We start from the raw sequence: 54,813 nt of genomic DNA, 5'->3' as shown, positions 1-54,813 counted from the left end.
AAATGAGAGTGAGAAAATTACACTGTAACTTGATTCAAGTTTCGCCTCATTCATTCTAGGTTAGACCATTAATATCACTCTCATGATAGAATAGTTTACTTATGATATATATAATTAATACACCGCTACAAAAACATGAATTAATAAATAAAATTTATTATTCTATTTATAATAATGTACTGGTTTATAATCTAGACTATATATAAATTAATAAAAGTTATTAATCATATTAATTTGTAATTTTGACTATGATATAAGTTAGTAAATGAAAAATAGTGTCTTAACGTCATTATCATTTATATTAAAATGAATTTGCATGTAATTATTTGTGGATTTAGAAAAGAATTGATTTAGTTAAAAAGATACCTTAATTCTTTATTATTAAAGGGAAAAATGTACATATAAAAAAAATAGTTATTGAGATGATTTTAATATAATCATCATTTATCTAAAAAAAATCTCTTATTTTTTTTCTCTAAAATTCTGATTATCTCCTTTGGAAGTCATCACCACTCGACTCCTCATAGTAAGTAGAGTAATAGTATCTAATCAGATTTTTTTGTTATAGTAGTTTCATTTTTACTCATTTTTTTTAGTCAATTTTGAATTTTATGGTTTACCTCAATAAACGTGTTTGTATGTAGTATGTTTGGATAATTGATCAAAACTCTTTGGTACATGTTAAACTATCCTGGTTTGTTTTAAGAGTTTGAAATCTTTGTGAGCGTGCCTACATAAGGGAATATAATTTTACTTTTCAATAAAATCCTATGTTAGAAGATCTATATGTGAATGTGACATGGTCACGAATTTCAAATTTTTTGCAAAGTTTGTTGTTTAATGAATTATTATGGTTTGATTGCGATTGACTTTAAAAGTATAAATATAGTAGATTTTGATAATTTAGAAATGTACATGTTGACTGGGATATTGAAGAAGTTCTTGAATGTGTTTGAATTGTATTATGGATCATTTGAAGTGTAAACATTGATGAGTGTTGGTATTTGAATTGAAATTTGAATAAACCTTATTTAGAAATCATGAATGTATAAATATATATATGTTGACATAGGAGTTCAATGAGAGTATATGTGCAACTCTGAGGAAGGTGATATCATTTTGATCTTATATGTTTTATATAATACAATTGTAGTATTGATTTTGGGTGAAAGCTTGAAAAATAGCTAGTATTGTAAAGTTTTCTTCTAATTTTTTTTTTAAGCAAAAGATTTTCGCTCAAACTAAAGATTCTCACTCAAGCTAGAATATGATAGAAAAAATTACCTTGTTCTCATATCCATTTTCGCTCAAGTGAGGGGAATATATTAATTTGTGAGACTTCCTGAAAGGGACGATCCTGACTCTATAGATAGCTTAGAATCATATAAATGAAGAGTATCAGGTGGTCTGAGTCAAAGGAGATTCACATGATCGATTATGAGATTTGAAAAATAACTTATCAAAGCAAATCATATTGATTTACTCGTGTTATATGAGGATGAATTTCCTAAAGGGGAGACTATGTTATAATGAGAATATAATAATATGACATGTTCAAGTCTTTTAGTCTAATTTCAATACATTGATCTTTTGGAAGTAGAATTGAATTTCTATGTTTTGGTATCAATAGATTCTTCATATGAGAGATGTGGAACCATGAGATAATTATAAATATTTTATTGTTTAGTACATGTATAATGCTTGTCTGTGAATGTATTATCTTAAATTCAAAATTTTATTAATTTTTTTAAAAATTACTAGCTTATCGTATTTTTTTGTTTTGTGTTTGTTTTAAAATCTATGATGATTGTGTCGAAAATACATGATATTATAGATGATTTTCATTTTTTCTTTCTTGTGGTATTTGGTTAAATATATATATATATATATATATATATATATATTTGTTAATTTTTTTATAAAAGGTATGTATTTTGAAATATTTTATAAATAATATATATTTAATTGCGTAATATAAGTTTTTTTAGCTCACGTAACTATGAATCTTATACTATTATTTGGTACTCATTTATGAGAAAAAAAAACTTCACGTAGTAGAAAATTGTTTAACTATATTAAAGTTAAAATATTTTAAAATAATATCAGAAATTCATTAAAGTTAAAACATTTTAAAAAATATAATCAAATAAACTAAAAGTGGGGATATATATATATATATAAATATTATTATTTTTCTTGTAAATAACAGCGAAAATATTAAACGTTTAGATACATGTAAAAAAGAAAACAAGATACTTGATGCAAAACATGATGGTTACCTTATATACAAAATCCGCCTGATATAAACCATACGTCTTCTGTATAGATATAAAAAATAAGTGAAAAAAAAATTCTTTATGTATATTTGAATAAGCGGAAAAGAATGTAGACATTAATAAATAAATTATGTGGAATATTTTTATATCAATCAAAAAATTATTTTAAAAAATAAAATATTTAATAATTTTATTTTTCCATATTTAACTGTTAAGTACTTTCTCTTATGCATTTTGCATCCCCTTTTAATTTCATATATACACTTTCCATCTAAAGCCATATTTAAAGTGGCAGAACATATAATAATTAAAAATTAGTCCAATGCAACTTTTAAAATAGTTATTACAAAAATAATAATTTAACATACAAGATAACATATAATTAAATAACAATATAAAAATCTTATAATAATAATAATGTATATTAATTAAATTTTAGGGTTACCAGAATAAAGTGTGTTTTTCATCGTCAAAAAAGTAATAACATTTTTTTATTGTTTATTCAATGAAAATTTGAATTGTCGGTAATATAATGTATTTCCATAAACGATAAAAAGGATATTGTTTTTCCGAATTGGAAGTAGATATTATCCGATTGATAAGTTAATATTATCATATTTAACCGCATAATTGATTTTTTAAGGGTTTTTAGTTTTGTCTGTTGCTTAGTTATTTTACCTCTGACCGTGTGGGATGTCGGAACTCAACTCAAGTGGCGGAAACAACCAGCCATGATGTTCGAAAATAAAAGAAAAATATTATTATTATTATTAGTATTATTAGTTATTTATAAGTGTTAAAGATGAATGTATCTAAGAATAAGGAAAAACACGTCTTTCTCACTTTCTGTGTTCCTTCAATCTACCTTTACTTTCATCTCCTTAAAAACAAACCAATGATTTTGTTTGTAAACCTGGATCCGAGGAGACAAACACCCTCCGCTCTCTAGCCTCCACCCTTTATTTATGCAGCATTTCTCAAACAACACCTTTCACTGATTCCTTTCAGGTGAATCCCCCAAATCTCGTGCCAACATGGGGCAAGACAATCACCACAAGCGCAGCACCAGCGCCGGTTTACCCACCTCCAACGCCCGAGGCCGGGCCACCGCGCTTCCCCGCGGCCGCCAGATCCAGAAGACCTTCAACAACATCAAGATCACTATCCTCTGCGGCTTCGTCACCATCCTCGTCCTCCGCGGCACCATCGGCGTCAACCTTGGTTCCTCCGATGCCGAAGCCGTCAACCAGAACCTTGTCGAGGAGACCAACCGCATCCTCGCTGAGATCCGATCCGACGCCGACCCCAACGATCCCGACGACCAGCAACCCTTCAACCCCAACGCTACCTTCACCCTTGGCCCCAAAATCGATAATTGGGACCAAGAACGCCAAAATTGGCTCAGTCAAAACCCTGAATACCCTAATTCCATCAGAGGTAAACCTCGCATCTTGCTCCTCACTGGTTCCCCTCCCAAACCCTGTGATAACCCTATTGGAGATCACTACCTCTTGAAGTCCATTAAGAACAAGATTGATTACTGTAGATTACACGGGATTGAAATTGTGTACAATTTGGCTCATTTGGATGTGGAACTTGCTGGCTACTGGGCTAAGTTGCCTATGATTCGGAGGTTGATGTTGTCACATCCCGAGGTTGAGTGGATTTGGTGGATGGATAGTGATGCTTTTTTCACTGATATGGTGTTTGAGCTTCCTATGCCTAAGTACGATGCGTATAATTTGGTTCTTCATGGATACCCTGATTTGTTGTTTGACCAGAAGTCTTGGATTGCGGTGAATACTGGGAGTTTTCTGTTTAGGAACTGTCAGTGGTCTTTGGATTTGCTTGATGATTGGGCTCCCATGGGCCCCAAGGGGCCCGTTCGCGAGGAGGCCGGCAAGATCTTGACGGCCAATCTCAAGGGGAGGCCGGCATTTGAGGCCGACGATCAGTCTGCATTGATATACTTGCTGCTGTCCAAGAAGGAGAAGTGGATGGATAAGGTGTTTCTTGAAAATTCCTTCTATTTGCACGGTTACTGGGCAGGGTTGGTTGATCGGTATGAGGAGATGATTGAGAAGTATCACCCCGGGTTGGGGGATGAGAGATGGCCGTTTGTGACACATTTTGTCGGGTGTAAACCCTGTGGGAGCTATGGAGATTATCCTGTGGAGAGGTGCCTCAGTAGCATGGAGAGGGCTTACAATTTTGCTGATAATCAGGTGCTTAAGCTCTATGGGTTCAGGCATCGTGGTCTGTTGAGCCCCAAGATCAAGAGGATCAGAAATGAGACTGTTACTCCTTTGGAGTTTGTAGACCAATTTGATATTCGGAGGCATTCTACGGAAAGCAAGGGATTGAAGAGCTAGTAAGAAATGCTGTTCAACGGTGGTATCATAGACAGTAATTATTTAGAACTGGAATTTCATTTGGGGACAGTTCAAATGTAACTTCTGCTTTTTCTGTTGTCTTGGTACTTCTTTTGAGAATAGTAGGATAGAATTCTTTCGTAATTTATCTTCTTTTTTATGAGTTTGAACAATCAGCAAACAAATTTTATTTACTCATCTGCTGTATACTGAGCTTCCTTTGTATTTGGGCTTTTGTGACATTAAATGAATTCACGAACTTAATATACGTCCATGTCCTCTTGATATCGTTGTGATTTGTAACACGAGGTAACCACCACTTTCTGTTTCTGTTTCTGATATATTTAATCTGCTGATCCCAAATGTGCGTTTCCAAATTCCAAGAGAAAGCACAAAGGTATGATCTTCAACAATGTAAGTGTGTGATAGTTTGTCTGAATTATGATTCGAAGTAAATTTTTATGATATATTTATTTGGACAATGTTTTGGATTCATAACCCTCGTGGTAACAGAGAATTCAGAATGTTAGGAGTGCTCTTTGACATGTAACAACAGGATAAATATCTTATACCAGACAGACACACCAACATCTTTTAACTGCAACACAGTTTTGTCTTGGAGCCGAAAAGGTATCATTCACAGTGACCGATAGAGCCGCTTGATATGTGATTATCGTGTCTCACGAGGCGCTGCTTTCTTACACGTTAATGTTAGCATATTTCTTTGTCAGATGAAGCTTTCGTTCCTATTATACATTTCTGCGCACTCTACAATTGTAGGTACAGAAATAAAACCTTGTATTTTCTTGACAAGTTGTTTTCACCTTCCAATAATTTTTTCTCTTCCCATTTACGAGTACCACAGAGCTAAAGAAAACAAATACTAGGACAGGTTATAATTTATGGCTGGATGGCAAAGACTAAGAACATACTATTAGTAATAATATGCTACAAAAGTTTTAATATTAGGCTATTAGCACATTCATTGGTACTATTTTTTTATAACCTCGTTCTCATTTGTGGGAATTATATGCTTACCACAATAATAAAGAGGGTTAATGAGATTTACATAAATTTCCACTTATCATAAAGTATCAAATCATGCTGGTCTGACGGTAATGGTAACTCAAAACACTCTTAATTTAGTTGGATGCTTTTAAGAGATTCCTAACACCACATGACTTCTCTCTAGGTATCCCCATCGTTATCTCTTATAAGTTATAATTGCAAAATAAGTTAATTCAATGACATGCAAGGTGTCGCCTTCATTGTACTAACAAATAATTGCACAGTTTATGGCTTTGTTGAAATTCACCTCCTTGTTTGGTAGAGTAGAGAAGAGTAGAGATTGCGATGAAACAAGCCTAGTTTGATGATATTTGTCTTATTTTCTAAGTAGAAACTTATACTCCATTATCGATAATTAACGGTTATAAAATTTGTATTTTATCATTGTTTCTGCTGGATAATATGCATATTCACTTGTGACTGTCCTAATATTTATTAAATAATTTGGAAATAAATAAAAATTGAAGTAAAAAAAAATCAATATTATTTTGAATTCAATTTAAAAAAATGCAGGTTTTCTTCTTTTTAATGCTAAATAACTATCACAAAATAGAATTATAATTTTTTTTAAATAGAATACCAAATAAATTAAAGATATTTTGATAATTGAAACAACGACGAGTATAAAAATAACATTGGGTATTTTCATTAACATTGAGTTTATTTATCTCATTCATTTCTACTCTAAAACTGCACATTTAGTTTTATTTATTACTTCTTTTAAAATCATTTCTTCATTATTTCCATTTTCTCTATTTTTTTCTCTCTAAATGAAACACACGTAAGTGACCTCCGACTTTTCCTTATGTCATATTGTATGCACAAGGTAGTCATGGTTGCATCATGCATGTATATTCTATTTCGTCATCATCTCTGCCCTTTTGGGTCCAGCGTCATCATTGTTAACTAAGAGAATGCCCTGCAAAATTTTCCACATATGATGAACAGTGGAATTTTTTATTGCATGGCTATTTTTGAATAAAAGTATAGAAAATGAAACAAAAAACCGCAATTCCGCGAGAAAATATTTTTTCGCAATTTAACAATGGGCATGTTATGTTCATTCAATTAATTATAGCTGTAGAATGACACGTCCTTGGTTGTTCTATGGGTTGTGTCTCAAATATAGTAAATAAAAAAATGGGATTTTCCAAAAGCTCACCAAACATCAAGGGCCTGAATAAATGAAACATTCGCTAAACATCTAAAGAACAAAGATCTTAGCTGAATAAGCATTAGCACTGTTAGAGTGTTCAGCCATTTCCCTGCTGATCTAGTCATTGACGAATCATGAGGAATGGAGAACTTCCTTCCTCAAAGTTGGCACTTCAATCCGATAGCCATTTGCTTTGGAGATGCCAGTTCTGAGTACATGTTCAATCACTCAGCACAGCTGTAGCAGGAACATGTGCGAAGAATCACAATTAGTTCTTCTGTCAATTACAACCTAACTCTGTCATGCAGAATACAAGCAAATTGAAAAGTGCACAGGTAAGCAGTGATATTTCAAAATAGAAAGATAAAAGCGGCATCACTGGAGGGTGAAGCTCTTGATCACTGTTCCTTGTGAATGTGAGCTACCAACCATATTCACAACCTGTAGGCAATCATTACTCCACTTTAGCGGCTAGAGCTTTATGACGATTTATAAGTATTTCGTTCATTTGTGCAATCTGGTTCAATAGTTGGGCAATTTTCTGTAAATAGAAGTAGCCAGCAGTTACAAACGACCAAAGCACAGGAGGACTAGCTAGGGAAGTGTTAAAAAGTGTACATCTTCAAGAGAACGAATCAAAAGAAATGAGAGAGAGAAAACATAAATGCATTTGCATAGAAAATCAATCATTCATGCCTACACACACATCCAATTTTGAATGCAGTCAAGCAGAAGGAAAGACCTTGATCACAAAGCCAATATTAGTTTAGGTCAGGTCATTCTAAATTGTAATTTCCTCCACTCCACTTGCAATATGACTCCCGAACCTTTCTCACCTTGTTACCGTAGAAAACTGTTCTGACCTTAAATTTATTAACATTGTTAGGCTCACTACAATCCAAGTATTGTTTGTTTTAACTCATGGGTTCTCACAGTTTTATTCTTAGGAGGAACATTAAGGTGTCTATAAATTTCTCTTAACCTTGATTCTTGAGCAATTTAAGGCTTTTTAGTGAAATGAAGCAAAGCAATCACATGACTAATACAATATAAATTCCATGTCACATAAGAAACAGTTATTGTTGTCTCCTTCAGTTTTTGTTAGGCATAACTATCCTCTGATTAACTAATATACCCAAAAACTAACATGGGCTAAAATCCAAAAAAATGGGGAATTTTTATGAAAGAAAAAAAAAAAATGAACGAACCCGTTCTTTTTTATTGACGATGGTGATGAGACGAGCTTCGTTGGGTGTGAGGGTTCTCTTCTTCCTGATGGCGACAATGATCCAGCAGAACATTAACAGCGCCGCAGCGGGCACCCCAATTGACCAAATTGGCCCTCTGTTCCTGAAAGAGGAAAGCTTGGAACGCAACATCTGGAGGGCGATACTGGTCCAGCCGCGAATCCGAGAATGGAAGGGTGAGGAAGAAGGAGGTGATTTGGGGGTGTGGTGGTCTGAATGTGGTGAGAGAATTTGGAGGTTTTCGTGGTGGATTGGGGGAAATACCAAATCGTGGTTGTTATGGTGGATTGACCAATCATTTGGATTTGGAAGTGATGGAAGTTGAGGATCCACATTCCCCATGCTTCTTCATTCAACTCAGGACTCAGAATTGGGTTTATTTTCTTACTCTCATTTTCTTCAATTCATTTCACAAGCTCTCCACTGCATTCTGCTGCAAAGCCCTTAGCTGAATTTTGAATGTCAACAACATGCACAAATAATATTTCAATCAATTATATTATTCTATATATAATTCAGATTGAGATAATTATAAGTACTTTTGATAAAACATGGATTCGTAATCATTTCAATATCATACTTTATTTTTTTAATTGTATTTTTCTTTTTAAACATTACAGACAATCATTTTTTTTTAATTTTAACATCATTTTTTTAATGATTGATTTTATCTCCGGTGATGAATATTGTGCATTTTTTTTCCAAAACTTAATCTTTATCTTTGTAATAATTAAAGTAATCATCATAGTTAATTTGGAAATTTTATGTTTCCTATTTTTGGACTGAATATATGAATAATTAAATAATAGTAATTTACCTATATTCATGATTATTGTTCGTGACATTTATTAATTGAAAAATTAGTTAAAGATAGAAAACAATGACACGACTTATTTGTTTTGTATATTTTCAAATAGTAATTTGCGTATGTCTGATGCCGCAAAATTTGTTCATAATAAATTAATGATATTTACTAATTCAATCATAATAACATTTTAATAATTTAAAAATTCCTTATTTAAATCGATGCATTCAAATTTTAAATAATATTTGATTGCGTTAAATTTATATCAAATTAATATATCTATATATATTATTGAAATTTGATTATAGTTAAATATTATTCCGAATTTGAATGTATCAACTTAAATAAATCAAATAAATCAATATAAGAAAGTTTTGAAATAGAAATCAATTTTTAGAGACCACAATAATAATTAAATTAAACATTATTTTAAAAACTAAATTTTTATTTATTTAATTTAATTTATATTATTGTTAAATAGTTTCTAAATTTGTATCTAATTATCAACTAAAGTTTTTCTACCAAATTTTAGAAACTAAATAATTAGATACAAATTTAGAAGCTATTTAACAATAATAAAAACTAATTTAAAAATATATTTTTTTTAATTTTTAAAATAGTTTCTAATTTAGTTATTATTGTAACTAATTATTTTTTCTCTAATTTTTTTTTATTTCATGATTTTTTTTGTGAATATTAAAAATTCAATTTTTATTTATTCATCACGGTTTAATCAATTAATTTTGTAATATTAGAAAAAAAATAGAATGCTCACCATTGTTGGAGTATAATATTATTCAATGTAATATAACAATGTAAAGAGAGTTTTTTTTTTTTTTTTTACTTTAACCATAACGAGTTTATTATTTGTTTGGTTTTGGGAAATGGAAATATATATTCGCCAATTGATTAATGTAATCAACAAATTTATTATTTGTCTGGATTTTTTTTAAACATTAATTTTTAGAATGTATTTTTTGTATTTTAAAATTGTTCTTTTAAAATAAAATTTTGATTTTCAATTTTATTTCGAAATTTCATTTTAAAAATACAAAAAATCAATTCCAATTATTTAATATAATAATAAGAGATAATTTTAGAATTTTAAAATTTAATTAAATGCATTTTAACTACATCTTCCTCCCAAGTTATTAGTCAAATGTGGAACTAGCATGCCTTTGGAAGACTATTGCAAATCCACCAATTGGCAGTCTCACATTACACTGATATTTTAATATAATTTTAAATTCTGTACAAATTGTAAAATGCATATTATATTATATTATTAAATATAATAACATAATTAATTTTTTTATTTATCAACTTTGTATAATTTTTTATTTTCAGGACTACTCCCTCTCATACTCAAATATATAAAATTATGTGGATTTAAAGATAAACAAATTTTTATTTTCTAAACTTTATTTAACGTTAATATTTGTAAAAATACATTTATTTCAAAATTTAAACATATCTATCGATAAATTTAATTAGGATTTAATTTTTTTATTAAATTAACTTAACTACAAATATAAAAATAGATAATTTTGTTTATGGTTGAGTGCCAAGGTATTTCCCAATACAACAATGACTACATAAAAATTGGTATTATGACTCATGCATCGAGTGAATAAAAATTAATAGAAATCCATAGCCATTAAATATTAGAAATAAAAACAAATATAAATTTTTATTTTAAACATGTCCATCCTCTACTAAAAGGTCACCCACTCCTCTACTTAAGTTGATGGACATATATAAAAAAACAAGGCCGTTTCTTCCTTTTCTTCCTGAATCCCATCATTTATGAAAAAAAAAAGACTTTTTTTTATTCCTTTTAAAAATGACTTGCTTTTTTTTTTAATATTTCTGGAATATATTTTTCAAAACACATTTAATTAATTTCGGATTTATTAATTTAGAAATAAAAAGAAATGTGTTCCAGAAAATATTTCAGAAGATTTTTTTGTCTTCCAGTTGCTTACAGAACCTCTATTTCATAATTTTTTTTTATGGAACCCCAATTCCAAAATTACCAAAAACTGTGAAAGAGTACTTTCGATATTTTAAATAATGTAGGGATGAAGGAAGAAAAATGTAGAAGTGTAGGAAGAAACTCCAAAAAAAAACAAACCATTTTTCTTTCTTTTTTTTCTAATCAAAGAGTAGCCTGTAGAAGAATTTGATATGCTGCACGAAGAATTTGCCATCTAAAAATTCTCTAAATGGACCAGAAAACAAAGGTCTCAAGAGGTTTGAGCCCAATTGAGAAAATTTTGAACCTTTCATTATGACTCTTTCTTCCTACACCTCCATACCTTTTTGTGCCACCCGATACTAAATATGAAAATACCATTTTATCCTTTTTATTTCACTCCCTTGAATTTGAAATAATAAGCCTATGGATTATGTATTCCGGATTACATAATCCGGAAGTCAATTTCATATTTAAAAAAGACTTATGGATTATGTAATCCGGAAACTAATAACACATCTGAAAAAAAGACTTCCGGATTACATAATCCGGAAGCTAATTCTGAATCTAGAAAAAGACTTATGGATTATGTAATTCGGAATATTGAAAAGGATATTTTTGGAATAAGAAAAATTTATGGGGGTGGCACAAGAAGGTATGGAGGTGCAGGAAGAAGCAGCCTTCATTATACAAACACCCATCACATGCTTTCAGGTAAATCATACCTTTTATTATAATTAGGAATGACAAAAGTAGGTTAAGTTTGCTGGATGTTATTGCTTCGTGCACCATCATTACTAATTGCACCCTAATACTAATAGAAAAAGATTAAAATATTTTTCCTCACTGCATCACACTATTGCTGTGGCTATTGTTGCACCATTGCCAATGCAAAAGAGATGGATAACATTACAAAGAAAGAAGAAAAGAGAGAACACTTTGTGGAAAAAAAATTGTTCTAAAACCCTATTTTTACAACACATTTCATGTGTTGGGGAAACTTGTTTTAGAAATCCTTTTCTATAAAATTTGTTTTGGAATATATTTCACGCGGTCCAAAAAATTTGTTAGGAAAATTTCTTTCCCAAAATCATATTTCAGAAATTTCATTCCAAAAATTTAATTCGGGAAAGTGTGTTATGAAAATTTTCCAGAATGAAAAATCTATAAGTCATTTTAAAAAAGGATAAAATAATTATTTTAAAAATTATAAGGGTTCGCCAAGAAATTGTGAGGGTGTAAGAAAAAAAAAGGCCTTAATGAATCATGTTTATATTTTTAACTCACTAACCCGTTTTACTCTACCTCATGTAGCTAATCAATTGAGAGAGAGTTGGTGCATTGATTTTTTTAAATAAAAGATTTAATTAAAAAATTAATATTTTATTATATTATTTAAATCATCACTACTTATAAGTAATACTTTTTAATTTATTCAATTAGAGATATTAAATAATTAATTATTAAAAAAATATGTATATAATTAAGTATACTTTTAATATATATACCAAATAAATAAAAATTAAAAACTAACGGATCAATCTATTAGTCCATCCTCTAATAGGATGTACCAATTCATTCTTTAATAAAATGAATCAAGTTTTCTACCTCGTCATGGTGTGTTAACACCCCTAATTAAGACCATTTATAATTTTATAAGTATTATGATCTCTGAAAAGAGATATAGCTAGAAAGATTATAAATGTTGATTAAATATTTGCAAAATTAAGTTTATCCACATATCATTATTTTTGTAACTATAGGTCACTGTTTTCTTTTAGGACCCTTTGACGGATAATGTTCTCTTGCATAAACAATTTCATCATGTAATTCTCTATAGTTTTTAATATCATTAATGATATGGAGAAAATAAATAAATATAAAATTATTGTATTTTAAAATTAAAATAAGTGCTTAAAAAATTGATGGCGATTGTCATATGAATCTACAACCATGCATCTAAAAAATTGTCTTTAACTTGCGTTTAAATCAATGAAAGTTAGAAAAATGCAATGCACATATATCAAAAGTAAACCTATTATAGATTTTTATATATATCAAAATTGAGAGTTTCAATTATCTATTTACAACACTTTAATTTTTCTCTTTTTAAAATATGCACTTCGTCATACTTGTCTTTTTTTCAAGAGTCTTGAGTTTTATATCACAATTTAAATAATTTATTATTGAACATAAAATATAATTTATATATTAAAAATACTCATTTATCATAACAGTATATATATATATATATATATATATATATATATGATTTTACTATAAATTTGAATTATATAAAATAAATATTCATATTGTGGAATGTATAATCTAAATACTAGTATTTGTTCTTGAGATATGTGTGTGGGAATGAAAACATTATTTTTTGTTTGTAAACAGATTCAGTTTGGATGTTACTCTGTTAGTACTTGGTGATGGAATCTGAATGTATTTTAGGAGGAACGTCCATTGTTAGGTCCAACGTATGCCTCTGTCTCATTCATCATCGCTTCTACACATTCTAACAACCTTTCCAACATGCAACCAAATCTTCTTCTTTCTCCTTCTCACTACAAACAAAACACCTCTCTTCTGTTCCTTCAACTGCTGCATGCACCCTCTGCATACCATCAAACCATCTTCATTTTCTTCCTCCTTTTCATGTTTTTTATCTCCACCCCCTCTCCATCCTCATTCTCCAACCTCACCAATGGGCCTAGACAACAAAGGAATCAGACTCATATTCATTTTCGTTCTTCACCCTTTCCTTTTCACCCTCCCCAAATGCAACTCTTCTTTCACACCTCTGGTTAACTATCTCCTTGATTGTGGCTCCTCCCACCCCACTCAGCTCACAGATGGAAGAACTTTCAAATCTGATCGTGAAACCACTTCTCTCCTAGCCACAGCTGAAGATGTGCAAATATCACTTGACTCAAATCTCTCATCTTCTGTTCCTTCTTCATTACTTCCTTTGTATCAAACTGCAAGGCTTTTTCAAGAGGAATCCACCTACTCCTTTTACATATCTAAAACTGGTAGACTTTGGGTTCGCCTTTACTTCTTCCCTCTCTCTAACCCTTCATATAACCTAACAGCTGCTGTTTTCTCTGTCCAAACTAATCACCATGTGCTCCTGCATGAGTTCTCCGTGAGGAACAGTGACTCACCTGTTTTCAAGGAATACCTTGTTAACGTTTCTGATAGTAGATTCTCCCTCAAATTCAAGCCCATGAAAAACTCCTTTGCGTTCATCAATGCAATTGAGGTTGTCTCAGCCCCTGACAATCTTATTTCGGATTCAGCAATTGCACTTTCCCCACTTCGTGAATTCAAAGGCTTGTTGTTATCTGCTTTTGAAGTATCCTACAGAATAAACGTTGGTGGTCCCACCATAACTCCTGGCGACGACGCTTTGGCAAGAACATGGGAAACCGATGGTTCATACAACATCTTCCCACAGGGTTCTGAGACTCTTTCTGTCTCCAAAAAAAGCATAAAGTATCCTCATACTGGGGTTACACCTTTGATTGCTCCCAACTTGGTTTATGCAAGTGTTGTACACATGAAGGATGCTAAAGTCATGCGACCGAATTTCAATCTCAGTTGGATGGTGAACGTGGAAAGGAGCTACTCTTATTTGATAAGAATGCATTTCTGTGACATATTGAGCAAGAGTCTTAATCAGTTATACTTTAATGTGTACATCAACGGGATTGAGGGCGTGTCAGCTCTGAATCTATCATCGCAAACCAAAGCTCTAGCCACTGCTTTTTACCAGGACTTTGTGTTAAATGCACTGAATATAACAAACGGTTCCATTTTGGTTCAGGTGGGACCAACCAATCTCCAACAAGGCACGGTCGATGCAATTCTGAATGGAATTGAGGTGATGAAGATTAGCAACATCGCCGACAGCTTGGATGGTTTCTTCTCTGTTGATGGGAAATACAAAGGGCCAAGTTCAATAACCACGGAAATGAAAATTTTGGTTTATGTTGGACTTGTATTGGCTGTGACAGCAATGCTGTTGCTAGTAATGATTTGCATGAGGTGGAAAAAGAGGCCTCAAGGTTGGGAAAAGCATAGCAGATTCTCATCATGGCTCCTCCCTGTCCATTCACCTAGATTGTGTTCAAGCAAAAGCAGTTGGCGAGGCTCAACAGCATCCAGTTCCCACAAGAGCACTAAACATGGCAAAAGGTTCTTCCCCTTCAGTGAAATGCGAGAAGCCACCAATAATTTCGACGAGACTAGAGTGATTGGTGTTGGAGGCTTCGGGAAAGTGTATCTTGGAACGTTGAAAGATGGGACAAAGGTTGCCATAAAACGAGGAAGTGGTAATTCAGAACAAGGCATCAATGAGTTCAGAACAGAACTAGAAATGCTCTCAAAGCTACGCCATCGCCACCTTGTCTCATTGATGGGCTTCTGTGATGAAAACTCAGAGATGGTTCTTGTGTATGAGTACATGGCCAATGGCCCTTTTCGTTCCCACCTCTATGGCTTCGACCTCCCTTGTTTGTCATGGAAAAAGAGGCTTGAAATATGCATTGGTGCAGCTCGCGGCTTGCACTATCTCCACACCGGGGCAGCTCAAAGCATCACACACCGTGATGTGAAGACAACAAACATCCTCTTAGATGAGAACTACATTGCCAAGGTTTCTGACTTTGGTTTGTCAAAAGCTGTCCCAGAGAAAGCCCAAGTTAGCACAGCCGTAAAGGGTAGTTTCGGGTACCTTGACCCTGAGTACTATAGGAGTCAGCAACTAACTCAGAAATCTGATATATACTCTTTTGGGGTAGTCCTATTTGAGGTACTATGTGCTAGGCCAGTTATTTGCCCAACACGTCCAACAGAAGAGATTAACTTGGCTGAATGGGCAAAGAAACAGCACAGAAGAGGAGTGCTCAATGAAGAAATTGATCCACATATTGCTGCTACTATGAATCTTCAATCGCAAAGTGTTTTTGTTCAAATTTCTGAGAGATGTTTAGCAGATTGTGGTGTTGATAGGCCTAGCATGGGGGATGTGTTGTGGCATTTGGAATACGCTTTGCGCCTAGAAGAAGCTGCCTCACGGATTGATGAACCTGAAGATAAAAGTACAAGTATAGTCACAAATGAGGATAATTCTGTTTTGTTTTCTGAGATAGATAACTTAGAGGAAAGGTAAAGTTAGGCAGATAGGAAATACAAACAAGTTCAAAGCCAAATTCACTGCTATCAACATCCAGGTATGGTCATGCAACATGCAGGACCCAATTGGATTGGAGTCAGGAATTTTAGTTTCAGTATAAAAACAACATACTCTTATTTTCTTAATTGATTTAGGTGTAAAAAAAAAATCAAGAGTACGAAATTTTTTGTATCTCAATTGTGATTTCTGCTACTTAACAGAAATATATTAAGTTCCTTTTAACATTGATATTTTACTTCTTGTTTTTAACATGTGTGTTCCATCTTTCCACTTGAGTTAATGAACTCCAAAAATATTTTAGTTTGAGGTAATATTGCATTAGAAGAATAAGCACGGAAAGTTTAAAATGAACGGATTTTTTTTTTTATATAAAATACTATGGTAAAATTTCTAAGTTTAGTGTAGAATAGGAGAAATTATTATATATTTTCCAAAATAGTTGTAGTTTTATTTAACTTCTTCGCATAATAAAAAAAATTGATAGTATTATACTTTTTCATAAATTAAAAAAAAAAATTATGTCTAACATACAATTTAATGGGACTATAAACATGTAACAGACTAAATTTACCAGATAATTTGATGTCTACGCTTTTTAAATGGTACGGTTAAATATATAAAACATGCAAGATGGAAGAAAAATGAAGATAATTTTATAATTTCACAATCATAAAGAATAAAGAGCTTTCTTATCTATCTCAATTTTTTTTTTTCATTTCCTAAACTTCTCTACTAATATTATAATCATTATTAACATTCAAACAAATATTTAACAAATAATTTTTTTTATACATATGATATAGAAAAATTATCTTTTAAAATGACAATCGAATGATTGATTTCGTAAAAAAAATTAACAAAATACTTTAGAAAATATATATTGTCTTATTTAAATTTATATTTTTGGTTTGCATATTTTGTTTAAATTGTAATAAAATATTTTATGAGATATATACTGTATTATTTAATTTAAATATATTTCTGGTTTAAATATTTTGTTTCTTTTAAAAATAACAAGTAATTATATTTAATGATGTTTTAATAATAATCTTATTGTTTTACAACTAGTTTAAATGGAAAAATTAATAATTATAACTATTTTATATGATTATATAACATAATCATTATTTATCTTAAATATAATAATTCATTATGATGTGGGGTTATAGTGGTTATCATCTTTAACCAGGAATGATAATCCTCTTAATAAAATTATTATTATATATATGTGTGTGTTTTTAATATTTTAAATATCATATTATTAAAATTTAGGATAAAATGCTACTAATTATTATTTTTTAAAGTTTAAAAATAATATTAAGAAAATGAAAAAATATTTATGTAAGAGATAATTGTAAAAATATAAATAATAATTTTATTATTAATTAAATTAATTGTTTTTTATTAATTACATCTGATATTTTATTTTATTAAGAGATCCACCTCAATTAACTACATTAGTAACATAAAAATTATAATTATAATTTTTAAATTATACAATTTTATTATAAGAAGAAAGAAAGTCCTCAATGAAGATAAGAAAACTGAGTTTGTATTATAAATGTTTCAAATGAACAATGTTTTAACGGTAAAGTTTTCTAAAAATAAAGCACATTTATTTTCTATATTAAAGAGTTTTTTGGAAAAATATATTATGAAGAAATGTTCAGGTTAAAATTCAAGTTTGAACTTTGAAATCTAGTGTTAACTTGGAAAGAATTTGAAAATATATTTTAGAGTGAAAAATTTGAGAATAGAATGTCTTGATAATTTGAAAATATTAAAAGATATTGTGTAGTAATATTTATGTTTTATTATGATGATGATTATGTTTATTGATACTCATCATAATGTTTATGAAAATATTTTAGGATCAGAGGTGTGTGAAGTTGAAAGACAAAGTTTCATTTACGAGCTTCTAATGGAGAAATAATGAAGGCAAAGAGAGAAATCTAGGTTAAGGATGTCTAAATATAAATTACTTTTCAAAATAATCAAAATAATGATGATATAAATTATCTTTTTAATTGAAATTAAACTAATTACACTATAATTTATCATTTTTAGTAGTGGTCAAATTAAGTATGATACAAATTATCGTTTTTCATACCATATAAATTTTTTTCTCGAGTGATAACATCCTTTAATATAATTGAAACACATTTCTGATCAAATTAAAAAAAATGGAGGTAATCTTAGAAAAAAGCAAGGAGTGAAAATAGCAAAGCCCAAAAGACCCATGAGGCCGAAGGAGAGAACAGTGTGGTGATGGTCCAATCAAAGAAGGCAAATGCTTCCTATACCCAATCATTTTTTACCTGCACCCAACATATTTTTTTAAATACCAAAAATGCCCTTAATTCCGGAAATAAAAATCCAGAATTGAAAATAAAATATTCCGGAAAAATAAATTCGAAGTGATTATTGAGTTTCAGAAATAAAAATCCAGAAAAAAAATTAAAATTCTATTTCAGACAAAAAAATCCAGAATTGAAAAATAATACATTCCAAAAAAATAATCCAGAAAAGAAATTATTGTATTTCGGAAATGAAAATCTGGAAACAAAAATGAAAAACCTATTCCAGTAAAAAAATCCATAATATAAAATTTCGTTCTGGAAAAAAAAAATCAAAACATATTTTGGAAATTTTTTTTAGGACAGTTTCGTCTTTTTACTATAATCGGGTGCAGTGATATGGTGCAGGAAGCAATTGCCTCAAGAGGGTGCCCTTAAATGAATCCCTTACATTGCTTTTAGTTCAATGTTTCCTTACTATTAGTCATAAACTCTTCGTTGCTAAAAAAAATAACGTGGAAATATTTAAACTAAAAACAGGTTTATTGCTTTATAAGTTTTTTTTTATTACAATTCATATATGTGGGTCTTTAAAAATTTCGACTTTTTTTTATATAAGTCTTTTTGTATCATGTATTAAGAAAGTTGTTATTTATATATCAAATATCAAATATGTATAAAGATAATTTTTTTAATGATCCATTTATATGAAAATTTTAATAAAAAATCTATCTAGCAGCGCTTTCATCTTTCACCAATTTAAATATCTATTCAAACAAAAAATCATAGATAACAAAATTTCGTAAATAGAATAACAATTTTATCATTAATGTTTTGTTTAAGAGGAAGGAGAAAAAATATCTACAATAAAAATAAAGTAGTAGAGAAAAAAAATAAAAGAATACAGTATAAATTAAAGATGTTTGTCGGTTAAGAAATAAATATAAGATGAGAAGAAAGATAGAAATAAATAAAAATATGTGAGAAATAATATATCACTCTTTAAAAAGTACATTATTCTATCTCGGTTTTTTTCGTGCCTTTACCCCGTATTATTTAAAAAAAATTGTTTTTTCCACTTAAATACAATTTTAGTCCGTCTATTTTGTTCATATTTTTATTTATTTTGAAATTGGAATATTTAGTCCGCATTAAATAAACTTACAATTGGGTTAAGTAATCAATTTTGTTTATGTTTATTTCCTTTTTATATTTTAACTAGTTAAATTATTTTTTTTGTAACCTTTAATGAATTTGTTAGAATGAATTTTAAAGTTAGAAGGATGATATATCTTTTAGGAAAATAAAATAAAATAAGGAAACAAAAAATGTACATACGATTGAGAACAATCCTCATAAAATACAATATCTCAATGAGAACAATCCTCCTTTATTTTTATCAACGAATCAATGTAATATGTTTCTTATTTATAAAAAATAGCATTAAAAATACATTTCTATATTAATTATTTTCTATAAATAGTGTAGAAGGTGTTTATAATACATTGGTTAATATCACAACCAATGTATAGAATGTGTTAAATTTAAAAAAAATAGTTTAGTTTAGGTCACCCCACTACTTGTAATTGCAAAAAAAAAAAAAAAATCATAGCTGAATTTTATAATACCATATGAACATACTTTTTCAATTAAATCAAATTCTAAAAGTATCACTAAAATAATACATATACTAATGTGGGACGATAAAATAAATGTTAGCACCTCATCTAATTTTACTAAAGTTCAATACACAATCTAAATAGTAAAATTTGTAATTGAAATAATATGTAAAAGCTATAATAAAATACTTATTAGTGAGAAATGAGAAATGGAGGAGGAAGAAGAAAGGTGTTTGTAGGAGGGGAATGAAGAAGGAGGTGTTTTTGGCGATACATTAGAAGGAGGTATTAAACAACACAATTTGCAACCACTTCACATTGGTAGAAGAGAAGAACCTAGGAATGAAGCCAAAGGCACAAAGTTAATATAAAGGTTTGCTACTAAAAAACACCTACTACGTCCATATTACATTGATTTTAATACTAAAAGATTGTTTCTTGCAACTTAACTATAAGGTTTTGCACTATATTTCTTGTTTATATTAACTTTTTTCTTAATGTCATTTTCACATTAGTTCATCAATTTAACATAAAATAAAATTAACACATTTAAGCTGAAGTTATTCCCAATCTCAAAGTAAACACGAGTTTAAAATATTTTTAATTATGACGAAGATCTCGCATCGACTAAAGATAATGATATATCATAGTATATAAATGAGTGTAAATCTCACATCATTTATAACACATCGTAACGAGACTTTCTTAGGTTTATCAAACCACCTGTTATAAGGTCTCTATCGAACTATCCAGTCTCACGTACGAGTTGATAGGTCTCGGCATGAAAGAATGTGTTAGAGATCTCTCATCGATTAAATATAAAAGCATTTGATAATATATAAGTGAGTGCAAATCTAACCTTATAAGTCAAAATTTTATAAGATTAGGTTACACTTAAAATTCTTAGTGTAATGATATATATTGAAGATTCTTCAACTTCACCATAAAAGTCAACTTTATAAAATTATCTTAAACTTCAAATTCATTTTCTAAGAGTATTTCATGATATTATTTTAGTTATTATAGTAAAACACTATATTTAAATATATTACAACATAAAATAAAATATATGAATTGATATATATATATATATATATAATATATATATATATAATATTCATTGTTGTAGTTTTCATTTAAATATTTGTTATGAATAAAATTGAAATTACAGTAATATTATATCCATAAAACAAAACTATAATGAATAAATAATAATTAAATTAATTTTAAATATTTTATCAAGTACTATATTCATTAGATATAACATATTGTGAAATAAAATAAGATGGCGAATTGACATTTGATACATTTATGAAATGTAACTATTATTTATTAAAAATGAATGTATGAATTTGTGAATGAGGTTCAATTAAAAATTTGGCAAGAGTTGAATGTAACACTCTTTGTGCAACTAGTTGAGTATCTGCCATAAATGGCACATTCCAGTGCCGTTAAGCATTGCTATTATACATTTCAAGCATTATTTAGTGTCATTAGTAACTCTAAAATTGAAAAGATCCAAAAAAATTCCTTAAAAAATTTCATCAGGAAAAGGTTTTCTAAATATTGTTTAGATTGGCTTTTAGAGAAACATGATATTTAAAAATAGAGTGATTAAATTAATTTTCAACTATAAATAAAAGGAACCGACACTTTGTTTAGTGCAAATATATAGTGGTGTTTATATTTTGTTTGTTTTCTTAACGTTTATTATTTTCTTTTTCCTTTACATAATAAGAGAGAGGTCCCAAGCCAAATGTCTATTATTTTATATTCAACCACCTAATTGCACTTAAATTTCAGTTGAAATGTCAACAAATATGTTGACATCTTAACAAGGAAAGGAAGTATAACTTAAATACTTAATTTGGTTTATGGACATAATATTCCTTTGGTACAATAACATATATTACCCCATTCTACAAGTTGTACAAAAAATCAAAAGCTAAAACTAGTTTATAGCTCACCAACTAAATTGTTCTTACTCACTCCATATTCACTATTCATCATGTTTTGCCCCTTTTTCATTGGCCATCAATGGCCTCAAACTATGATAAAAAAGTTTAACCCACCCCTACCCCACATCAATCATACCCTAATTCCATAGCCTTCTCCTCTCATCCAATTTCTGTGGCTTTTTAATTTGATATGAATCATTGGTTATATGTGATATGCATGTGATTTGACGTTAAATTGTTGGTTTAGATTTATAGATATATCATATATATTGTTAAGGGTCCCCTTTCCTCTAATAATTGTTGATGAAAAGTGGAACTATTTCTATATATTTGTTTGTTATTATTAATATTATGGTATGGCTTACAAGCTACGTATTGCTCACAATGTAAAAAAGTGGCAAAAGTCGAAAATTGGAGTGAAGGTAGTACTTTTAGTGGTATGTTTGAATATGAATATTACGGCAACTTGGATTAAATTTTATGCTCCTTCTTCATCAAGTAATGGATTTTACTTGATATTTTCCACTCATGTCATAAATTGCTCTTGAAAATTTTAATTACGCTTTAATTACAAGGATAATGGTAGGGCCAACATCGAGTGTTTCATAATTCACTTATTTTTCATCATTTGTATTATATTTGTAGGACTAGGAAAGGGGTTGTGGCCAAAATGATAATACACCAAATAATGTGCGATTTAAGCAATCTAGAAAGAGAGGAAGCTGCTCTCATCATCAAGACAAAAACAAAACACCTGTCATACCAAATTCCACTTTGGCTGATTGATAAATGCTAATAAATTAAATCTTGACACCAAGGAAAAGGTGCTATGTTAATGCCCTCTTAAATCAGTTAATCTGGTGGGATTCGAAGAACACAAAGCAAAAACCACAATGTGTCCAAAGCCTCTGGTAAAAACAAAGTCCAAACACTTCCACCTTATTGCAGTTGTTAGTTTCTTCTTGTTGGCCTATCTATTTATTCAAAACACCAACCCTTAAACTCTCTAACCTACCATTTCCAAAAGAAAAGGCAAAACTCATTTAAGAAAAGCTAGAACAGAAAAAGAAACACTAACACCTGACTCTTACACTTTTGATGAGTAATATAGAGTCCATATTGGTGAGAAGAACTGAGAAACCACCCAACTCATCCCCCATTCCCTCTCCCTCTAGTGGCAAGCTTCCAAAAGAACAACTCCAAATGGAAGTTTCATGCAAGATTCTCAGAAGATCAACTCACAGTTTTCTCCTAAATTATCATTACTTCACCTCAACAGCAGCTTTTCTAGTTTTTCCTTTCTCAGCTTCCATACTCCTCTCCCAAGCCTTAGTCCCCACCCCTTCATCTCTCTTGCCACAAATCTACAGTCGCCTAAGGATTCTCTTTGATGCTGCTGGCTTCCCTTCCTCTTCACAATTGTTTAGCATTCTCAACCTAAAGGTTTCTCAAACAATCACTTCTTCGATCTTCACCCTTCCTTTCACCCTCACGTTTCTCCTCATTGCAAAAGCATTCATAATCCAGGCTCTCAATCACAACAAACCAACTTTGCAGCCTTCCTTCAATTCAATACTATCCCTTTACAAGCCCCTCCTCCATACCTACTTCTGCAACTGTTTCTTGATTCTCTCGGCAAATGCAACCACTTTTGGTCTCATGTTTTTGGCCTTCAGCTTCATTGAAAGATTTGGCTACTCCTCCCCCAGTAACCTCATCCTCTTCATGTCAGTAGCTGGGGCAGTTCTCTTTTCTGTGATTCTTGCCAATGCTCTTGTCATATGCAACATGGCACTGGCCCTATCTGGCATGGAGGGATATGGTGGATACTTTGCCATTCTGAAAGCTTGTCTTCTCTTAAGGGGAAGGACATCAATGGCTTTGTTCCTGGCACTTCCTGTCAATGTGGCATTGGCAGCCATTGAGGCCTTGTTCCAATTCCGGGTTGTAAGGCCCTATCATATTGCTGGAATAGCAGGTCCTTGTGTGGCTTTGGAGGGGATTTTCATTGCTTACCTCTACTCAATCTTCATCATCCTTGACACAATTGTGAGCTGCATATTCTACAAAAGCCTCAAGACAGGATCGTGGATCCATCAGGAGGACAAATATTTGTTCAGGATTGAATTACCAGATGGGGACCAGTATGGTTACCTGAGCACCAAGGAACTACCTTAAGTAGCATATGGTCGCAGTTATTAATTTGGTTAAGGTTTTTCTTCGCATTTCATGAAGGAGAAGGAACAACCAGTTATTTTAAACGAGTATAGAAGGAATTTACAATTCATTGATGTTGCTTGAAGGAAATCAAGCAACGTTGAAGACATAAAGATTTTCAATTGAGCGACATCAGCTCAACTATGTGCAGAGCCAAAGAAGCTATAGAGATTAGTACACCATTTCATATAAATGCAATGCAATTATGTTATATTCTCATACTGTCTTTTGTTTTAATCTCTTCTACATTGTAGATTAGCAACTAATGTTTTACAGTGTGAATAATACAAATGCTTCTCTTTAATTGCCTTATTTGTGTGCAACTGTCTTTGATTTTCTAGTGTTTATTCATCAAATAAAAAAAAACAATGATTTCTGGGACCTTTGTACACAAGTAATAGCCTCTGCCTCTTAGCACGTGAATATGCAACCTAGGATGGCAAATTAATTCCTCCCTCACCACCAATATCATGAACTTGTGGGAGAACTGAATGTGAACAAAAACATTTCACACACATGATGAAACTAGCATTTCTAACTGGCCTGCTCATCTTATGTTACAGTTACAAGCAATACTTTGTAGAATCTTAAGATGCGTGTAATTTCATAATCTTGGTCTGGTCCACGATTCCTGTCATGTGATGAATCACCTATAAATTTGAATCTTATGATACATATGCATGCATGGATGGAAGAGAGATTCCATATATGGAATAACAACTCAAATGATTCATTGTTTTTTTTTTTTTTTTCAATTTGCTTCTACCATTTCTAGACAAGGAAATTGAGTTGTTTTGGAGGATAAGAACTTGAAATATTTTATAAGCACTTATGATAAATAAAAAAGAATTGAAGAGCATTAATAAACACGCATTATTATGTAAATGCATTCTTATTTTTTTTCTAATACAAAGATTTCAAACTGTCACACCCTCATTTCAAATACTCTATTTGATATTTTATTATTCTATTTTGTTATTTAAAAATATTAATTAATATACATGTTAAGAGTTGATCAAAGATAAAAAAATACTATAGTTTTTTATGCTATTGATTAATAAACATATAGCATCAGTATACTGATAATTTGTAATTAAATGCCAATATATATTGTTACAGTATATATTATTTAATTTTAAAATAAAGGTTTCACATTCATGACTTATGATTTAGTTTTACAGACTTAAAAGTCGTTTTCCACTTGAAGATAATTACAAGGAGCATTATATATAATTTATACAACATATTTGAAGCTATTTTCATTTGGTCAAAATCTTTTCATTCAATATGATTCATGATTCACAATTGAAAAAATAGCCTCGTGATTCACAATTAAAAATAATATTGGCTACAATACAAAGGACCTGATTTCTATTTTCTCTTAACCTGACAGCTATACAACATTTTCTCGAGGGTACCTACCAAAATCTCTATGAAAAAGGGAGCTAATTTCTATGTTACACGAGAAAGAATTGAATCCTAAAGGAAAGGGATAGTGCTTTATACAAGGTGTCATGGTACTACGGTTGGGGTTGGACTATGATGTTCACAAATCCGAAAGGCATCTGCTGTGGTGCCACAAAACATGCCAAATGAATGATGCAAGCCAATGCCAGTTCTACTTCCATAATATAAGACATGCCTGCTACAAATCTTCTTCTTGAACCAACATAAAAGGGACTGGATCCATCACATTTACAGTATACACTGGACGCATGCAATCACTGCAAGCATCCATTCTGCATCTAAATCTGGGAATTTCCACGGTATTCTCACAAAAATGATCACTTGGCCACATAAAATCCCATTCAACAGCATGCCATCAAAGAATCATCTCTCCTAAGCCTGTTGTATGTTCAATTCCACAGGATGCAGGCGTTCATTATTCCAAGCCAATATATCAGCTTGAAAGGCTAATTGCCACATCGTCATCATCATCATCACCATCATTATCATCATCATCATCATCATCATGGAAAGGGAAGCTTCTCCACTGATCTTGGAAGCATTCCCCTTACTCGGGTACATTCCTGCTCTTTGGCAAGAGTGTGATGTTTGATGCAAAGGAGCAGAAAACCCATCGTCAACTATCTTTTGCACCCTTCTTTGTCAAGTTAATGCCCTTAGCCTTTTCCATTTCAGCCTCTTTCTCAGCTTTCTTCTTCTCTAACTCTGCTTGTTTGCAATTTTCTTCATGTGCTTTCCGATACAACCTTATAAAATTTAGCAGGGTCGTGGTAACTGCAATTGTTAAACGAGCACCAATTACAAGTTAGCTTGAGCATAACAGAAAAGGCCAGAATGCACTGCCACTCTTTCCAAACATAACAGAAACACATATGGATGATGAAACTTCATTCCATTTAGATTTTCCCTCTATTTAACTAGTTCTTTTCTGTAGAAGTGCTTACACATGGATTTAAGGAGGAAAGGAGTTTCTATTAATTCAGCAACTCATTACCACACCTATCATTTTAAAGAAAGATTTGAAATAGTTCAGCACATATTCCATTAGAAACTCTTAGAATTTGGGCTTAGCCTAAATTAACCTTACAAAATCAGCCTTTAATTTGAGGACTACCCAAACCTTACAAGGATTACATTGGTAATATTTCAAATTGATATAGAATATAAGAACACTTCCTCACACCAAACACTGAACATCTAGAGTTTTGACAAATGCAGTTGATTCAATAACAACTCCCCCACATGCCTAGGAATAGACATGTATAGAGTGTAAGGTAACACAATAATAGATCTTGGATAGACTCTAATACTATCTTAGAACTTGGATTTAAACTTCATCCCACAAACTAGTTCATAAGGTTGCTATCCAAGTCAGACAAGGACAACATTGGTGATATCTCTACTCTAGTTAATGTGAGACTCAATAGAAACATTAAAAAATAAATACAAGCATGCTTCCCTAACCACAAATAGACAAGAAAATCACATTTCTAAAATATCCTAATTTCTACAAAATACACACTGTATAAACCACAAATGTAAAAGGTCATGAATACTTTCACAAGAAACAGTACAGGTTAATATTCTATAATCTCATAAAAAAAAGGGTGTGTTTAGAAGAGCTTATTTACATCTTATTTGGATTTATTTTATGATATAAGAATTTGTATACGTATTTGGGAGAGCTTATATTATATCATAAATTGTTTTAGCTTACATTATTAAGATGAATAGCTGAAAATTCTTGCAACTTATTTGGAAACAATTTAAACCTATTTTTTATTCTACAACCGAATAACTTATTCATAAGTTCTTACATTACATGATATAAACAATTTTAATAAGCACTTAATTAAGTTGTTTACCAAACACACCCTAAGTAACCAGTGAAAGAGACCAATTCCTGCATATCATACCAAGTACCAACACCACAAATATGTCAGTCATCAACTTACCTTGCTCAAAAGGGCAACGAGCAGGATCCTCACCAAAATATAGCGCAAGTGCATCAGCATTTCTACCCTGTCCATAGGCAAATTATACAATCTTTATATTTCTTCATATTGGTGCATAATGTACAAGGAAGATAGTTAAGCATATTACCACTACAGAATATAGGTTTGTTAGAGATGCTACCTCTGACTCAGATAGACCGATAAATTCTTTCAATTTCTGAACAGAACAATAAAAAAAGTCAAGGGTACTGAAAATGTAAATCAGATAATAAGCCATACAAAGTAGAATTATATTCATCCATGTAAATATGAAGAAAAAAGTAGCCACCGATAAAAAAAATTAAAGATCTACTTACTTTCAGCTTGACACAAATGTTTATTCAAGACTAATTAAAGATCTACTTACTTTCAGCTTGACACAAATGTTTATTCAAGACTAAGCAACACGCGGAAATTTATAATTTGCTCATCATAACAAGGGTCTAATAGAATTAAGAAGAATCTGATAAGTAGCAATGCTGGCAAGCAAAAAGTTCAGACACAGAACAAAGTAAAAATATGTAGAGAAAAACATTTGGAATTGTTGAGAAATATAATTCATCGTGTAAATAGGAAAGTTTAAGTAAACAATTGCCTAAGTCAAAGCACGTTGTCTATGTCAACTATATGTCAAGTTCAGACACCAAAGCTTATCTTTCTCTCTCCATATCAGAAATAGTAACTTGTATCAAATAACCATGAGCAGAACACCAACTAGAAGCAAAGAACACAATCCTATCCAAACTAGTTCAGGGAATGAGACACCCCTAAATATATGATCAAAAAGTTCTAACTGAATAAAATAAATAGCATATAAGCACCTAACCAACAACTGCACCCCAAAACTTGGAAGGACACAACTGTTTGGCACCAAGTCACTACAACTGTCGTTTCCATTTCAAATGCAAGTTTGGAATTTTGAGCTACTTCTGGCTTTCTGTAGTTCAATTCTAACACCAGGTGGCACCCCTATAATATTCTCCTCCAAAAAACCCTCATAATAATTTCAACATTTGTAATTTGCATTAACTATTTCTTAAATCCTTGATGTGATCCCTTTCATTGAATTAAATCTGGAAGGTAAAGAAAAAGTTCATATACTCAAAGCTCAATTCAATAAATAACCCTAGCAAGCCAAGGATTTGGCTCCTCTAAAGTGAGGAGAGTGCACTTTATAAGATAAAATGCAACAATAACCATCAACTAGAAAATCGACTGTTGAGATTATAGTTAACTTTAGATTTTACTATATATGCATTTGGTTTCATCATAACATCAACCATTGATTTTCTAATAAATTATAGTAAGTGCACCTTATTCTCTAAAGCACACCTCCTCACTTTAGAGGAATAGAATAGAACCTAGTAGGCTAGCACCCTCGATATTTAAGGCAAAGTCAGTTCCCATTTTTAGCCATTTCCCTTGCAAATTAAAGGAAAAAACATTTGTCAGCTTCTGAAAACTGATGTTTAAATCCACAATAAATTCCCTTACAAATTCTGTCAGACAGAGGTATTCTACTTCTCTAGAACAAGCAGACAATAAGCACTTTGGGACCTCAAAGCACAAGATCACCTCTTACATGAAGAAGAAAGACATTCTAAACTGTCAGCAAAAAATTTTGTATGGCATAATTTATGATTAAATGTACATTTATATCTCATGCTAGAAATCAATGGTTGTGATAAGTAATCTAACAAAAGACTGTCACATACAATGAAGAAAACAAGATAAGAAAAGATATGCAAGAGTCTGCAAATCTTCACATCTAACATGAACAACCCATGCACAATCTTAAACTTTAATAATTGCCCGAACAACCAGTACTTTGAATTCATTTTAAAAATATAACTTTTTCCCTTTTATTATTATATTTATCCTCATATGATGAAGAATCATGAGACTGACATAAAAATTCTTAACACCTCATGGAAAACCGCAGAAACAGGTCCGTCATTTGCACATGCAGCAAATTCTTGTTTAACTTTTTCTAATCCCTTGATGATTGCCTGCATCTCTTCTGCTAATGACTTCAATTGTATCTGAAAGAAGTGGTGCGCCCAGTCAATACACATTGTAATATTATTACCCGAATCAGGTGGTTAAATTGTTCCATCTCAACAGACTTTTCTTTCATGTAAAAATGTAAATATCACTTTAACTTTGATCCATGAGTAAATGAGGGGTGTAATCAACCTACTTGTACAGCACCAAACAAATAGCAGCTTATAAGCCTTATACACATTAAGAAATTAAAGCAAGAGATGTGGTGTAAATAAAAGGGATTTTACAGGAACTTGATTCAACATGTGTGTTCCTGGGTGATATTTCACTTGATTGTGATTATAGGTGCATATTTCACTAAGGTTTCTAAATGTGCACACTAGGGAATTAAAAGGAAAATGCTATTTTGTAGAACCCACAATTAATGTAAAAAACAAGTTTGGACCAGCCAGTTGGACTGGTTTGACTGGAAACCAGACATAACATTGAGTCGATTTAATTATTGGATACAAATGTTATTAAACAAATAGTAATGTCACAATACCAGCTAAAAACCGGAATAAACTGGTTAATCCTGCTCCTGCTCCGATCAAACCACTTTTTATTCATGAGTATATCACTTACACCAAGGTGTGATTTTGCAGCAGCCAAAACAGCAAAGCTGCTTTGGCCATTTCCCTCAATTGCCAAAATAAAGTATACCATTAAACCAATGCTTATTTTTAAAATTTGTATCATAGTAGAAAATAGCAAATAGTGGTGCGGAATGATCATTATTCTGCTTTCTTTACCTTTGGTATATAAATACACGTTCACATACATACACACACGCACACAACTATATATATACACACAGACCACAGTTTTTATATTTTGCATACACAGTTTATATTATAAACAATATATTTATTTTTCACTAATATTTTATTCTTTATTACTTGTTATATATACTTCTTATTATGTTGTTTAGAAACTTTTTCAATACTATTATTATTTAATTTATATTATATATTACGTTTTATTTAGTTTTCATCACTCTAACTATGTAATCATTATATCACATATTATGCTTTATTAGGTTAATAATTATCATTTAGTTTATCATAAAATATATTAGTGTTAAAATAATTTTTAGACTTTACAATAATTTATTTTATTCTTTAGTTTCATTATATCATTATTATTACTATTCAGTTTATTATATTATGTTATTTTTACAAAAAAAAAAAAGCAAAGAAAAAAGTTGTTGGAATCAAAATGGGGCCCAACAATTCAAAACAAACAAGAGATATAAAAAGGTTGTTTCTTCTTGCACCTCCATAGGTCAAACAAAAATACCATTATGTCCTTAAAAAATATATATTTCGTATTCTATAATCTGGAAATGTATTTTTTTTTCTAATTTGCACCTCCCAGATTTTAGAATCCAAAAGGTATTTCTAGATCTAGAAATATCTTCTGAATTCTACAATCCGAAATATTTTATTTTTCTTTAAAGAAATACATTTCGGATTACAGAATCCGGAACGTATTTTCGGATCTGAAAACATATTCCGGATTGTGCAATCCACTTTTAAAGCATTTATATCCAATAAAACAATAAGAAACATACAAATGTGAAATCTAGAAACATAGAAACATTGTCCCTTCGTAAACCAAAGAGGGGAATTGTTCTCTTTATGAACAACTTTCAAAAGTAATGAGATTAATAGCGGTACTCCTATATGTAAATAATAGAAAGTAATTTATGATAACAACTTATATTTTTTTACTTCGGCAATGTCTAATGTGATTTTAATTTAGATTGCAATTGCAATTTGCAATTATATATTTATTATGTTTTATAAAGTTTTATACATTTTTAATTATGTATCCTGCATGCATTGTATCCTATTATTTTTAGATTAATGTATCGCTGTATTGGATACACATCATAATCGAAATGTGTATGGTATCCCAGAGCATCATAGTCGATTGCTATTAGCTAGGGTTGGCCCAACCAGACAAGAGAATGCAAAGGAGTGGGAGGTTGCAAGATTGTCCGCCACGGTGAACGTTGCAATGTCACGCTAAATGACAACAAATGTCACAAAGCCATGCCTAGGGACATTGAAGGTCACATATAACCTTGTTTGTACGGTGCAAACGGAAGTGCAGTCATGAAGCCCACAAATCACAATTTACCTTGTGAGTGGTGTTGTGACGGCTGTGCTACATCCATGTGCTTTGTGATGAATGCCTTAGGAGCAAATACGGGCTGATATGATCCGCCTCCTTGCAATAATATGCAATTGACTACTATGATTTGAATGACAAGTTTTATATAAATTCTATATTCAATACAGACCCATTAACTCAGTATTGTGACTAGTTTGATGACTTACCTAAGTTTGAAAACATTGGCCACAGGCTCTCCCTTTGAGTGTTTAATGCAATTGCATACACAAAACTCAAACTCAAGACCATTGGTTTGGTTGGACCAATCAGACACTAGTTGATGTTGGGTCTTTCAAGGGGAGATACATTGCAGAGATTCGAAATCAATGACCTGTGAGCAACCCATATAAGAGATTACCTCATATCCAAAACCTTAAGACAATGGATTTGTGGATCTTTCTCTTATATGTTGTTCAACTTTCTCATTTCTATTCAATGTGAGACTCAAACTCACACCTGGTTTCCTAACAATCTCCCCCTCAAGTGAGTTCCTTAACCCTTGATTCGGACCTTTAAATGTAGTGTTGTTTATCTTAACGGGACATAATAGACTGAAATACCTACTAGAAAGACTTTCGATATAAGGAATCCACAAACTTAAATTCTTCAAGAAGGGATTCATTGGAGAGATTCGGTATCAATGAGCTGTGAACAATCCATAGAAGAAATTATAACACCACCTCCTACTCAAAGCCTTAAGACACAATGTGTTTGTGGATATTCTTCCTTATATGTTCTTCAACTTTCTCATTTCTAATTAATGTGAGACTCAAACTCACTTGGATCCTAACAGTTTAATCACAAGCTCAATGGTTTCTTTTACACACATATAGAGAGAGAGACCAAAATAATCTTGCACGGGAGGCAATCCTACTCAAGCTAAATAGGATCACTATGGACAACAAAGTCACCCCTTAGTGTTAATGTAACTACATAATGTAAACTCGAAATCACTAATTAAACTAGAAAAAATCAATCCAATTGATCCACACGCTGAGTGGTTAAAAGGGAATATTTTGTTGATAAATTTTCAGTAAATTCATTTAAACTAAAGGAAAACTGTCAAAGTTGAGGAAAGTTACTTACATTTTAGTATTAAATGGACATTTACTACATGTGATCCTCTATTAGGAATGGTAAAATGGGTCAACCCACCAAAAAAGGATTCAATTGATTTGAACACTATTGGTTATCGATATAACCAAATTATAATATATAGCAAAGCTCACCTTACCAAGTCAGTTTTGTGAAGTTGAGTTAGGCTTATAATTCACTTTCATAACATGGTATCAGAGTCATCGACCCCCTTTATCCCATGCTCGAGATGTCCAATTCTTAGCATGAGGTGTGTTAAAGATCCCACATTGACTAGAGATATGGCCAAATTATAGTATATAAATAAATGCAAATCTCACCTTACAAACCGATTTTGTAAGATTGAGTTAGGCTTAAAACCCACTTTCCAAGAAACACATTTTGAGAGTGGATTGAAATTCTCAACCTAAACCTAGGTGGTTTGGGTTGAATTGCCACAATTTAAGAAACAAAAATAAAGAAAAACAAGGTTATAAAAGGGTGACACAGCCCATCTAAACATATATCATAATAACCACTAATCAGTCCATTAAAACAACTATTGTTTGAAACATCAAATGCATTTACCATTTATTACAAATGACCTTAAAAAGTGAATCCTGGAAATGTGTATATTTTAGTTCAGAAAGACCAACAAATTCACAATTATAAGTCTTGGATAAATACAGTATTAAAAAGAAATAGTTGACACCACCCAACCCACTTAGAAAATGGGTATGGTAGGACCCATTCCAAAATCGGGCTGAAAATTCTAACCCAACTTATTTGACAGTTAAACAAGTTAATCTAATGGGTTGAACCCTTTTTGTCATCCTAACCTAAGTAAATTTTCACTTTCACCATAAATTACATTATGCTAAGTCCCCACTTTATTTAACACAGTTTTTGTGTAAAGTCCAGTGTGACATTTTAGCTAGGATTCAAAAGGACCTTTGACTATGCCAAAAGAAATGAGCTTTTGTCTCCAATGATGATTCAAGGAGGTAAAATGTTTTTTTCAGTCACTTCCCAATTCACCAGCATCCAAAACCAAGTCTCTTGGTTTTAGTTATAAAAACTAGAAGCAAAGTGCTCACTTTTACAAATAATGGGGAAAAGTGAAATTGAACCAACAAATCAGGAAAGTAATGCAAAGTTGACCTTTCTTGTTCATGAAGAACCAAAAAATAAACATCACCTTAGTGGAACCTTCCAGGCTAACAAGGTCTAGGTGGAAATCAAGGAGTTTGGGTGACTTATCAGCTAGGACCTAGAGCCAAATACGGGAGGAAAAAAAGGTTAGCAACCAAATAATATCTTCATTTGTTGCAATTGACACTTATACCTTGCAGAGATAATGCATCAGTGTCATTTTACTGTTAGAAGCACGAGTGTCGGTGAGCTTTAAAAGGCTATCTAACTTAAATCCAACTGCAGATCCTGCAAAAAAATGAAATCATTTTATAATAATGCTTATCCATAAACTGGACATTCTACACTAGATAAGATCTAACAGAATTGTATAAAACTTTGACTGCTAACAAATAGATTTTGTCACCTTCTGACTACTACATCCAGCAACAAATAATGAGAATGAAATTGCCACAAGTATAAAAAACTTACAGACTTACCCCTTGCTGTTCCTTGATTCAATGTATTGCCCAAATAAAGAATTTTCTTCATAATCTCCTTCAGTTTAGCAGAATTTCGGACCTGTTACCAAGAAAAAAGTGCACATGGTCAAAGAAATTCAAGCAAAACAACATTGATCGGTAGGAAATGTAAAGTACCTCTTCACAGGCAGAGTTAACAATGTTTAAACTCTTCTTAAATTCCGTAAGCTGCATAACGAGCAAAGTATGACATCGGGAGGAAAAGGCCAAATTCACTGAACATTCAGAAGTCAAAAAATATTACAGACATCATCAGACCTGGGCACCAAACTGAATCTTGAATGAAAATACTCTTAATTTTGATTCCACCCTTGGCACCTTCATCAACTCCAAAAAAAACTGAAACATCACAAAATATATTATATATACATATATAATATATAATAGGAACTTCAATGAAGAAAAAATCCAAAAGAATTTATTTACTTCTCAAAAATCACTTTTTCTTCCACAAGAAACAAGGCAGCATCAACCAACTGTCATTTCATAATATAAATGAATTTTGAATTTATATGCATTAACTTTTTAATAAACCAAATTGCTTACCAACATTTTCTTCTTTTCTTTTGGATGTAGACCACTGATTAGGATTATCATGTCTCTTTATTTAAATACTGACTTAATTCCATTTACTTTATTTCTTTATCTTCCCGGATCTTGATGAGATTTTTGTATCAGAATCTGAGTTCATGTCCTTTACATAATACTTTTTAGTAGGATAATTGTTACTTGCAATTCTATTGATTAGGGATCTTTTATTTTTTATTTTATTAATTAGGGTAGGATAACTATTAAATATTATAAACTAATTAGGCATGTTTTATTTTCTATTTTATCAATTAGGATAATTGTTAGATATAATCCTATTAATTAAAGATATCTTTGTAACCTTTTCAAAGGACAGACTTGAGTGAAATATTATCAATGAGAAATAATTTTTAGAAGAAACTTGGGTCAATTTAGGAGGAGCTTTGTGAAGGACAACTTTGAGTTCCCCTTTAACAAAAAGGTTGCAAGAAAGAGTCTCCCATGACCCGATCCTATGTAAAGGTTCATAACAAACAACTGCCAACCATTAAAGATTCTAGCATTTCATTAAAACCAAAAAATGAAAAACCCTAGAGCCAAGTACTCTAAACTTAACCCACAATAACTGGTCAATGATCTTCGGGGAACCCAATGTCCACCAAAATAAAACGGAACACGTATTACTGACTACAAAGAAATGCAAGAACAAATGAGAACCAATTTCAGAACAATGATCGGGCTCTCAACACCAAATAAACACTTCTATTTGAATAAGTATGAAAATAGCTGACTAAATTATCTACTTCACTTCATTTTGCACAAAAAACTTGGATTGTTTAAGCCCATAAAAAGATCTTTGTAGTTTGCTAAACATTCCAAACTCCCTTGAGTAACAGTGGGAGGTTGCTTCATGTAAACTTCTTCAAGTTCTCAATGAAGAGAGACATTTTTTATATCTATTCGAAAAAACTCAAGTCTTGCATCAACTAGAGACAATGTCAAAGTACAAAATATAAGTGAGGGAAATCCTCACCTTACAGCCAATATTTTGAGTTGAGGCAAAATCAATTTGTAAGATGGTACCAGAGTCTATCATAGATCCACTAAAAGGGTCGCTCACTACGTTATCCATGTACCAAGCCCTATAGTGCTGGACAGGAGGGGGAGTAATGTGAAAACTCGAGTCTCACATCAACTAAAGATCGTGTCAAAATACAAATAGGTGTCAAAACTCAAGTCTCAATATGTTTTGTAGGGTTGCATTAAGTCTATATCACTTTGTAAGAATATCCAACTAGTATAAAGGCCACCGATGCATGGAAATCATAGCAAGTAGGTGTGGCCAAAAGGGCCAGCCCGGTCAGTTTGACCAGCCCTGACACTATTAGAAGTAATGGACTACCCTGCTTAGGGGTGGTTGATGGAGCAACCAAAAATAGGAAAGATATAAAAGGGAGAAAAGTTCAAATTTCTCATTTCATAAAATTAATCTAAATTTTAATTTAGATTAAGGACCTAAAATATGGTAATAACTTACCAGCAAATTAATTGTTTTGTAGTGCTTTAATCTCAAGAGTTAACTATTTATACCAAGAGTTCTGCAATTACTAAATTTGAATAGACTACACAGCAATTATTTTATGCAATCATTCCTCCCACCTCCCTCTCAGATTTTGTTGCAGACAATGATGGCCAAACAAACTAGCTAATACTTGATAGTTTTATCATTATTATACGTTTAATTTTCCCCCAACTTAAATTGTGAGAATTTTATCCCATCACCAATATTCTAAAGGAAACTTTATTTTGAAAATAGCTCACTCATCCTTCATGTAAACCTGATGACACCAAGGCATGAGTCAAATACATTTAACTGTAAAAGGCAGCCCATATAATTCTATTACCCACACTCTCGGTTCATAACCAACATATATATTATGACTAAAATAAATCATTGCACACCTGTTCACACTTCCCCAGAAGTTCCTTGTCACCGGTGTATCCCTAAACAATCATAAACAAAAGGAATCAAAATTAGAAATCAAACAAATCAAGGCAAAAGGAACAAAGCAATAGAAGATGCCACAAAATAGAAACCTTAGGGCACATTTGGCGGGGGTTGCAGGTTCTCAGCTTTTGGTTTAAAATGCAATTTCAAAACAAAACATGTTTTACAAAAAATGGATTTGAAATGCCTGTTAAATCAATTTCAAAAAACTTAAATTCATTTTCAAAACCCAAAAAAAAATTATTTATAAATTTATTTCAGTTTTAGAAAACCACATCTCACTACCTTTGACTATGGTCCTTCCCATCCTCATCGTCACAGCCACCAGCACCACCTCTGTCACCACCATCATTGCTACCACCATTGTCTCTACTACTACCTACGCTGCCATCAGCACCATCTACCATGCTACCATATCATCATCATCACTACTAACATCGTTGTCACCACTTTTACTATCACTACTACCTACTCTACATGCACCACCATCATGACTGTTGTTACTACTACAACAACCATCAACAATAATGCTACTACTTCCACCACCACCATTGTTATTTTTACTACCACTGCTAACACCGTCGGCACTACCTCCGCACAAACATATCTTTAAACTAATTTTAACAAAATAGGGAAGTTTTAAACTGATTTGTTTTGAAACTAGAAATTAGAAAAAAATACTAATTTTCAAAACTACAAAATCACCCTAAACTAAAAACTAACTTCCACAACTAAAAATGGTTGTAGTTTCCAAAACTTTTAAAATTTACAACTAAGAACCACCCTAATCAAACCCTTAATTGTTAAAACAAAATGTAAACTATGGATAAATTTATTAAAATTCACCTTTATAAGATCCATCTCCTCTTTGGTAGGACAAAACTTAATAAGATTTTCCACTTGATCAACATCTAAAACTGACTCGTCCAGAGCCAGTACTGCAGCCTGAAATATCCGTTAAAACAAGTTATAAAAGATAATAGTTACCACTGACAGATACAGTCTGAGATTTAGAAATTTGAAAAGTTTGAAGCAGATATGGAGTCAAATGATTATTTATCCACTATCAGCAGCCTTCCGTACTAATATTCACCATTCCACATATTTTAAGAATCAGTCTTAATGAAAACAAAAAAGAATTGTTTTCACCATAGTGCTCCATGCAAAAAAACAGTTCTTTTCATTAAAAAAATACTTGACTTAAATAACTACTCTTAGATAATTGTAAGAAAAATTCCCACATCAATTTCAGCTTACCATCATATCAGGAAGTGGCATCTTAACCTTAGTGAGCATAATTTCAGTATTATTAGCCCTCCTTAGATCAACCTAAAATCAATAATACAAACAAACAAGTTATTGGTAAGTTGTTAACAAGGAATCAGATAAAAATGAAGTCAATGAGTTTCTAATAAATGTTGGCTTTAAACACTAACAAGAAAAAACTGCACCAATATCACCTTACAACTCATTAAATTTACAGTACCAGAATTACAATTAATGGAACAAGAAGGACAGTGAAATGAAAGGACAGTAACGGAACAATATTTTTCATTGATGTAATTTAGTATAGTCACCAATACTAATTTTTAAATGAATCAGTTGCCAAGGTGTGAAGTAAAACTACAAATGATGGTGAATTATATTTCTAGACGGAGTGACTAAATGAGAACCATCAAATCATCTCTAAGGCTTATATCAAAAATCAAGTTTTGAAATATTCATAAACATATATATATAGAGAGAGAGAGAGAATAATACCAAGGTGATTCTGTCAGATTTAGATCCAGCAGACTTGCCCTTTCCTCCAGCTTTTCCAGCAGAATCAGCAGGTTTTGGAACATTTAAGGAGAAAAGCTTCTCTAGCTCTGAAACATCAAACTCTGGTGCACTAAGAAAAAAGAAACAGTCATTACAAAACATTGGGATATAGATAAGATGGAGAAAATCATACAATTATACATAATTGAAATGTTTTAGACAAACACGTTCAACAGTAGAAAAGACACATTACATTTGTGGTTCTCCATGTCTTTGTAATTCTTCCCATAAACTTCCTTGTAGTGCCCTTGTAACCTTGCTCCAATGTAAAGGCTTCAAAGAGGATCGTTTGGGTGCAACCCCTGTAGGGCGTGCATACCCTCGTCCCCTCCCTCTTGGATCAACTCCAACATTTCCACCTTTTGGTGGAGGTGGTGGAGGTCCACCCCCCGGAGGTCTAGGAGCACCAGGAACACCTGGGGGAGGTGGAGGAGGAGGACCTCCGCCACCAGGAGGAGGTGGAGGGGGCGGTCCTCTACCACCAGGAGGTGGAGGTGGAGGTGGTGCTCCAAACATTGGGGGAGGTGGAGGAGGTGGTCCTCGACCACCAGGAGGTGGAGGTGGAGGTGGTGCTCCAAACATTGGGGGAGGTGGAGGTGGTACTCCAAACATTGGGGGAGGTGGAGGAGGTGGTCCTCGACCACCAGGAGGTGGAGGTGGAGGTGGTGCTCCAAACATTGGGGGAGGTGGAGGAGGTGGTCCTCGACCACTAGGAGGTGGTGGTGGAGGTGGTGCTCCATACATCGGAGGAGGTGGAGGAGGTGGTGCTCCGTACATTGGAGGAGGTGGAGGAGGTGGTGCTCCATACATTGGAGGAGGTGGAGGAGGTGGTGCTCCGTACATTGGAGGAGGTGGAGGAGGTGGTGCTCCAGACATTGGAGGAGGTGGAGGAGGTGGAGGAGGTGGTGTTCCATACATTGGAGGAGGTGGAGGGGGAGGTGGGGCTCCACTTGATGGAGGAAAAGGTGGTGGAGGTGGAGGTGGAGGTGGGGCTATACTTGATGGAGGAAGGGGTGGTGGTGGAGGAGGTGGGGCTCCACTCGATGGAGGAAGAGGTGGTGGTGGGGGAGGTGGGGCTCCACTTGATGGAGGAAAAGGTGGAGGTGAGGGAGGTGCGGCTGTATACATTGGAGGAGGTGGAGGTGGAGGTGGGGCTACACTTGATAGAGGAAGGGGTGGGGAAGGAGGTGTGGGTGGAGGCGGTGGTGGTGGTGGTGGAGCTTGACTAAAAGAAGGTGGAGGTGGAGGTGGAGGTGGAGGTGGAGGTGGTGGTGGAGGAGGACTATTGAAAGGAGGTGGAGAGGGAGGTAGTGAAGCTTTACCAAAAGGAGGGGGAGGTGGTGGCGGAGGTATAGGTGGTGTAGCTGAATATATATGTGAATTAGCTAAAGGTGGTGGAGGGGGAGGTATATGTGATGTAGCTGAATATATATGTGAATTAACTAAGGGTGGTGGAGGGGGAGGGGGAGGGGGAGGGGGAGACAAGGGTCGAGTTGGAGGTGGGGTTGTGGGGGGAGGAGAAGGTGGAGCTCTATGTGTTAAAGCTGTAGGAAACATGGGAGGAAGGGGAACTGATGGAATTCCATTCTTTGGAAGAGGTGATGCTAATGGTGTCAAAGGAGGAATAGATGAAACTTCATACCTTGGAGATGGTGGCGGTGGAGGAGGCTGTGAGGGGACTGCAGTACCCACTTGTGAAACATCCAATGTAACGTCAATGCTTGTAAATGGGAGAGGGGTTGTAGGAAGTGTTAAAGATACACTAGTCTCTATATTTTGCCCAAAAAAGGGGGGCGGGGGTGGGGGTGGGGGTGGGGGTGGGGGTGGGGGTGGAGGGAAAGGAAGAGAAGTTTCAGGTTGTCTCTTAAATGTTGTTAAAGTTAAAGGTGGTGGCGGTGGTGGTGGTGGCATGAGGGATCCCTTTCCACCCAAAGAAGATGGTGATACTCCAGGAGATGGAGAGTCTTGAACTGATACATCATCCTTTAATGATGAGGATTCAAAAACTTGTGAAGAGACTCTACTGTGAGCTGGAGGGGGAGGGGGAGGGGGAGGAGGTGGGGGAGGCTGTGGCAGTTGCTCTAAGCTCTGTTGTTGTGCTGGAGTATCTAACTGAAAAGATGTCTCTATAATTGATGACAATGGTGATGGTAGATCTTTTTCATCTATTTCTGCCGCTATATAGCCAGAAGATTTTGAAGTGGCCACCTTCCGGCTTTTTAGGTCATTTGTCCTGTCAATAGAAGCAACAACTGCAGAAACAACAGGAGCAGATAAAGATCTTGTTTTGGCATCTTCCATTTTCTCCTTTGTGGAAGACAAATTTGTCAGTGCAGCTGGTGCACTATTATTCCTTGATGGTGGATAATAGACATGCATTGAATTTGTATAAGAACCCTTGTTAGAAGGAATCCATCTAGTTACTGCATTTGGCTTAGCTTGTTTTGCCTGAAAACCATGGGTTTCTTGCTGTTTAATCTTTTGCTTTGCTACAACTGTATCTCCAACTGGCTTCGAGTTGGATGGAGGTTGTTTCTTGGATGAAAGTAGTTTACCAGATTTTTGTTCAGTCAAATCAAGCATCTGGTGCCCAGCCTTGGAGTCTAGCTCCTTTTCTGTTGCCTCCTTATCTTCGTCATATTCATTTTCAATGACTTCAAATTGTTGTTGCACATGCATGGTAACTTCCTTTGTTTCCAGAGGAGGTTTCATCATATCAGAAATAACTGCAGTAGAAGTTGACTTAATCTCTCCATCATCGACAGCAATGTCCTTCACTGCATGAGGATCTGAATCTATGCTCCCATCAAACTTATAGTGCGCATCATCAATAGAGATGTCTTTCACAGTATTAATACCAGGATCCATCTTGTCAACCTGCTTGGTGATCCTGTCATCTGGCGGACAATCCTCAAAAGTATGAGGATCAGACTCTAGCCTCCAGACCTCCTTATGAGTTTCATCATCCACTGCATTTTCATGGAAAGCGTGAGAATCATACTCTGTCTTACCTTCTTGTGCATCAATTACACTGCTGAAGATTTCTTCTACTTCATAGAACTCATCAGGTGAAACACTTTCTGTCTCAGCACTCTCGGTCTCATTTGCATCTTCTCTCACCGTGACTGTGGTTAGATCAGGTATAACAGCATCAGCGTCCAAAAAAAGCACCTGATACAGATATGAGTATGGGTTCAACTCCTACTGCTCCAGAAAATGGCCTTTGAGGAAGAATAACAATAACTTACCTCTGCTTTGAAGTCCTTGGGAAATAGGTCCTTTGCCTCCCACAAAATATCAATTTCATCACGGTTCAGCATCAACATATTTGCCCGCACAAATGCAGTATGAAACATAACTCTAAACATCAATTCCTCACGAACAAAATCATCACTTAAATGTATGCACTCAAGAACCACATCCCCTTGAACACGACAATGCAAGTCAATTTTCACGAGCATGCACTCTGCCTGTGATTAAAATTTAATAAGAGGACGCTCTATCTAATCAATTCACAATTCAGTATCAATAGTAGAAATTTATATGGCACCTGTAGGTAGTGGCGAACATGTTTTTTGGATTGTGAAGTTGAAAAAAGAAGCTTTGAACTTCTATTGGCAGAAATTGAAGGGTCTTGACCATAAACACGTACAACGGGCCTGCAACCTTTTCCATCGTCAAATGTTGGAAGGACTCTGAGAATCAGACAATCCAAATATAAGGGTGTTTCCGATGGTGGCCACTCAGCACCCAAATTTCTCCTGGAAATATACTGAAGATATCTTAAGTGGGAAGGCTGTGGATTCAAAGGAGACAATACATGTAGTAGTTCTCTTGGAGCTTGCTTGTAGACCATTTCAAGGGTCTTCTGCTCCCCGCTGTACTGTTTCCGGTATAACAGAAGACCTGCTAGCATAAATGCCAGCACGGGCCAACCTCCCCTCTCACAATGCATCAAAAGCACATTTTGTTGCCCCTCCAGAGACAACCAGCTTTCACTTGATCGAAGGAAGTGATGGATCATCTCTAAAGGCAGAACAGGACAACCCTCATACTGCCGAGGGTACTCCATAACTGTCATGTCATATTGAGACAATATGTCTGCGATTTGGCTGCGTCTCTCCCCTTCTCTGAAGTTGAATACCATGAAAGAAGCATCTGGAAAGTGATCCTGTAGCTGAGCCACAATCCCCCCCATATAAACTCTATATTCATCTTCTTCCAAGACATCCGGGGAGAAGCAACAATCAAAAACTACAAAAATAGGTATGGAATAGTCAGATACTACCAACTCGGTAACCAGGTATTTATTTACAACTTTAAAAGTCATGTTTTCATTTCAATAAGTTAGAAAAACCAAAGGCAATAAGCAACGAAGAAATAATTTCTTAACAGAGGACACTGTTTCATTTTGCCAGTATACATCTATGCAACAAGAAGAAAAATAAGGAACTGTTCCAAGCCATAAAAAAACGTCTTAAAGGACGACACTCAATAGTCTCAGTTTAAAGAATCTTCCAGAGCTCATCAAATAGCAACCTAATTGATAACTGACCACCATGAATCACATACTGCTTTATTTTTTCCTTCTCTAGAGTGATTAGTGTCCTACAAGAAAGCAAGAAAAGAAACTAAAAAGTTCAAGTTAAAAAAAAGGTCCACCTTGTTGTAGCTCATAACCAAAGGCATTGTTTTGAAATGACATTAATTAAATTTCACTAAATTAGTTTATAAACATTAAAAGGAGTCCTAAAAGCTACGAAATCGGCTACCCCTTAACTTGAAGAGCTGAAAAAGTAACGGATGAAATGCTTCCGGTGCATTCATGAGCTGAATTATGCAGAGAAAACAGAACATTCAAGGAAGAAATAGAATATGGGGAAATTAAAAACGAGAGGGAAATGGGGAGAAAGCAAACCATAAACTCTCTCGGAAATCTCCAGAAGCCGATCCGGCGGCTTCCGGTAGAAGAACCTTCTGAACAGCGCCATCTGATGGCGCTGTTTCTACCCCGATCGGATCCAAACCGGTAATTGGGTTGGTCCACCACCAAGATCAAAACTTTTTGCCCCCAACCATTGAAGCCGCAGATCTTGCAAATACCCAATTCGATCAGAGGCCAATAGAACTCGGAAATGCTCAATTCAGAGGGAGAAGAGAGCAAAAGCAAAGGTGGGTGACGTGATCCAATGGAAAGCTGAATTGAAGAATAACAATAGTCAAAGAATTGAATTCCAAAATGAAAATAATAAATTAAAAAAAAATGAATTGAAGGAGAAAGAGGGGTAGAAGACAAATTGAAGTGAAGTAGAAGTGGAATGCAAAAAAAGGTAATAAACCTTTATTTTGTTTCTTCTTTCTTTCCCTTTTTTTTGGTAAAGCCAGGTGAGAAAATGGGATTACAATGTGAATGGGGAAAGGGTTAACGGAGAAGAGGGAAGGGGAAGAAGGAAGCGTAGTGGACTGACAAGGAGAATACGAACACTCGTTGGAAGTTAGACCCGTCTCTCTTTCTCTTTCTCTTTCTCTTTCTCCTTCTCTCTCTGTGCCTCTCTGTGTTGTGTTATGTTGTGTCTCTCTGCAACTGCATACAGACAACATATTTTTGGCCAAGCTGGGGTTGATGGCACCCTTGTCTACGTGGTTGGTGACGTGGCACATACATTCCACATCTCACTTCAACATGTTTAACTCCAACACATTCAAAATCTAACACTTCTTTTATACGTTTCACTCTAATGTTTAACCTATTATTATTTCATTACATATTTTTATTAACTTTCTCTAGTAATAATTATGTTAAATTTCACATCATTTCTCATTTAATTAATATTATAAAAATAATCAGTAATGGAAAATTAAACTCTTATATATATATAAGAGCCTTCAAGAAATTAATTAAATTTTTATCCAAAAAAATATATATTAATTGGCTTGTATTATTTGAATTAGAGAATTAATTATGTGCATTGTACCACTTCTGATATATAGTTGGACGGATTAGAATGAATCTATCTTTATTTTTGCTTGATTAGGAAATTCTTAAAATCATTTATTTAAATTTAATTTATACGTATTTGAGATACAGTGATTTATGGAACAAAATTGAATCATCTAAAATTATTTATAGAATATATCAATTTAAACATTGTGTATAGTTAAGCTCTAGGTTTGGAGGAATATAAAACTACAACTAAGATATGATTTACCATGTATATTAGCATTAAGATAAATAATATAAATACAATATAAATACAATATAATGTTATAAAAACGTTATCATTTAGGTAAATAAGTTTTATTATTGATACATGGTAATTTTAAAATATATTTCAAGTTTTTTTTTAATAAAAAATAAATAAATGTGAACCACTTGGGTGGTCTAACCTTTATACAAACATAAAATACCTAAGACAATCCATCTCAACACTTACACCGTCAAACGCCTAGAATTACAAAACAATCCTAACTCAACCCAAAAAATTTGAGCTAAAAGATGATTCAAGAAACCATTGTCATATAGACCAAAGGTTCAAGACACCACTCGGGAAAGGAGAACAAACCAGAGAGAGGCTTGGACGTAATCCACGACCAAGTCTTCACTTGAACCAAGGCAACCACTTCTAAATCATCGACAACTCCCCCATTAAAGATTGCATTGTTTCTATACTTCCACAACTCACTTACTACTGCAATCCAAATCACTCCCCACATCTCATTTGCTTAATCAGACGCATTACACAATCTAAACTGAAAGAATTAAATTAACTCGAAATTCTAGACTTTTTATTACATCAATCTATACTAGTTTTAAAACATTTGATTTATTTTTAAAATTTAAATTCATTAAAATATTCATATATACTATAAATTAAATCTTGAAGTTATAAAAAAAAATCAATCCTCTCAGATTTTCAATTAGATAATGATAATTAATTAGGGATTAATTAATACCTTCAAATCTATCCGAACATCAATTCAACAATTTAGATTGTATATCATTTTGATTTTGGTTTATTTGGATTAACCTAATTATAGTGGGGTCAAGTAACTAGATGATAAATTCCAAAACTAATTAACTCAACTTATATTTAATGATAACAATATTCCTATAATTTAACTTAGCCAAAGTGTGTATTATTAATAAACATAGTCCTGTAAGTCTGGATCTTTTACTTAGTTTTTCTTGTTATTCTTCTACTGAATCTTTAAAATATACTGATATTGATGTATTAAAAAAATTAATATATTTTAAAATTTTAAAATTAATATATTTTTAGCACAGTAGAGGCACAGATCAAAATCCAGACAAAAATTAAATTCATCGTAATATACTCGTGCTGTCTCATACTGTTTTTGTTATCTTCTTAATATTGATTTTATATATCTTTAAATATCAAAAAGACAAAATACTTGCATTGTAAACATGCATATCTTTACAAATATTCAATGTACATTAAATTAAAAAAAATAACACTACTTTTAGCTTTAAAAAAACTCTCACTTCGTTATATTTTTAATAAAATGTCAGTGGTTTCTATATTATTCAATTTAAAAGTAATGTATTGACTAAAATTTTATTAAAAAATAAAAAATTGGAATTTAAAATTATAAAAATTAAATATTTTTTATAAATAAAAATTTAATGACTTCATTGTGTAAAATTGTATTCAATTTTCTTTTTCGAATATCATTCATAATTTGTATAGTTTTAAAATAAACATTTCATTTTTTATATTATTAATAAAATTATTAAATATGTTTTTGGTTTATACATCTTCTTCTTTAACACGAAATTGACAATATTCCAATAAATTATTTTTATAAATACCTAGAATATTTAAAATTTCGACTAAAAACAAAAATTAATTTTATGTAAAAATACAACAAAATATATATTTAATCATTAATAAAATAATCTCTACATTTATATTTATATTTTTTTTTAAACATTTAAGAGCTTGAGTTGTATTATGCTTTAATATTTTATTCTAATTATAATTTTCTTAAAGAAGAGTTAGAGTAGAGTAAACAATATTTTGTTATAGATTTCGAATAAACTAAATTTAGATTAAAGATATTGATTATGTAAATGGTTTTGAAAAATAAAAGTGTTTAGGATATATTATCTTGTGATGTATCAGTGGGACAATATGATTTTATATTATGTATATTATATTGATTTTTTTATTAAATGATGTAACACAAAGTGTGGTGAAAATTTTATAATTATGAAATTACATATTAGGAATTGATCTAATAGAAATATATTATATATTTGTAGTATGTATGTCAAATAATGTATTAGTGGTTTTAAAATTGATGTAGTATGTAGTTATTACACTGATTTATTTAACAACTGATTTAATAAGCCACGTGTTATATATGCATTTTTACATTAGTTTAAGTTTTAATTGATGTATAAAGGTTTTTAATATAATTTTGTGTAATTTTGGATTGTTTAATTAAACATTTATAACATCGATGACATATACATTGAGTCTCTAATCAATGTAGAATAGAAAAAATAATTGATGTTAAAATTTTTTTTTAGTAGTAATCGATGGTTATTTTAAATATTATTTTTGGTTTAATAACATAAATGTGAATGATTGCAAGTTACAAATTATCAAAATTATGACTAGTGTCTTAATTAGATTCAATTCTCAAAGAGGAAAGTTGTATGTTTGAGGTGATGTAATTGAATGCTAGAAAATTAAATTAAATTGGTTAGCATGGTATGATAACTTAATGTTTGAAAATTTTCATTGGTGATGCAAAAATTGATGCTCATTTTGGGTTAGGTAAAAACTATAACATAGTTAGTTGTCTTAGATAAATATAACATAGTTAGTTGTCTTAGATAAATTGAATTTCTTTATATTAAAGTTTAACAAGGTTGAATAGTTATGAAAATTCATGGAATGGTTGTTTCTAAACTTTTTTGTTGATTTTACTTTATAAATTGAAACTTATTTAGAGTTTAAATTTAGTTAACACCGTTAAGTGATGTTTTAGATTTATGTTTGGGAATTGATTATGTATGTATATTTTGTTTAATGGAGACAATCTCACTCAAATGTTTTAGATAGCTTTATTTTTAAGAATTTGTTGTGTAGACTTCTTTCTTTAAATCAAATATTGTTCAATTAAAATCATGTCATTCAATTCAATGTAACATTTTTATTTTAAAATAATTAAAATATTTATTTACTTTATTTTTATTTTAAATATGATAAGTTAGAAGAATACCTTAGACTTTTAAAACCTATAATTGAGTTCATATTTTAAAAAATTTACTAATATTAAAACTTTAGTGTGTATTTTTTTAAAATAAAATTTTGAAAGTGAAAAACAAATTAATTAATTTTTAAGAAAGAGTATAATAGAGTAAAACGGGGATAATATTTAGAAAGGTTAAAAAAAATTAACTCAGCAATCTAAATAATTTATATTAATTTTGAAAATCTTCTAAAAATTTATTGGCATAATTTTTATAAAATAGTTAGTAAATTTAAGACTATTATAAAAAAAAACTAAACTAACACTTTTAGAATTAAAATATTGTGAGAAAAATACTGAAAAAATTGGTAAAATTATTTTATCACAAAATTACTCCAATAATAAATTAAAAATATATATTTAAAATTTTTAAAAAATATAAAAAAAATAAAAAAAATATTAATTAAATTATATATAGAGAGAGAGAATGGATAAGTGGAGATCACAGTAATCCACTTTAATTAAATAATTAATTATTTAAATATTAATATAATACTTTAAAAAATCTATTAATTCTTCTATGGACACTTCTTCTTAAATGGCGTATCCGTGTCGGACACACATATCCGTGTCGGACACACGTATCCGTGTTAACACTCATACGACACTCGTAAGAAATTTATTGGTGAAGTGTTTAATTCAAAAAATTATTTGTTGGATTTTTAAAAATTCTAGCACACTTCTAACACAATTTTAAAATGTATAAATACAATAACTTTCTAAAAATTCAAATTTATTGTATAAATTTTTATTATGATTATAAAAATAATAACAAATTCTTTTGAACCAGTCCTCACAAATATCTTCCTGCTCCAAAAAAATATAGAACATATTTTTGAACATAAATATTTATTTTCAATTTATATAATTTAAAATTATATAATATATAAATTTGTGTCCCCGTATCCTACATTTTAGATATTATACATATCTCCGTGTCCGTGTCCGTATCCATATCGTGTGAATGTTATGTTACATCTCTCCCCTTTCTTATTTTTTTTTTTTTGGTTCCTTTTCCTACTCTTCCTTTCCTTTGTTCTTTACCATATATATTTCTCTTTTTTCTTTTTCTTTCTCTACTTTTTATTATTCTTTTTGTTTAAACATTTTTTCACCCTTAAATATTATGAAAGAGTTGAAAAATAAATTATTAATTTTCTAACTTATATCACACGAATATTCTTGTTAAGAGATAAGAAAAGGATGTGATTAGGCCATTTTCACTATAATCTTAATAAACTTAAAATGTGCTTTATTAATTTTTTAATTATTTTATGTTACATACAATTTTACTTCATTGTTTTTTTTTATATTTTCATCATTTAATTTACTTTTATCAGTGAACTATTTTTTTTTCATTTTATATTTTTATTGTTTAATTAATTTGTTCTTTGTATTTTATGATTTAAGTTACTTTCAATGTACACTCATATTTTTGTTATTTAATTTACTTCTAGTTATATACAGTATTGATATTTATTATTATTATTATTATTATTATTATTATTATTATTGTTGTTAATATTATTTATTTTACTTCTAGTTATATTGATATATATATTTTATTGTTTAAATTATTTATAGTAATATATTATTATTTTTATTCTTTTATTTTATAATTAGTTAATTATTTACTAGTAGTATTTTTTAATTTTTTAATTTCTTAGTTTATTTATATTTTTATTATTTAATTTATTTCTAGTGATATACGATCTAATTTCTTTAATCTTTATTTTATTTAAAACTATCCCATGTGATATATGAGTTCACATCTAATTATATATGTACAAATTTATTTAAATTCTTGCTTTATTTCTTTGTATTTTATATCATGTAAATATTTTATTATGATTCAAGAAATTTATATAAAGAAAGAAGATAAAAAGCAAATAATATTTATTTCAATAAACTTAGATAAAAGAAGTTACATAATATTTTATTAGTATTTTTTACCTTTTTAATTATTCCTTAATATTTGTTTAAATTTTATATAAAAATTACTAAGATAAGTTATTATGTAACATCTCAAAAAATAATTAAACATTATATTATAAACTCATTAGAGACTCTGCACATAATTTAAAAATATAAATTTAAACACAGACAAAAGGATGATAAAAAAAATAAAAATTGTTTCTGCAATTATACTTCTATATAGGTTATTTTGTGTGTGTTTGTTTTAAGGGTTTTGAGGGTGAGGAGTGAATGGGGGAGAGGGTGAGTGATTTTTTTCATTCTTAACAAAATGAAGAGATTTGTGGGGATTAATGTAGGATAGTTGTATTTTACCAAAATATCCCTGGACATGCATTTTATTACAATATCAAAATTAAATATTAAAAAAATTTGTTTATAATTTAAAAATATTTAATTATACTATTAATAACAACATACAATTATAAATAATGAAAATAAAAAAATAAAAAAATAATAATATTAACAAAAAATATATATATATATATATAATTATATAAAATGATAAATGAATATAATAATAAATATTATTTTCATAAATTTTAGTATATTTAATAATTTTATTTCAATTTAACACAAAAATATTTTCTATTATATTTTTTAATTTTTTATTATAAAATATAAATAATTATGAATATTATATATTAAAAAAATTAATTAGTTCAAACTTACACACAAAAACAATCATAACTAATTATTCAAATATTTTTTAATAACAAGAAAAAATTTGTAAACTTAAATAAACCATCGTCACAAATCCACCATATCATCCCTCAATCCAAACAACCTCACATATCCTCACTCATCCTCTCTAATCCTCACAAGTCCACTCCCTCCCCTCCTCACAAATCTCATCCTCAATCCAAACAGAGCCTAACATTTGATCAAATACACAAGACTTAGATTCGAAAGCGAACCTAAGAGAATGGATCATGGTAAGTTCATTAAAACCAAAAACGTGTATCAATATATGGTCACGATGTGTAAGAAATTTTCCCTAGTTTATCACTACTTTATATCTTAATTTATGTGATTTAATCATCAGTAAGCAATTGGATTTCTATTACAACATTGGTATCAATACTTAATATACAAATCAAACAATAGTTCACATATCATCTCATGTATATGACCACAAGTTCATATGAATTTCACCAATCTCAACAATCATTTCCATGTAACGTACATCATTTAAAAAATCATAAATCAATTGAATATACAAAAAAAAAAAATCTTAGTTTAAGCAAAAATGGTCTCGTTTGAGACGAAATTGGTTTGTTTAAGCGAAAATCTAGTCAAATTTGGGATTGAGTTGTAGTGTTATTTTTCGCATGAACGAAAATAGGACAAAAATTAAGGTATGAAACTTTGTTTTATTTTCGCTTGAAAGAAAACTTCATATAGTAGAACAAATTAGTTTTCAAAAGGTTTTATTCCAATCAACTTTAATAAATATAACTTTCAAACATTCAAACAATTTTAAAAAATATATCATCCCTGCATAAAAACCAAAATCTTGTGACTAAGTCACATTCACATCTAGATCACCTATCCTAAGGTCCGATAAAAACATAAATAGCTTCCCTTACTTATAATTCCTTATTCCAAGAAAATTTCCAGGTCAAGCAAGAGAACCAATTAACATATATAAACCTACAACAAAGTATCCAAACATCACTAAAATTCAGTATAAGCTTAACTAAGTTGAGAGAGTCACTTTTCTCAACCAACCCCGCTAAGATTGAATACAAAATTATAAGAAAATGAAGAGAATAAAATTTTTTGAGGATAAATAGAAATTTATTTTGTTTGAAAATCTAATCAAGTATAAATTATCTTTGACTTTTCAACTACCGGAATGTGTGATCAGATTTTGAAAGAGATGAGTTATAGAAGAAAAAAAAAAGAGAGAGAAAGTATTTAATATTCAAATTATTTCAAAATAAACCCATTTTAAAACATTCACTTTTCAAAAGCCTCAATCCAAGCAAATTTCCAAATCAACTAAATATGACTAAGTAAGTCATAAGATGTTTCTTTCCTAATCTACAAAACTCTAAAAATAGACTAAGGTTAAAAAATATTTATAAAAAGCCTTAGACACGTGTGAAACAACAAACCATCAAAATCAATGATGGTTTTCATGAAACATTATATCTTTATTTTACTAAAGTAATGAGAATCCCCGAATTCAACCTATACTCAAAAAACTTGATTTCTTTTTATTAAACATAGATAAATTCACCTTATAAAAAATTATAATAAGTTAAAAGTAATTTTCACTCTATGCCCTACTCGTAAAAAGAATAAAAATATGTTTTAGAGTATTCCTTTATAACATATATAAAATATCTCCAGTTATCTATTATTGTAGCAATGCACTTGTTAAGTATTTACTTACGTAAAATATTTTATTTTCAAAAATACATTTTATAAGGATAACGAGTATTAATAATACTGAGTGTTAATAATAATAATAAATAAAAAATTTATTATAATTTTATTTTTTCTTGTATAAAGGTTCAAACATTTTTTTTTAAGTTATCTCATAGATCGTGATCTCCTTTCTTTTCTTAGATTTCTTTTAATGTTTGGGGCTCGGCTCTTGGTTGGGAGTGCATTTGAAAAAAGTTCATGGATACTCAAGTAAGTGTTCACTACCTTTAGTTTGGTTATTGTGCCTATTTATATGGTCTTGATGAACCATTTCACAGTTGGATTGAAATTAACATTCATATCATGATTAAGAATATATTACCTAATTTTTGGTATCTTCTCACCTATATTAATATACTTTTACCTTAATGTATTTTTCTCGATTGATACTGAATACAGTGTTCTAGAATTGTTCAGGTCTATCAGTACATTATCTCTTTCCATTTTCTTTGGATAATAATTTATAAAAGCAAATTGTATGTATATAATTAAAAAAAATGTAAATGAGAAGAGAAAAGAAAGTATTGTGTGATAACAAATTATAAAACATTGGTGTCATGTAAGAACAAGTGATAGAGTATAAATAAATGTATGTGGCATTTGTGAAGGATGATGGTGTAGTAAAGAATGAAACAAAAGATGCACAAAAGTGTAAAATGGAAGGATTGATGGGATTGGGTCCAAAGATACAGATCTTTTCCTTGGCATAGTGGATGACACACCACACACACTTCATTCATTCTAAACAACAAACCCCAATCAACTTCAACTTTTTCTCAATTCTTTTTATTTCAAAGAAATCAAATTCCACACCTACCATCATCTTTTCTACAACATAATTCAAAATATTCATTTTCTTACACATCATACCACCAGTTTTTTATACAAAAATGATCTCTCACTCTTTTAATAATGTACTTTTAATCTATCAATTAATTCCATATTTAATATTTAACAAAAATGGCATGTAATAATACATTACAATAACACATGCACAATGTTGCATTGCAATCACACTATGTTAGCATTATTGTTTTTATTAAATTTAAATGACAAGTTAAAGGGTGAAAAAATCACCCTAGTAAAATAGTGGGGGACTAAATATAAATAAATAAATAGATGAATATTCAAAACACAATAACTGAAAACTAAAAAGGCAATCAGGTTGATAAAATCTAATATGAGGAAAACATGTTGCAAATTATTTTGAATTTGATTAATAATGAGGAAAATATAAACTATTAAAAATTGTTTAAAATTTTATTTTTTATTTTTTATTTAGACTTCCAAAAATTAAATTTATTCTTAAAAGAATTTCTAAAATTTATACTTTGCAATGCAACTTATTTAAATTTGTGTTTTATAAAGACCAAAATTATTTGCACTAATTTTTATTGTGCAATCTTATTTCAATTATATCTTAAAATCAATTTCTAATCTGACTTTATATTTTAAATAATAATTTCTAAAATTTTATTTCAAATTAAAAATATTTATGGGTTTTTGTGGAAATAAAATTTATCGTGAATTTTGTGTGTGCATACAAGTCGACTAGGAAGATAGATGTTTGTAGACAAACATGAGTAACGGTTAAAAACTAACTTGTCATCCCTCTATAGGATATATGTGAGCTTATGCGAGATTTAGTTGTTTGGTATGTTTGTTTGTTTGGTTTAGTTTCTTAAAAATCATTTAAAGGATCCTTGAATCTCCTTTGCTCTTCCATGAAGATTAAATTCCTTGAAGAGTGAGACATTTTAAAGCAAGGGACACTCAATTGAAGGGTGTTCAAGTGCGGAGTTGGCATTTGAGTGAGAGAGAGAGAGAGAGGCAAAATCAAGCATGCACCTTTGCGGCCATCGTCCTTCCGCCTAAGTGGTTACCGCATGCACCTTCTTGGATTTCTTGGAGGACGTACTCTGCCTGCTCCATGGTGATGCATTTTAATAGCGACCTAGAGTACCCTCTTCGGTAGAGGTCTCGACCGATCACGGTATACCTTGCACACTGTTGTCTCATCGCATTTTCATCCTCTGGTTTGCATGTGTAAGCAACATGAATGATTGGGGTCATCCAAGTGTCGACCTCGATTATGGCCAGGCATTCGACTTCTCCCACGTTGGGACTTTTCAGGTGGATTTGCAC

The 54,813-nt window shown here is 31.4% G+C and overlaps 4 protein-coding genes across 8 annotated transcripts; 3 read left to right on the top strand and 1 right to left on the bottom strand.

Moving 5' to 3' along the window:
* Positions 1–2,979: 2,979 nt before the first annotated feature.
* LOC137807749 (probable xyloglucan 6-xylosyltransferase 5) lies at positions 2,980–4,916 on the top strand. Its single transcript, XM_068608528.1, has one exon. It carries the CDS (start codon positions 3,311–3,313, stop codon positions 4,646–4,648), a length of 1,338 nt encoding a protein of 445 aa, XP_068464629.1. The 5' UTR covers positions 2,980–3,310; the 3' UTR covers positions 4,649–4,916.
* An 8,422-nt stretch (positions 4,917–13,338) lies between these two features.
* LOC137805931 (probable receptor-like protein kinase At5g61350) lies at positions 13,339–16,151 on the top strand. Its single transcript, XM_068605806.1, has one exon. It carries the CDS (start codon positions 13,382–13,384, stop codon positions 16,073–16,075), a length of 2,694 nt encoding a protein of 897 aa, XP_068461907.1. The 5' UTR covers positions 13,339–13,381; the 3' UTR covers positions 16,076–16,151.
* Positions 16,152–22,754: 6,603 nt separating this feature from the next.
* On the top strand, positions 22,755–24,502 carry LOC137807748 (uncharacterized). The gene has a single exon (XM_068608527.1). It carries the CDS (start codon positions 23,072–23,074, stop codon positions 24,149–24,151), a length of 1,080 nt encoding a protein of 359 aa, XP_068464628.1. The 5' UTR covers positions 22,755–23,071; the 3' UTR covers positions 24,152–24,502.
* Positions 24,503–25,495: 993 nt separating this feature from the next.
* LOC137807747 (formin-like protein 20) lies at positions 25,496–44,572 on the bottom strand. Of its 5 annotated transcripts, XR_011080599.1 has the most exons (19): positions 44,316–44,572; positions 43,895–44,173; positions 42,527–43,230; positions 42,225–42,446; positions 39,170–42,147; positions 38,917–39,046; positions 38,413–38,484; positions 38,002–38,100; positions 37,110–37,151; positions 34,878–34,958; positions 34,737–34,787; positions 34,578–34,659; positions 34,292–34,386; positions 34,145–34,216; positions 29,577–29,693; positions 28,965–29,072; positions 27,761–27,829; positions 27,613–27,679; positions 25,496–26,431 (listed from the first exon to the last, which is right to left on the bottom strand). XR_011080599.1 is itself a non-coding variant. In XM_068608525.1 (18 exons), the coding sequence occupies exons 2-18, from the start codon at positions 43,965–43,967 to the stop codon at positions 26,274–26,276; spliced, it is 5,112 nt and encodes a 1,703-aa protein (XP_068464626.1). In that variant the 5' UTR covers positions 43,968–44,173; positions 44,316–44,572; the 3' UTR covers positions 25,496–26,273. The 5 variants fall into 5 exon arrangements, 2 of the variants coding, with proteins under 2 accessions (XP_068464626.1, XP_068464627.1); XR_011080598.1 differs by lacking the exon at positions 28,965–29,072 and having other exon boundaries at positions 29,560–29,693; XM_068608525.1 differs by lacking the exon at positions 28,965–29,072.
* Between the last annotated feature and the right edge of the window lie 10,241 nt (positions 44,573–54,813).

The sequence above is a fragment of the Phaseolus vulgaris genome, chromosome 3 (genome assembly GCF_000499845.2).
Source record: "Phaseolus vulgaris cultivar G19833 chromosome 3, P. vulgaris v2.0, whole genome shotgun sequence".
Taxonomy (NCBI): Eukaryota; Viridiplantae; Streptophyta; class Magnoliopsida; order Fabales; family Fabaceae; genus Phaseolus; species Phaseolus vulgaris.
This window is presented reverse-complemented; position numbering and strand designations above follow the sequence as displayed.

Coding starts and splice junctions, on each gene's coding strand:
- LOC137807749 (XM_068608528.1), top strand. CDS start 3,311: ATGGGGCAAGACAATCACCACAAGCGCAGCACCAGCGCCGGTTTACCC.
- LOC137805931 (XM_068605806.1), top strand. CDS start 13,382: ATGCCTCTGTCTCATTCATCATCGCTTCTACACATTCTAACAACCTTT.
- LOC137807748 (XM_068608527.1), top strand. CDS start 23,072: ATGAGTAATATAGAGTCCATATTGGTGAGAAGAACTGAGAAACCACCC.
- LOC137807747 (XM_068608525.1), bottom strand. CDS start 43,967: ATGGCGCTGTTCAGAAGGTTCTTCTACCGGAAGCCGCCGGATCGGCTT. Junction 38,485..38,916: donor AATCTGACAGAATCACCTTG/GTATTATTCTCT, acceptor TATTGATTTTAG/GTTGATCTAAGGAGGGCTAA. Junction 37,152..38,001: donor AGGAGATGGATCTTATAAAG/GTGAATTTTAAT, acceptor ATGATTGTTTAG/GGATACACCGGTGACAAGGA.